Source organism: Netta rufina (assembly GCF_964035555.1).
Source record: "Netta rufina genome assembly, chromosome: 12".
Taxonomy (NCBI): domain Eukaryota; kingdom Metazoa; phylum Chordata; class Aves; order Anseriformes; family Anatidae; genus Netta; species Netta rufina.
The window spans coordinates 11,784,269-11,839,315 of NC_140135.1; the positions used below are offsets into that span (position 1 = coordinate 11,784,269).

The 55,047-nt window shown below is 58.4% G+C and overlaps 1 protein-coding gene across 1 annotated transcript; it reads left to right on the forward strand.

Annotated features, from left to right (window-relative positions):
* The first annotated feature begins 30,037 nt into the window (after positions 1-30,037).
* Positions 30,038-51,036, forward strand: FRMPD3 (FERM and PDZ domain containing 3). The gene is made up of 13 exons (XM_084293888.1): positions 30,038-30,132; positions 30,254-30,299; positions 30,438-30,542; positions 31,202-31,309; positions 31,622-31,753; positions 31,852-31,971; positions 32,050-32,186; positions 32,733-32,856; positions 32,955-33,044; positions 34,103-34,282; positions 41,165-41,309; positions 44,898-45,716; positions 46,185-51,036. Exons 4-13 carry the CDS (start codon positions 31,205-31,207, stop codon positions 49,040-49,042), a joined length of 4,710 nt encoding a protein of 1,569 aa, XP_084150014.1. The 5' UTR covers positions 30,038-30,132; positions 30,254-30,299; positions 30,438-30,542; positions 31,202-31,204; the 3' UTR covers positions 49,043-51,036.
* Positions 51,037-55,047: the final 4,011 nt, after the last annotated feature.

Genomic DNA, 55,047 nt, shown 5'->3' on the forward strand with positions numbered 1-55,047 from the left:
GGAGGCATCTTGTGTTGTTGAGCCGCAGAATAAACCCCAGCTCCTAGAGTCATGGGAATTACTGAGAATTTTTAACCCCTGAGCAAGACTCTTTCCTTGGACAGCCCCAGGAGGTTTCTCCCTGTGCCTGAGCGGGGTTTTGGCAGCGGTGCCAGCGCGCCCACGGTGCCAGGCGCTGCCCGCTGCGGCAGCAGGCGGCCCTGCTCCAGGAACCGGGCTGCTAAATACCACGGGATCGACGTGAAAACCACAGCTCGTTCGTTTTTAAATACCAGCTCTTGGATTCCTATCCTCCGCTTCTAGGTGTCCATCCCTGAGCCTCCCTGGGTATTTATGAGATCTTGAAATTTAATCCATAAAGAACATGTTAAAAATACAGTTTTTCATGCTGGTCTCTGGTTTCAGGGGCTGAATTCTGAAGGAAGGAACAAACATCACGAGACACACGTGGTGAGACGGGGAAGGCCCACAGGTGGGATTGTTGTGGTAGGAGCCCTGATCCATTTGGGAAAATGACTGCCCTTGTGCTTTCACAGCCTTTGGGTAGTCGCCCATTTCCCCCTTTTTGCCTCTGTTAAAGAGGAAAAAGCCTGCACAACCTTCAGGGTTTGTGCCTCCTGGGGAAAATTCAAAGGCATCTACAAATTTCCTCATGCTGTTCTAGCTGCCGAGGGATGGGGCAGCCCCCAAGCTACAGCATCTCTGGCTCGAAGCCCCCAGATGTTTGAAGGCACAGCTGAAGGTCCCTTCCTCTCTGTACATTTTCAAGCCCACCACCTCATCCATGCTGGGGAACGAGCTGATTTCCAGCAACCTGCCCGAGAGCGCACCTGCTGCCCGAGGATCAGCTGTTACACGGCCCCGATGCTGCTGTGCTGGAGAGGTTTGGGAGAACAAGCTGCAGCTGCACCACCCCAGCCAGAGCCAGCTCCTCCAGCTTGCAGATTGGCTCCCACCGCCGGCAAAAATTCACACCCGTGCAGAGAAAAAAAAAAAAAAAAAAAAAAAAAAAGCACCAAAAAAGGTGAAAAGACAGGGAAAAGTTATAAACAACTCCGAAAACGACTGCTTAGAATAGAAAGAGGTGTGTAACCATGGCTTCGGCTCCACAGTGCCTGCCTGACATGCAGATGCCTGCCACTGGCTCTGCTGGCGGAGCTGGAGCCTGAGGAAACCGCTCTGGCCCTGGGGCTGGGGGCGATGCTCGGGCTGGGGGCGATGCTCAGGCTGGGGACAGGGCTGGTGTGGCCCAGATGGTGTCCTCAGCCCAGGGGACAGCCCCTGTGCCAAGAGCAGGGATGGAGGTGCTCCTTATGAAAGCACCAGGGCATGAATGACCCCAGCCACGAGCTGTGGGCTCCAGCCAGAGCCTCTCTTGGGCTCCAGCTATGCAACGTGGAAGCCATCCTCCTGGGGCAGGCAAAGGCCACCCCTGTCCCCAGCCGTGTCCCACACGTCCAGCTGCCACCAGCACTTCCACTCCTGCGGCGTCCCCGCTGTGGAGGGATTTACAGCACAGGCAGGGAACCGGAGTGCGAGCACGCGCCAGGAATGAGAATTCAATATCCGAATGCCGTCGGTTCCTTCCCCCAAATAAATCACGGCCTGACTCTAATTATTGTGCTTGCCTGGGTACACACCGGCTTAATACGGAAAATGAGTGTGGAGGATTTATTACCGCTGATCCTTGATCTTTCATTTTTGATATTAAAACATGTTTAATTCATTGCAACATAGATTAAAGCGAGGAGGGCCGCAGACAGGCGCTCGGCTCGCTCTGGGGGAATTTGGTGGCTGCGCTGCCCGCGTCGGGAGCTGGACAGTGCCTGCTGCTCCTCCCCTCCAAGCCGACTGCGAAGCCGGGGCCTGGCGAAATCGTATTTCATTTTGCCACCGCGCTTCCCCTGGCCGTGGATTTGTGGTTGTTTGGACAGCAGTACTAGAGAGGCAGCGTCATAAATACACTGTTTGTCCCGGACAGGTGGGTTGCTGCAGAGCTCGTAACCTCGTTAGATGCAACAGGAGCTGGAAGTTCTGGAGGTTTTAAGCTTTCCTAACCAAATGGCCATCCCTGCTGCTGTGAATCAGCTCTGGCTTTCAGAGTGAATCTCCTCGGTGCTACAGAAGCCTGTGGGGCCTGGTTTGCATCAAACCTCCAACTATCGTGGAAGTGTTTCCAGCCTTGGCAGCTCCAGCAGGGTGGGTGCCCCCCCGACACCTCAGGGTGCCCCGTGCCCCCCCTGGCAGAGCTCTGGCAGCCCCCAGCTCCTGCCCCAGCTCTGTCCCCGCGAGCCCAGGGCAGAGCCCGGGGGAGGAAAATTGAAGTTTGTGTCTCTTGCTCTGCTTCAGTGCCTTCTAGTCAATACCACGGCCCTCCGCAGTACGTATTTCATCTTTATAGAGCTCTGCCCCCCGCCAGAGCCCAGCGCCTGGGTGCACAGCATCCAGCCGGGGCTTTGCAGCATCCAGACCCATCCACTGCCAACGACTGCCCTTCACCCCGTGTTCCTGGGGCCTTTTAAAGCACAGCTACGTGTGATATTGCCCCCAGCAGCATCTGACACCTGCAGCCCCCCCAGCCCTTCTCCATCCTGAGCCCCAGCCCCTGCTGTGCCCCCTGCCCAGCCCCATCCCTGCCCTGGCTTCCCCCGGTGCCTGCGTTTATTTGGGGTTGATTTGTGCTGCGTTAAGACGTCCTTGTTAGTACCAAAGGAAAGAGGTCTGCTGTGTGCCCACGGCCACTTTAGCAAGGCAGGCTGAGGGCGGTAAATAAGGTTTCACTTTATTACGATGCCTGAAAGATCTCAAACGAGACCGGCGAGCTGGTAGAGCTGCAGAGGTGTCCTCCGAGGGGCAATTGCCCAGCAGCAATCTGCCAGCCCGGTGCTTTGCTCTCGATTTATCTTTCTGCTGAGCCACGAGATGATTTCAAGCTCCTTGTCCTGCCTGGGGTGGCCATGGGCAATACCAGGGTCCTCTTTACCATGACGGGCAGCAGAGCTGCTCCTGGGGGTCACAGCAGAGCCCCCAGCCCCTTCCGAGCCCTGTGAGGAGCTCTGGGGGTGTCACCAGCCCAGGTTTTGCTGGACAGAGGTGACACGCTGCAGGCACAGGGTGGCACAGCCCTCAGTGCTCAGCCACACGACAGGCTGTAAACTTCATATTCGGGGCTGGTGGTTCTGCACAGCACGCGTGAGCAGTTCTGGTGGCCCTGATAACAGCCAGGGCTGATCCCCACGGGGTGCTTGTCCTGGGGCACGAGGGATGCTGGAGCAAGCCCCAAACGCAAGCTCTCCCTCCCATAGCATTAAGACAAGAGCAACACACACCCAAACCCTCACAGAGCTTAATTCATCACTCTGAAAGGCAATGCCAGGTGCCTAAAATTAGACTCCCACCTCCTAATTTAGGTGCTTCAAATAAAAAGGCTGCTTTTTTCCCTTCTTCCCTTCTCCTCCCTGGTGCTGCTGAGCAGCCAGAGGCCCCCAGGCAGGTGCCCTGTGCTCAGGTATGTTAAAGCCACTGGGTGTGAGGTTCCCAAATCCTCCTGAATCCCTGAGGTATCGTGCTGGGGAAGGAGGAGCTGCAGTGTGGGGGCTCCTGCTTGCTGAGGGATGGCAGGTGGAGATGTAGGTGGGATGCTGGGGGCCATAGCGTGATGCTGCCTCCTGCCCTCTGCTCCTGCAGCACCCATTAATGGATGTTATGAAGGCTTTGCACCCCCAGGGTGTGCTGGTGGAGGCACCTCAGCCTGCTGCGCCCTGGGGTGCTGCTGTTACCCCACATCAGAGCCCCTCTAGGATGTCCCCAGGCTGGGGGGGGGCACAGGAGCGGTCTGACCCCTCCATCCCAGGGGAGATGCCCCCTGCAGCAGGAGTGCACTGGGGACAGCCAGCAGCAGAGACCCCGCAGGGCTGTAGCCCATGTAAAGGGGGGGGCAAAATGATGCCTCTGTGGCCTGTGGGGTTCCTGCCTGGGGGTGCTCACTGTGCCAGGACCCCGTGCCCTGAAGGAGGCATTGCCCAGCAGCTCCCTGCGTGGCACTGCAGCTGGCAGAGCTGCCTGTGCATGTTTCAGGGCACACGTGTGCCATTAAGGAAAGGATCAGAGTTCCCAGGAGCTAAAAATAACCCCGCTGCCTGTGGATTGCACGGGGAGCTGGGGATGTGGAGCAGGAGGTGCAATGGCACTGCCAGCTCCCCCAGCCACAGGGCGCAGGAGCAGGTGATGCTCCCAGCCAGCCTCACAGAGGGGAAACTGCTGCTGAGCGAGCATTTGGGCAGCATTTGTCCAGCTCCGTGCTGCCCTGCTCATGGTCGGACCATGGTGGGTGCTGGGGGGATGCAGCCTGGTGCCCTGGGGGCAGCAGGGAGGTGGCAGAGCTGCAAGCTGGGGAGCTGCGGGGACCCGCAGGCTGGCAGTAGTGGTAGCAGGGTTGCTTTCGAGTATGGAAACCTCTGGTGCTAAATGGAGAGAGTGAGTGCAAACAGACTCTAATTACCACAGCTCCGCCGGAGCCAGCTCTGCCTGCTCTCCGCAAGCTGTCAGCTGCTCTCTAGCAAATGCCTCCATCTCCTTTCCCTGGCCAAATCCTTGTGTATTCGCTCTTCCAGATCCAGCCTCTTCTGCTCCGCCACTAGTTGAACAGCGGGGAGAAAGGGGGGGCGGAAAAAAAGGAGAAGCGAGGAGGGGGCAAGGCTGGGAAGAGCAGGGATGGGGCCCTGGTGGACTCTGCTCCCTGGGGAGGTGTGTGATGGGGATGCTCAGGGGCTGCTCCTGCACTTGTTGACTGGTGCAGCCACATCTCAGCGTTTCAAGCTGCCCTTGCACGGCCACACACCTCCTGCCTGGGATGCCTGAGGGCACTGAGTCTCTGCTCAGTGCCCCGGCTGGGAGCGGCCAGCTCCTTCTTTTGGTGGCATCAAATGCCACTTACCCTCCTGGCCAAGGGAGAGCCTGGCCTGCCGTGAGCCCTGCTCGGGTCCTGCCCTGGGACTGTGGCCACCAGACCCTCTGCTACAGCCACACGTGAGCAGCACGGGGAAAGGGATGGCTCAAGGAAATTGCTCTTCAAGCTGCTCCGAGGTCCTGCCATCCTGGCACCTGGCAGGGCTCTGATAACCCCAGCATGCTCCTACTGCAGCCTGGAAGTAAAAGGAAAAAAAAAAAAAGGAAAAAAAAGCCATGGCAACAGGTCCAATTAGCAAAGGCGTTATGCTGCTGGCTCTGAGAGGGGCCGAGCGGGATGACTGCTCTGTGCAGATGGACCAATTCAGCCAGGCAGGGAGCTGCAGAGCTCTGCCCTGTCCCTGCTGCTGCTCATGGCCACCATCCCTCGCTGATCCTCCTGCTGGGACAGCACCCATGGGAGCACCGTGGAGGTGCCAGTCCCTGGGTGCTGTGTCCCTACAGGGGCTGGGCTTGAATGGGAGGCCCCCAAGGATAACATCCAACGGGTTCCTTGGAAGTTTGGAAGTCAGCAGCTGGGTAGAAGGGAGAAAAAAAAATCTGCTCTGTAAGTTTAATGACCCCAGATGAGCGTTCCCTCCCAGTTCCCTTGAGACCAGTACCTTTAAGGGAGGTTTATCTCAGGACTGAGAGGTGAGTCCATCAGACACTGGGAGTCCTTGGTACCTGCCAAACTGCTGGGTTTCTGCTCTTCCTTTAACCCAGACCTGAGTGACTGCAGCATCCCTGCGCTGGGCAGAGTGCGAGGTGTGGATCCAGAGCTGTCCCAGGCTGCCTGGACCAGAAGAGCTCCCAGAGAAGAGCACCAGGCTTACATCTCCTGCATGCACCCTGCCAGAATCACCCACGCTGCTGTTATGGCCAGGAGCACCCACTGCCCTGTCCCCAGAGCCCTGCAGCAGCCTCTCCACGAGGAACAGCGTGAGGCCAGGTGCAATTCGTGGGGCAGCAGCTCTCCCCTGGATGAGCTACAGCCCTGGGTGAAAGGAGGATAACTCTGTATGGGCAAGGTCACCCAACTTCTGCTGCTAACGTGGGGCTTTGCCTCCAGCGAGCTCCTGCGGGCGTGCAAACTTGTGCTGATCTTGCCGTGTGAGGAATGCTCTTTTTGCAGCTTGAAGGCTTGTTTTGCTGTAATTGCAATGCATTCCTAATTACATGGTTAATTGAGGCCTCTGGGGACCTGAGGAGGAACAGGCTGGGCTGAGGGAGGCATTACAGCAGAGGGGCTTTAGGCAGGCAGGGAGGCTGGTGGCCCTGTGCTGTGGCTGCTGGTGGATGTTCCTCCCCAGGACCCCACTCCTCTGAGCGGGGCAGAAGCTGCTACCAGGCACCCCCTGACCCTGCAGCAGCCACTCTGCCTCATGAGTCCCTACAGCTCATCCCTGTACATGTCCCAGGTCCCCAAAGGCGGGGGACTTGAAAGCCTCCCACCCTCACTGCCTGGGGTGTCCCCAGGCAGATCACAGGGAGGAGGCACAGGCAGGAGCCTGCTCGCCTTGAAATTGGTGCTGCTGTGCCACCCGGCTGCGCCTGCAGCTCCCCTTGGCATCCCCCATGGAGGAGCATCCCTAAAGGTCCCCCAAAATCACTGCAGGCACTGGGGTGCCCTGCTGGCAGGGGACAACCCCTCAGGAAGAGGCGCCGGTCTCCCCTGCGCTCTGCCCTCCCCGCGGCTGGTGAGCCTGTTGCTTACATAAACTGCTCGCTCCCAGGCGCTGATGGAGCTGTTTGCTTCCCACCCCACTGGGCTCGGCAAGCTAATTTTATTTTTTCCCTGCCTTAATGGGATGTTTATTCCACAACAGCCTTCCCACGACGCCCGGCGGGAGGGGCTCTGAGCCCTCACCCCAACAGCGCTCTGCCTTCCTGCTGAGCCCTCCCCGTGCTGTGGGGCCGAGCGCTGCCCCCCAAATCCAGCCCAGAGGGCTCGGCTGGGTCTCTGCGGAGCAAGCCCAGCTCAGGGAGAAGCACCCCGCTCACTTGTGTGGGGTCTGAGGCTCTGCAGCAGGCAGAGCATCACCACCAGCGGCTGCCACGCAGTTTTGGCACGGATCTAGGGAGCCACCACAAGTGTCACCTGCATCTCCTGGGACAGGGAGCAGAGCGGGTGGGTGCAGCTCGCAGGTGCTGCCCTGCGGCCACGCTTCTGTCCTGCAGCGCGAGGTGGCCCCAGGGCAGCGTGTCTGGGGCTGGGATGTGCACCGAGCCCTGCCATGTCGTGACAGCGCGGCTCTACCCAGGCGATGAGGATTTGGCTTGACGAGCGCCAGGCTTGTTTCATGACAACTGCCAAGCAGCCATCAGGTAGTCGTGATTTCTCCTACTCGCTCTGGCTTGGAGCCATCTGGAGGGACGGAGTAGGAGGGGGCTGCTCTGCTTCTCTTGGAGGGAGAAAGCCCAGGTGCACGCAGCTCCGTCCCCCTTGCACAAGGGTGATGCTTGCTGTTCTCCCCACCTCCTGTCCTCATCTGCTCCCGGGGCAGTGAGGCTGTACCAGGGCCATTTAGGGCCTGTGCTCTTGCAGCACCAGCTGTCTGGGCGGTGTTTGTGCATGTCGGATCCCTGACGCATCCCTGCCACGTGCTGGCATCATCTTCAGGGTACTGTGCCTGCCGGCACGCGGGGAGCTGGTGCCAGTGGCCACCAGGCACGTCCTGCTGGGCAACCTGGAGCCAGCTGCTGCCAGGAAGCCAGCCCCGGGCTGTCCTGCATCTCCCTGCATTCCCACCTGCTGCTCACAAAGTGGGAAAGGAGCGTGTCCCTCCTGCTGCGGGGCAGGGAGAGTCCCCAGCAGGAGGGAGATAAAGCAGCTAATTAACCAGCGGCTAATCCAGCACAGAGCGGGAGGCTGGAAGGAAGAACAGTGAGCACCAGGAGCTAGCGTGGCAGCCACGTGGGTGCCGTGCCAGCACTGCCAGCGAGCCACAGACACGGGGAGGCCTGGGGGAAGAACTTGCAGGCTGGCGGCGTGTGCGTTGTTCTCAGCATCACATCAGGAGGGGGGCTGTGAATTAGCAGCATCCGGCCACATGCATCAAAATGTATGAAGGGGGCAGAGAACATCGCCCCGGAGCAACTGGCCAGAGGCACCAGAGGAAGTTTTCCACCTCTTCTGCAGGAGGGGTGCCTGCAGAGCAGCCTCCCAGAAAATAAGCCATGCAAAAACAAGGCAACTGAGCCTAGGCAGCAGCCGAAAGAGTAAAACTCTCAGCGCTGATCTCCAGGGCACTCAGCTAGTGCTTTTAGCAGGCTTTATAGCAGCATCCAGAGCTGGAAGAATGAAAAACAGGTGAAAGGGGTGTGGAAGCATGCGTCCTAATGCTCTGCAGCGGGGAGCTGGTGCTGTGAGAGGGCTGTCTGCACGCGCAGGGAGCTGCATGTGTTCTTATGGAGTAGATCCTGATGTTCAATCAAGGAAAAGGTTTAGGCTTTGCTGTATCTTTTCAATCTTCATTCTGAAAATATTTTTCAAGTTCTTTTCGCAGTTGTATCTCTTTAGAGCCAAAAATTGCAACAGGTTTAAAATAGCTGGGTAAAGGCAGAGCAGAGCCTTCCCAAGGTGCGAGTTGTGTTCAAGCAAGGCAGGGAGGAGAGGACATGGATTTCAGTGAGGTAAATGCAGCCCCCTGGGACAGACAAGCTTTAAGGTGGTACATATAGAAAGCAGAGAAGCTTGTAAAGAAAGCTATTCCAACATTGCTAGAGGAAAACTAGCCAGTGCTCTGCTGGCTTCTTGTGATTCTGTGGCTGGAAAAAAAAAACACGGCATTGCATAAAAACAAAATGAATCTGTTTACATCAGAGCTTGCCATGAAGCACGTAGGAAAATTCAGACTGCTCCCCGTCCTACAGCAGGTACATCCAAAGAGCTGAAACATCCAAAGAGACCTTTGGGAAGCGTTGATAAAAATGGAGAGCACCGGGGTTGCCAGGAGCAGGCAGGATTTATCCAAGAGCTCTGAAACACAGCAAGGAGCTGGTGGGCTACTGACGGGGTGGGTGACTTGCTGCTTCTGTGAGCACGTGTAGCACACAAAAGGCAGGCAGCAAGAGTGCTCGCAGCTTTTGTAAGAGGTTACAGCCAGGAAGCCATAGATAGGTTCAACTTCTGTACAGAGCAAGTAAATCACATGAGGCCCTGACAAAGACCAGAAGTAGGAGACTGGGAAATGCTCGAATGGGAGTAAGTCGGCTTTTCAAGGGAGGATTTGTGGTTTGCAGATCTGTTAGCATTATTTCTTGTGGCTGTTAACCAGCTAATAGTGTACTCGAGTTCCCCAAATCCATGGTAACCCAGCCCTCGTTTCCCAGTCTTTTAATAAGAAACACACACAAACCTCCTCTCGTGCTTAGATAACACAGTTTCCTTAAGAGCTTTTGTTAGTTTGGTTTTCTTTGGCAGAGCAGAGGGAGGTTACCATGGAGTTACCTATGGATGGGAGCGCAGGAAACCCAGAGCGCTCCGAGAGGAGGCTGGGGAGCAGCAAGGTGACGGCATCAGCGTGCCGTGCATCGCCTGGGAAGGCACCCAGAATAAAAAATAGTGACCGAGGAAAAGGTTGAGGGGCTGCAGAGGGGTCCCCAGGGGCTGTGCTGCCCGCGGGGGAGGACAGAGGGCAGGGAAGGGGGACGCGGCGTGCCCAGCACCGTGGGGCACGGGGAGAGGCTGCCCTCGGGGATCTCCGCCGGCGAGGGGGGGGGACGCAGCCCGACAGCCCCGGGGCTCCCCGGGCCGCCCCCTCCCCGTGCTCAGCCGTCGGGGCAGCGGCCCCGGCGGGGGGGGAGCGGTCCCGGCGGGGCTCCGCGCCCCCGCCCCCGGCTCCGCCCCGCTCCGCGCCGCCGCCGCTCGCCCCGCAGAGCCGCGCACAGCGCCCGGTGCCGCCGCCGCACCTGGCACCGGGACCGGCTCCGGGACCGGGACCGGGACCGCCGCCGCCGGCCGGAGGGAGCGGGGAGCCCCGGCGGCTATGGCGGGCCGGGGGCGGCCGGTCCCGGCTGCTCGCTGAGCCGGGGCTGCTCGGCCGCTGCTGAGCCGGCGGGCTGGGCGCTGCGGCAACCGGGCACCGGGCGGCGGCCAGGAGCCATGGGGGGGGCGGCGGCGGCGGCGGCGGCCAGCGGGGACCCGGCCCTGCCCGCCCGCCGCGCCGCCCGCCTCAGGCCCCGCTGGTAACGGAGGGAGAGCGGCCGGAGCCCAGGTGAGCCCCGAGGGGGTGGAAGCGCGGTTGGTGGTCGGGGAGCGCCGGGGCCGTGCCCGGGGCTCCCCCTTCCCGGGGCGCTGCCGTCGGGAGCAGCCGTCGGGGGCGAGCTGCGCCCCGCTCCTCTGCACCGCTCCGGGCGCACGGCGGGGAGGCCGCCCGCTCCTGCAGGGTGCGCAGCCCCCGCGCTGGGTGCCCGAAAGCCGCCGAGCTGCTGGAGCAAGGCTCTGCCCCCCCCCGGGTGGGAAACCGGGCACGGGAGCCCCGTGGTGTCCCGCGGCACCCGGAGGAGCAGCCAGGGTTTGTCCCCTCCGCTGCAGCTACGGTGGCCCCGGGCGGTGGCTCTGCAGGTGGCACCCGCCTGGCTGACACTGTGGGATGAGGAATTGGGGCTGTGGGGGCTGGATGCGGCCGTGCTGCTGAGCACCGCTCTCACCCAGCCCCGCTGAGATGGCTTTGCCCACCCCAGGCAAGGCAGGATGGAGCAGGGTGCAGGGCAGGAGCTGTGCCACTGCTGGGTCACCTTGGTGCGCCCCTGGGTGCCAGTGCCCTCTGTGTTATTCCGGTGTTGTGGACGTGGTTGTAATGGGTCGCACCCCACCGAGCTGAAAGAAGGGAGGGGAAGCGCTTGGCTCCTGGCTCGGGGCTTGTTTGTGGTTTTTTTCCTCATTTCCCAGCTCCAGAGCAATTGGGATGGGATGAGTTTTCCTCTTTGTCGGCAGCAGGACTGGCGGAGAGATGTGGCTCCATCCAAAGGGGGCTGCAGGGCAAGAGCAATGGGAAAACCTTTTCATCTTTCTCCTCTCGCATGACAAGCAGCAAGCCCTGTGCTGCTTTTCACCTCCCCGTGCCTCAGTTTCCCTAGGTCTGCAAGAGAAGGGTGGAGGAGAGACAAGCTGCTTCTCACCAGAGGGGCTGAGACGTGGCTTGTCATGTGTGAGAGCCTCGCTGGGCACGAGTCTGCTCTGAGGCCAAGAGCGGTGCTGGATCGGGCCCAAGGGACACCGAGTGCTAGCTGCCATCCTGCGGCAAGGAGTTCCACACTGCGCCTGAGCAGCCACCAAAACCCTGTGCTTTACGTTTTTATCCTAAAAAAAGAGAGCGGGAATGACCCCCCTCACCGTGCTGGCCGGGTCTGGCAGCCCCGCCGTGCCCCGGGCCACCCCCTGCCCAGGCAGCACCACTGCCTCGTGCCCTCCAGGGAGTCACTTGCAGGTCCAGGCGCTGCTCGGTGTGGGTCTGCCTCTCCCTGGGGTGTTGGCACTGGGTCCAAGCCTCCCGGTCCCCCCGCTGCTGTGGGCAGGTGCTGCTGGCTGCCAGCAGCCGGCTCTGCCTCGCCGGGAGCTCTGCCCGCGGGCTGCCACTTCGAGACGAGCAGGCGGCTGCCTGCGAGGGGGAATTGGGGTGGTTTGTGAAGGAAGGGGCTGTGGAGCAGGTGCAAAACACGGCCTTTGGTATGGCAGGAGGGAGGCTTTATCCCTGCAGTGAACAGCGGTGTGCTCGAACTGAAGCCTCAAAGCATCAGATCCAGCCTAGCATGGGAGAAATCCCAGAGCAGCAGGCAGCCTAGAGGCAGGGCACGGTCTGCACACACATTTTCAGCGTGTTGCTCCATCCCCTGCCACGCTGCCAGCCCACCTGCGTGCCGGGGAGGGGCGAGCCGGGCTGTGGGACCCGCTCACGGCTCTGCTCCTGCCTCACATCCCGGCCCCGTGGTACCTGGAGGACGCTTTTGCTGCATGCTCAGCAGCTGCTCGCTGGCACCGAGGGACAAAGCCTCGAGCCCTCAGCCCTGCCTCGTGCTCGCAGCGCGCCGCCAACGCCGGTCCTTCCCCGTGCCCGCGGCAATCGGCAGCAGAGCGCTCTGGATTCGGACCTGTGAGTTAAGTGTTGTTCGCCAGGGCAGCTCCAACCCACGGGCGCCGCGCTTCTGTGGTGAACAAGCGTTTTTGTCAGAACAAAGTAGGTTGCTGCCTCGCAGAGCCTCCAGCCTGCGTGGAGCAGGGCGTGGAGCCCTGGGGCTCAGTAGCTGGCTGTTGGGGGTCTGGGACTGGAGGGGGGTGCTGGGACACCCCAGGAGGAGCTCGTGCGGGTGGTGGCTCGGAGCCTGCAGCAGCAGGAGGGCAGGAGAGCTGCAGGATTGGTGCCCAGCGAGGCTGGGAACATTTCTGAGCTGCTCGCTGTTCTCTGTCTCTTTTAAATTAATCAGGAGCTGGCCTCAGCAGCCAGTCAATAGCGAGATTTATCTCTTAAATAGCATTATTGATTGCTCGGGAAGCCTGGTTTTGTATTGATAGATATGTACACGTGCAGACAAGCCCCGTGCCAGGTCCTGGTGGGGAAAGGCACGGAGCGGGCTGCGCGAGGCTGCTCCTCACAGGTGGGGTCACCCATGTGCCCACCCGATGGAGACGCAGCTCCCTGCCAGAGAGCACAGTGGAGCCCCAGGGTCTTTGGGTACAAACCCTTCCGCATCCATCCACTGTCTTGCCCAGTCTTGAGCCTTTTTCCTGCTCTTCCAGTGCTGTCTCCCTCCCTATGAAGGGGTCCTGAAAGGTCCCTGACCCTGCAGGGGTCTCTGTGTGGGGACACTGGGGTAGATGTGCAAAGCTAAGCCTGTGCTGGAGCATCGCCCAGAGGGGGATAAGCGAGGTGGGGTGCACCTGACCCCCAGAGAGGGGTCAATTTGGGCTGCTCCCGGGGCCCTCGGCTGGGGCTGTGAGCCGACACGTGCAGGAAGCGCCGTGGGACCTGGCTGGGCTCCGAGCAGGTGGAGCCGTGGGAGTATCGCGGGGAGACAGCTCGCTGCCCGTCTGCTGCTGGGAAAGGCAAAGCGTGCCGGTGCTCCTGAGCCTCCAGGTAATGGGAACCGGGCTGTGGGGGCTTCACCGGTGGCATCTCCCTGGGCTTCCCTGTGCCTCTTGTCCCTGGGAGGTGGCAGAGCGCTTCCAGCCGCAGAGTGGTGGCACTGCCTCCGGGTCCCATTGCCTGGCTGCCTGCACTGGGTGCTGTCGCTGTGCCACGGGAGAAGGGGCAGGAGCAGGGGGTGCAGAGCTGGGTTGTCCCCAGCAGGGCTTGGCGTTGGTAGGGACTGGCCGTGGGCAGTCCCACCATGTGGGGGTGTTTTGGGTGCTCCTGGCCCTGCGTGCGCCCCTACAGCCCCACCTGAGAGCCCCGCTTCTCTGGTTCAGCAGCTGGGGCGGGTCTGGGACCTCGGCATCTCCTGCTCCTGGCAGTGTGGCTGCAGCACCCGGGGGAGGCTGGTGCTGGCAGGAGCAGGGCCAGGGGCCGTCTCGTGGCCCAAGCTGTTGTCCTTTTAGCTCCGGGCAGCGCCTCTAGGCTCACCCCAAAGCAGCACCGTGTGCTCGGGCAGCGCCGCTGTCCTCCAGGGTCGTGGAGCACAGCCAAGGTGCAGTGCTGCTCGTGAGACGAATTGCAAAAGCTCTCGCCAGTTTTGCTGTAGCAAACTTCACGCTGTGGCCGTTTTGCCTTGGTGCTGCAGAGCCTGCTGCCGAGCCCTGCCCGCAGCGAGCCTGGCTGCCCTCGGCACGTGTGCGCCACCGTGCACGGGGCTCCTGGCCCCAAACCTCGCGCCCAGCCTCGCAGTGGCAGCAGAGGCTGGGACGAGCATCAGCTGAGCTGCCACGGGGGATCTGTAGGGGTCGGATCACCAACGGCTTGGGTCTGGGAAAACCTGCGTATGCTTGTCACTGTTCAGTTAATCAGCAGCCATGGGAAGTTCTTGGGTGCTGCCGTGCCTTTGTGTATGTGTGTATTTCCATACACACACGTAGCACCATGGCATCTTGGTAACGCTTGGACCCCTTCAGCGTTTTTCCAGACAATGTCTGCCCGCAGCGAGCGCCCAGTCCGCCTGATCTCGGCAAGCCAATCTACGCAGGGATCTTGGGGAAGAACAGTTGGGGTTTTATGAAGCTGGCATAATTTACAGCTAAAATAGCACACCAGAAATATGTCCAATCCAATCTCCTTTGTAATCTTGTTTTCATTTAAGCCTCCAGGCTGATGGAGGGGGGGAGGCAGGGAAGCAAACTGCGAAGGGAGTTTATTACCCGTGTCAGGGAGATTTGCGCGGTGCTCCGTCCGGAGAGACCTCAATTTGCAGGGGTTGTGGCTGGCTGGGGGGCTCCCGGCCCCAAGGGGCTTCTCCTGCCCGGGCTGGGGCCGCAGCCCCTGCTGCGGGGGGCTCGAGGCGCGCGCCGTGGAGCAGCTCCAGCGCCTGCTCCCGCAGCTGGGCAGGCAGAGCTATTGCAATGTCTCTGCGAGCACTGCGCTCGTGATGTCCTGGCCAGCTCACCGTGAAAAGGAATGAAATTATCTCGCTGCTGCTGCCTTTGCGGGTTGCGTTTCTCTTTAGTTTTCAAACCACAGATTGTCCCAGATCTCCTGCCAATAGCAGGGAGCTCACTGATAATGCAGCTGCTATTAATAAAGCGGTGTTGTTACATATTCATATCAATCAGACTTCTAATTCCACAATATTAAAAAAAAAAAAAAAAAAAGGCAGCGTTTCACAGGGGTGGTGGGGGAAGGTGTGAGGCAGGCTGGTGTTTGATGTGCATCGCAGTGTTGGCAGAGCTTGTTCTGCTCACGTCTCTGCCCTCTGGCCCTCCTGCCCTGAGCTCTCCGCGTGCTCCTCTGACACCTTTTGCATCCCAGCATCTGGGAAGCGTTTGCTTTGCTTTGCTTTGCCAGAAGCAGCCGAGAGGAGCCCAGTTCTCCATCGGTGCTGCCGTGGCAGGCTGCGGGCAGAGCTTCACCCCGGCCCTGGAGGCTGAGCTCATCTGGGAGGCTGAGATCCTGCAACACAACGGGCAGGGACACAGGGGAGGGGATGGAAAGCCCTTCCTTCATCCTGTGTGCCTGTCTGGGGCCACGCTGGCGGCGCTGAACCCAAGGACTGGGTCCCACAAGCAGCTGCGGGATCCCCGGAGCGCCAGCACCGCTGGGAAGTGGGAGCGGTGCAAGACGGGGGAGCTCCCGATCCGTGCGGGTGGGTTGGTGGGAACGGCTCCCTGCTTTCTCCATTTTAGATAGAAAGTTTCGCATATTATGTAAATTCGAAAGCAAAGCATAGAAAATCCTACGGTATAAATCTGGGATGGATATATGCTTGTGCAGCCATTAGCAAGGGAAGTACACCAGAGAATCCTGGCCAACGGATATATATACACTTCCATTGCCATTCCTGCAATAAACTATGGTTTTTGTCATTGCTACAGTATTTAAAAAAAAAGTACTATCTTCAAAACTGTGGCAGCATTTTATGGTAAGCTGTAAATTGGAAGAGATACCTAATTATTCATAGGGTATTACGGAGGTGTCGGTAAATGACTTCACCATTAAGGCTGCCCTGAGACTTGCGTGTGCAGCAAAACCCTCTCTCCTAATGAATTCGGCTTCCAGATTTGGTGAAATATCCAGCAAGGCCAAAAAGATTTTGCTCGAGTGCTGTGCAGGAGCTGCTCGGGGTGCGACGGAGCCGTCCCACAGCTGCGCCCAGCAGGAGAGGCGTGTGGTCGCTCAGCCAGGTTCCTGGGGTGCACTGGCTCCTAGCCCTCTGCCAGAGGGCTGCCGTCGCTGCAGCGAGCAGTTTCCAAGCAACTCGGTGGCTGCCGGTCTAAAAGGCCTCTTGGTAAAGGCACGTTAATATTAAGTGGAGTTATTAAATGGAAACGGTGCTAAGAAGGATGCGGGAAGGGCAGCTGGTGTGGTGGAGCTGATATCCACCTGCCGTCGTGCGTGCTGTAAGGACAAGCCTCCCTCGGCCCAGGGACCAGCAAGAAATCCCCCAGTGCCTCCAGAGGGCCGTGGCAGTGCCGGGAAGGCCTGAGCTGTGTGGTGGTCGGGGCTGGGCTGGCTGTAGCCACGGTGGTACGAGCCCAGGTTAGGGCTGCGGGGCGACCGGGTGCCTCCAGCACCCCAGCAGCAGGGCACAGCGTGCCTGATTCGGGGAAAGGCAGAGAGAAAAGAGCTGGAGGTGGTGGAGAAAGGCCCTCCGGGACAGCTAAAGGGAACAGGAGCTGTATCGGGAGCAGATGGGGTTGCTGGTGCCGCAGGGGGGCTGTAAGTGCCCGTGTTCTTTGCTGTGTTTATGCCTAGCTGGAGGCATCGTGCTTTTTTCACCTTGTCCGTGAGTTTAGCTTTCTGCCTCCCCTGAGTCCGTGTGAGCTCAGGACAGGGCGGGAGGGGTGAGGAAGAGGTTGTTCTTTGCTGGTCTGGAGAAAATCCATTACAAGTGCTGCCATAAGCAAGCGCTGGCCTTGCAGGAGTGCTGGGGGGGGGGCAAACCAGGCTCCCTGGGCAGGGCTGTTGGGCCTCACCTCAGCACCCTGTGCTGTGCAGCCAGGGCTGAGAGCCGCCTCTCCCCGCACCAGCCTGTCGGGGAGGTGCAGAGAAGCATTTTTTTTTCCTGGAAATACTCTTAGGGTACTTCAAAGCCAGGGGCGGATTTGTGGAGGCAGCTGCTGTCACGGTCCAAGCGGGCACAGCCCTGCTTCTCAGGCAGGCTTTCACCCTCACGTTTTCCGCAGCAGAGCTTTGGCTTGGAAGCCGGAGCACCTTCTAGGGGTGGGTGGGAGCACAGGCTGGGCAAAATCCACCGAGTGTTCGTGATCTCCGGTGGGAAGGGGCTGCCGGTGCTGCGTGCCGAGGCGTTCGCTCCGGGAGGCTGCTCCTGCAGGAGGTGAGGCCAGGCCTCCATCGTAAATCTGCCTTCACCGGCGCGTGCAGCAGCAGCCTGGGGGTGGTGTGAGGAGCCTTCCTGCTGCCTTACGGCTTCTCAGCTCGGTGGGGGTAGGAAGCAGCGGCTGGCTCTGTGTCCGTGCCTCAGTTTCCTCAGCCTTCAAGCAGGAGCGATGCTCACCTCCCCGAAGTGCTTTGGGAGGAGAATGACAAGCCAGGCACCGTCTCCTCGCCCTGTTGTCCTCTCAGGTGCCTTGGGATGTCCTCGTACAGCCCGCCTGCCCGTCTCCCATCTCAGCGCTCTGAAGAGACGTCACACCGCTCTTGGCTAAACAAATTTTCGTTCGCTGTGGCTCTTTTTTATTTTTTTTTTCCTGCTCAGCATTCAGGGAGCATCCTTGTGGTAACCAAGGTATTTGCATAATCTGTGGTTTTGTGGTAATTGCTCCCTTTCTGAAGAGGTGCTAATCATCCCTTGGGTTTGGGGGGGCTTTTTCTATCTTTGGGACCATGTTAGAAGGCGAGGGTGACGCCTCCCATGGGGCGAGGTGCCTCGAGGCAGCCTTTAGCCCTCTGCTCAACATTTCCACCCTGGGCAGGCACGGGGCACGGGCTTCTGCACTGCCTGCGAGCTCCTGAACTGCATCCCTCCCTCACCCGTGCCTCAGTTTCCCCAGGCTCTGTGGCACCCAGGCTCTCCAGCAGGTTGCCCCAGCATGGTGGTAGCCACCCGGTGTGCCTGCAAGCCACCGGCAGCGTGACTCAGCCCCGAGGCAGCTCCCACACGGCCGGGTTTCCAGAACAGCAGCATCCCCGTGAGTCCTGGGGTACCTGGAGGTACCTGGGGGTGCCTGGCCACAGCCTTGGAGCTAGCTCAGGGGCAGGCAGCCCTCCTGAGCTGCCTGCTGGGTTTGCTGCCCATGAGGCACGGCGATGTGCAGCTTGTTCTGGCCCTGATTTATTTCTGCTTCTTGCTCCCCTGCATGCTGCCAGCAGATCCTGGGATGCCTGTGTGAAGGGGACAGGCAGCAGGGCAGAGGCTAGCCTGGCCGTGGTGCAGAGGTTAAACTGTCCCCATGCTTTGTGACCACAAGGGAAAAGAGCACAACCTGGCTGCTGAGCAGGGGCTGAGGGTCCTGGAGCCCTGCCGCCCCCCTGTCCCCTCCCAGCAGCAGCAGTTTGTGCTCCTGCCCTGCGCTGGCATCGCTCACAAAATGCCTTTGCTGTGCAAACTCAGCGTCTGTTCGCTACGGGCTCTCGTCTCCAGCCTTGCTCTGTGCTACCAAGGCTGCACCTGTCTCAGCACTGGCCATCTCCCCGGCTGTATTAAGTCTCGATTTATCCGTATGAAATCTCACGTCATTTATCTTCCTAAATCCCGGCAGGTAATTTTGTAATCGTGTCCCTCCTGTGGTGCTGGCCTCTCCTCCCTACCCGATATCCTCTTCAGCTTTAATCCCCCTGGAGTTTACATTGTTTTTTTGCAATCCCTAAAGGATGATGCTGCTAAATCCCAATCCCGGCGCTGAGCTCTTGGGGAAGCACTTAATTCCCTTCCCGTTAGCAGGACGCACTGCTAATGACCCCCGCAGCTCCTCCCCTGCCGCTCTGCTCCTGCTCCCTGCAGAAGTGCTCTGCTTGCACGGGTGCCGGGGCACTTTGAGGATAAGGGGTTTGGTGCTTGGCTTGGGGTTTTGTTTTGGTGTGTGATGGAAATCACGTGCTGTGCAGGGAGCTGTTGGGTCTGCTCCCGGTGTAACCAAACTGATGAGACCAACGTTCCCAAGAAGCACAGAGGGGCCTGGCTGTGCCTGGGCTGGGGACACAGAGGGAGACAAGAAGACCTCGCAGTGGCAGGGCAGAAGCCGGGTGCTTTGGTGTCAGCTCCAGGGCCAGGCTTGTCAGAGGAGGATGCCGGTGTTTGCCTTGTCTCTGCTCTTTAGGGGATGATGTCTTTATGGCAGTGCCTTCCCTTTCTACCTGCTCGCGCAGGATGAGGTCCCGGTTTGATACTCTCTGATAAGGCTGATTCTAATAACTCGGCTGTGTTTACCTGCCCCCAGCAATATTCTTGCAAATGAGGTGTCAGCAGGGATGCTGGCGAGCGTGAGTTGCTGCATGTGGATTTTTACAAAACCAACAAAGCGGTGCCGGGGCTTGCGATTCGCGGGCGTTACGCCGGCATCCAGCCGGAGCCCGGGTGGCGTGTGAGGGAGGGCTGGCTCGGAGCAGCCCTGTTTGTGACTGAGGGATCTGCTCCAGACAGGGCTCTGATCTCCCAGGCGTTTTTCATGGTCGTCTTTGGCAGGCTGGCTGCCTGACCTTGTCACCCTGCTCGTGCATCAGCTGGAGTCACCCAGAAAGTCAGGAGGAGTGCCTGGGAGCACCTCCTGTCCGTCCCCGGAATTTGTGGCACCTCCTGTCAGTGCCACACACAGTGTGTCCCCACAGGATGGCAGGGAGCCATGAAAGAAACTTGATTTTTGTTGTTGTTTTGATTCCCTTTTTTTATAGGCTAGCAGGAGGGTTTTAGTCTGGGCAGCAAAGAATCAGGAGAGGCTCTGCACACATCCTGCTGCGCCCACGGCTCCTCCCGTGGGTCTGGAGCTCTGGGGGGTGATTTTGGTGCTCTCGGCCAAACTGGGAGCACTGGGGAGAGACGTGCCTGGCCTTGCAGGGTTGTAGCTGTCCCTGTGCTGTCCCCAGCCCAGCTGGTGCCCACGCAGCCAGCGATGCTTAACCCTGCTCCCACAGCTGCCCAGATCCCATCCCTGCCTCAGAGAGCTGATGTGAGCAGGCAGGCAGCGGGGCGGCGAGCTCCCGAGGCCACACTTTGTCTCTGGCTCCCGTGTATGACACAGGGCACACGAAGTCATCTGATAGGATTTTGCAGCGAATTGTCATTCCCCCAAAGTGCCAAGGTGACAGCTGAGAGGGCCACGGGCAGTGGCTCTGCTTGCAGATGTCTTCGGATGCTCCCAGGGTGCTAACACGGGTGCTGCGAACGGGCACGGTGCCTGGGGAGCTGCCAGGCTGTGCCACCGCTCCTCCAAGGCACTGCCACGGGCTTGCTTCAGGGTGAAACCCCGATGGTGATGCTGTGAGCAGAGCCGTGTGCCTCACTCTGCGGGGCTCAGGGCACAAACGGCAGCAGAGCCATGGGACCGGAGCCATCCCAGGGGACGCGGCTGGGACAGGGCAGCCCCACGGAGCAGGCTGCAGCGCACGGTGCGGGGACGTGTTGCAGCTAATGCTGTGTGACAGCTTGACGGGTCCTCCCGGGACAGCCGGAGCTGCCATGCCATCTTCAGGGCTGTCAATCCTCGGCTCCCGCGCCACGGCATTGATCGTAAGCAGGCGGCGTGGGGAACTCGCTCCCAGGGGCAGGAAGGGCTCTGGATCCGTGGGTGCGCTCCCAGGGAGGTGCTCAGCCCCGGGTCGGTGTTCTGGAGGGGGATGGAGCCGGCTGGGGGACGGGACAGAGCCTGAGCTGGGATGTGAGCGGTGTCCTGTGCAGCCCCCCGGATGGGGGGGCGCGAGGGACCACTGGTGCTTTCAGTTCCACGTCTCCTGCTGCTCTGCCCAGCCGGGCGCTGCTTTGCTCCTGCAGCGAGGCTCCGGCTGCTCAGAGCCCACTGGAGAGACACAGACCGGCAGCACGGGCGGTAAGCGGCATTACCGGGGCAGGGAGCTGGAACGAGACGGGCTCTGACAGCTGCTTCCACGAGGGTTACGAGGCGAGCGAGGTGTCAGCACGCACAGCTCCAACCCCCCCGCTTTGCTCTCTGCTTTTTGGCACAGGCGTCTCTCGGCTCTCCCTGCCCTGGGGTGGGCTCTGGGGGTGGGCACCGGGGCGGCAGGCGTTGTCTGCTCCTTGTGGGCTGGTGGCCAAGCGCGGGGACGTGGGGAGGGGAAGCAGCACGTGTGCGCAGGCTGAGTCATGCTGAGGATCCTGCCTGTTGTTACGAGTCCAGAGATGAGGCGCGCTTGGCAGAAATCAGCTCATCATCTGCCTCTCCCCACCTGGCTGTCCATCCATCCCAGCTCCTCTGCGTAGCGTCTGAAGGGGAAAAAAAAAAAATGAAATCAAAAAAAAAAAAATCTCCGCCTGGAAGATTTGGGTTGCTCCTCCGGGCTGTGAGGTCGGGGAAGCGAAAGCTGGCGCTTGGTATGCGGAGCACGGAGCTGGCGGCAGGGACTTAGGGCTGCAGCTGCCAGGGGCCGCAGCACCGCGGCACCCTGCCTGGCTGCGGGGTGGGGGTCTGCACCCGGGGGGTGAAATAATGCCACCGGGGTCGGGAGAGCATCGTGGGGTGAGTGGGGGTCTCAGGGCACCGATCCCCCTGTGCTGGATACGGTGCTGGGGGGCCGGGGGCACCTCGCCGCTCCCCCCCTCGCTGAGCTGCATGTCCTCGGCTGCTCTGTGCCTAGGTGATTTTAGCTTTGATTCAGCTTAGAAATTGCCTTGGCTGAAACTCTGTCTCTATTGTTTGCAGTCTGCAGGAGCATCATTGAACGTGTCAAAAAGATAAATTGGAGAGAAGGAGAGGGAAAAAAAACTGAGGCGAGCGGCGCGGTTGGAGAGGAGAGCGGTGCGGGCTGGGCTCTCCCAGGGCGGCCGGTGCTTTGGGCACCCTCTCCTTCCACCCAGGCTCCCCAGGGTGCTCAGGGTGCCTCTGTCCTGCCCGTTCAAGGAGGGTTCAGGCACCCCTGATGCTGTTCCTGGAAGAACACCTCCATCAGGAGCGTCCCGGGGAGCTCGTTAGCTGCAGGACGGGGATTTGGGCTCCATCCCACCGAGGCTCTGGGGGACGGTGCTTGCACCGCGCCGCGGGAGGTCAGGGAGGCAGTTGTTGCTGCTGCTGGGGATGCTGGGGCAAATTAATCGCCTATTAAATAAAATGTCAGCCAGAAACGGATGAGAACTGGCATTGCTTTCACGGCTTGCACTTTACAAAATGAATATGCTCGTGCACGGTTGATTTGCATATTCAGAACAGGCTGCCTGGGAGGGCTCTCCTTTTGAACTGGGTGATACCAAGGGCTAAATTGTGTAAATTCAGTTATCCAAACACTCCTCTAAATGACTGGAATGATCTAATTACATAATCCATCGCCACAGGAGATGGTTTTTCAGAGCCCGAGCCCCTTTGTTTCTGGAAGCGACGTCACCTCGCGCGGGAGGAGCGCCGATGAGGAATTGCCCTCGCCCGCCGGCGCAGCCGAGGCGGTCGGGGTGCGTGCAGGGAGCCCGTCCCCCGTCCCCTTTCACACCTGAAACCGGGGAGACTGATCTGTGTGAAAACTTCACGAGGCAAATACCACCCGTGTCAGATTAAATAAGGCTGGTTTCAAATAGGAACTGATTTGCATGGGCTGATCAGGCTAATTACTCCGGTGTCTGCAGGAACTCGGAAAGCCGTCAGGTTCCCGTGCAGGGGGAGGCAGCGCCCTGCCGCTGCGGGGCTGGGCGCACGAGAATGCCCTGGGCATTGCGGTGCCCTCAGCAGGAGCCACGGCTCCACCTGCTCCTGAGCTCCGGGCAGAGAAGGAGCCACAGGATGGCACAGGCAGAGCCGAGACACCCCCAGGGCCAAGTTTTGGCTCTTTCTGGTCACTCGGTCGGGGACGCGTGCTCCTGGGCGGTCAGCAGGCTGCCCGGTTGTGGAAGCAGGGCTGCGTTTCCCATCCCCTGCTCCTGCCTCCGGGTCTCCCCGGCTGGCGTCGGAGCAGCCGTGCTGCCTGGTGTGGAGAAGACTTTGCCGGGAGAGGGTGTTACGCAGCCGTGGGCGTGCGTGTCCCTCGGGGGACGGCGCCTGCATCCCACGGGCAGCACAGACACGTGTCCCACGTGCAGGCTGTGTGCGTGCACATCCCTCGGGGACCCCGTCTGCCTGCATCCCGCCGGGAGACCGCGTGTGTACGCATCCCTCGGGGACCCCGAGCACGTGTGCCACCGCGGGAGCAGCTCCGCGTCCCCATGCCTGCGCCGTTCCCCCCCCAGGCGAGCGCCTTCGGGTGAGTGGTGGGCGAGGAGGCGTGCAGCTGGGGCGCCGTGCGCGTCTCCTGTCGACAAACAGAGAGACGCCGTCTCCCGAGGCTGGCGGTTCGGTGCCACATTTGTACACACGTGTGGAAAACAGAGTGTGCGTGGGTGGGCGGGCTGCTAAATATAGAGCTGGCTACCTGGGCTGCTCGCACGCCTGCTCCAAGGACAGCTCCGGTGCAGGTTGTAAAGAGATTATAACCCAGTATACATTAAGCCTCTCTGCTAGAAACGCCGGCAGCCCCAGGCGGAAAACATCACACTCAAAGCTCCTTCTCATCCCTTTTTTATTTTATTATTTTCCTTTTCAGTGATGTTGCCTTTATCTGCTATCAGCTCAAGGGCTGTACCGAGCCTCAGAGCACCAGAAGGGCTCCCGGAGGGGCAGGGTGGGACAGGGGACCTTACGATGCTGTTTGTCACCTCCCAAAGCCAGCGTTGGTCAAGGCTGGGGACAGCCACCTCCGTGGCTGTGGCAGTAGCTTGGAGCTGCTCAAGGAAAAGCCATCCCTACAGCCCTGCTCCCAGATGGGACACGTGGGCAGTGGTCCCCATTTGTTCCCACACAGGGAAGCAGGGGTTGGCTCTGTGGGAAGCAGATTCTCCTTTCCAGGCATGGTGGTGAGGCATGTGGAGAGGTGGCCATAGCTCAGGGGCTTCTGCGTTCAGCCCTGGGTGGCTGGCCCGTGCTGGGTGAGCTCCGGGGTCCAGCCCATGCTGACACCAAGCCAGGACACGCTGCCTCGTTATCCCCCTGGGGCCATCACACTGCGATCTCGGCTGGGGACACCGCTCGCTCTGCGGTCCTGCAGCCCGCCCTCCCCGCTCTGCGCCACGCCGCATGGAAATAGCGGTCCCCAAAACCCCTGGCAAGCCATCAACCGAGCAAATTGCTCTCCGTAAATCCCGAGTGAAAGTCCTGGGATTCGGGAGGGCCCAAAGGAAAGCGTTTGATTGGATTTTTTCAAGCTGCTTTCCGCTGTGCCAGGAGAGACAGGCTGACAGCCTCCCTGAATCTTCCCGGCTGCCATTTGGGAGCGGGTGCAGACAGATTGCGCCCTCTCGATAATGGGATATAAGCGATCTATAACTCTCCTCCCTTTATTTAACTCCCCTCCGGACTTCATACGCAGTAATAAATTCCTCCTCTTGCAAATCCTTCTCCAGGCCAGCTCCTCCGCAGGTCTCTCTTCACGTCCAGCAGGCGTGGGGGGAGCGAGGGACCTGGAAATGAGCACAAGGTTAAAACCAGTGGCACTGGGAGGCAGAGGAGCTGAGAGGCTCAAAGAGCAGCGTTAACTGAGTGGCACTGAGCGGCCAGGCACGGGTGGAATATATTGTACCCAAAGCACACGTCACACACACGGAGCATCAAGGGAGTAAGGGAGAAAAGTGCTGCAAATTTTGCATCGTTGCTCCTTATCTCTGATTAATCCTCTTATATGTTCATCTCGTTTCGGCCTGGTGTTCCCTGTTTGCTGTGTTCCTGCAGTCCTCGCGGGGATGAAGATGCCTCCGAGCCTGGAGCGCCTTTAGCAGCCCCAGCTGGGTGAGGGGGGGTCCTGCCACTGATGGTGGCGGAGGAGAGGAACAAGCACTGTGCTCGTGGTCACCGCGCTGGGCAACAGCAGAGAAGGGGCTGGAAACCAGCTTCTCCCTTCCATTTGTGGAAGGGAAAGAAAATTACCCTGCAAAGCTTGCCCCACGTTGCTCCATCGAGTGTTTCAGGCACCCACAGAGTTGCTCATGGCTGTGGCTTGCAGCAGGCAGCCTGCGGGTCCGATGGAGAGCTGCTGGCCTCCACCACTTGGAGACGGGTGCTGGTGGTGCTGCTTGTGACACGGGGACCATTTCCCTTCTCTGCAGACGCTGCTGCCTGAGCTGCTAAGAGAGGGGCTGCCTCGGAGCCCCCTGCCACCCGCTGCAGCCCCCGGAGCAGACACCGAGTGCTGTGCACGGCCACCAGCTTGTAAGTGGATGAGACGTCTGGACAGGGGCGTGGGGGGACAGGGAGAGGGAAAAGCAGCGAGGTGATGTGTGGGGCACCCAGCCTGCAGGTGGGAGTCTGGAAACTGGGACAGCAATGGGGACAGCGAGGGCAGAGCCTGGCAGGGAGAAGAGGAGCGCTGCCTCCATCCCCGGGGCCATCACGGTGTCTCTCCCCCAGCTGGGGTCATCCCTGCCCCGGGTCTGCTCAGCAGGGGTTTGTTGGCAGCCTCGTGGCAGCAGCTCGCCTGCCTTCTGCCGGTGTTTCTGAAGGATTTTGCTTTGATCCTCTTCTCGGCAAGGCGCTTCTGTACGTCTGCAGCTGGGGAGAACAAAATTCCTTAAATGGCCAAAAATCGCAGGGAAAATTGGGAGAGAAAAAGCTGGGAGCCCCCAGGTAAAACCCATTTGCATTTCTACAAAAAAAAAAAAAAAGATGTCTGCAGCAGCGTGGAAACCCACACGGCTGAGGCAGCCCGCTGCCTACGGGAGGCATTCAGACGGGTTGCAGGGGGTGCCGCCTTGTCCCCGTGCACGGGGCTATCGCGGGGGGATTTTCGTCACCCAAAACGTGCCTCCTTCGCCCCTGCAGGGATCGGACACCCCGCGGTGCCGCTGGCCAGCGCCTGCCCTGGAGCCCAGCCACGCAGTGAGGGTGCTGGGACACGTGCCCGTGGGGCCGCACGCCTGCCACGCTCACAGGCACCCCGGGGAGCCCCCCGCAGTGGCCGGATACGCGCAGGTGGGTGCGCGCCTCGCGGGCGAGCTCGGGGGGTGGGGATCGTTCCTGTCGGGCTCATCCCGGTGTAAATTCCCCCAGGTTTTGGCAAGAGAGAGCCCCTCAGCTCCAGAGGCAGATGTTGAGCCTCTGGCGTTGGTAGCTGGAAATTGCTCGCACACCCACTTGAATTTCCAGCCTCTCCAGCAGCCCGTGGCAGCGCGCTCCTGGCATGACTTGGCTGCCGGGTGGCGGAGTCCTTCCTTCTGCACGTTTCATACCCTGTTGTGCCGATGCCTTCCCGTTCTCTGACGGTCCTGGCGCCCTTCCCCTGTGCCAGCCTGGTTTTGCAGGCTGCCTCCTCTTTCCTCTCCCTGATCTCCTTTCCCAGCCCTCGCCTTACGTGAGGGAAATGCCGCCTGGGAGCGTTTGCCTTTGCCGGGTGCCGTGGGGGCTGCACTCCAGATTTTCAGCGATGCTTCCGTACGCGTCTCAAAGGACTCCACGGGGCTTGTTTTGGTGCAGCCTCTTCCCGCACAGAAGCTGTTTTTTTCTGTTGACCTGTGCCTCTCCGGAGGCTGGGCGCAGCCATCTCCGCCAGTCGTGCTCACGCTGTGTTTTCTGTTAATTACCAGCATTCCTCTGGGAGCAGCTTCTCTCCCTTTCACACAGGCAGGCAAAACCTCGCTCCTAGGAGGGGCGAACCCCTCTCTGTCCCCCTCCGCCACCCCTGGTCCTGAGGTTCCCACCTGCCCCCTGCCCCGAGCAGCAGAGCTGTGCCTGCTGCCTCCTTATTTACAGCTGCCTTTGGCCGCCTCGCCGGCTCCTCCCGCAGCTCCGGAGGATGCTGCTCAAAGTCTGCCTGCTCCTGTCTGAAAGCCCCGAGCATTTCGGCCCTCAGCTGGCCACCATCTGGCACCTAGGCAGGGCCACACGCAGTTCCCCAGGCTGTGTCCGTGCAGGATGTCAGACGTGACGGGCTGGGTTGTCCTGCCTTGTATGCTGTCCCTTCAGCCTCGGCCAAGCTGGCATCCCACGCTCCGCCAGAGCCAGCCATTAACTGCTGCTGCCACGGCCAGGACAGCTGCTGCCGGGCCTCCAAAGGCACAGCGTGTGGCTGAGCAGCTCTGGAAGCACAGCATCTGTTTGCCCTTGCAAACACGGGCTGTGTCATTGGGACCACGCAAGCTGCATCTTCCATCCTCACCAGGCACAGCCGTGCCAGGCTGGCGGAGCTATCGGGCACCCCGCTGCTCCTGCACGCCCTGCTGCTGGTCCCAGGAGCCCACCAGGCCCCCTCGGGGCTGGAGAGCAGCACACGGGGCCGGAGCTGCCATATGCTGCCCAAACAGCAGCTCCTGGCCTGCTCCCCGGCGTTCCCTGCCTCTGCCACACGTGCGCAGGATCCCACACGCCTCGCGAGCCGCTCGCCAACTGCAGCCCGGCAGATGGAGGAGCCGGGCAGAGCTCCGCAGCAGGAGGGACGGGGATCCAAAGGCTCTGTTTGTTCCCAGCTGTTTGCGGCAGCAGAGGAAGCGGGAGGAGAGCTGGCACCCAGGCCTGGAGCTCCGTCTGCAGGCGCTGCACCCACCCAGCCCTCGGGCACTGCTCCTCCTGCTCCGGGCCTGGGCCTGCCCAACACCTCGGTGTTTGTTCGGTGTAACCTTCCCTGAGAATACTTGAACATCTATCTGCATGCCCCAGCCTGTTTTAAGGGTTTTGTTTATATTTTTTTTCCCTTTTTGTTGAGTAGGAGCTGTTTCAAACTGAGCCCTTCTTGAGCCGTGGTGCCGTGCTGTTTGAAGGCAGTGTGGGTGCAGATGCAGCCCCTTGCTCCCAGTTCGGGCCTGGCACTGGTTTGTTCTGGCGGCTTTCCTGCCGGTAAAGATGGTCGGTCAGCACTAAAAGCAGAGGCAGAAAGCTGGTCCTTAGGGGGAGCGGAGATTTATTGCAGTAGGAAATTAAAAATGCACACGTTGCCTTGTGGAGTGAGCCTTGCTCTGCCTGCACCCGGGTGGGGAAAATGAGGGCTCTGCCACGGCTTCCTGGGGTGGCAGCAGGGACACGGGCAAGAACAGCCAAGTTACGGAGCGTTTAGGGGGAGAGCTGCTGCTGCTGCTCGAGGGCTGGGGGCTGACCAGGTTTGGAGCAAGGTGAGCGAGTGCCGAGCCCCAGGGCTGGTGCGGGAGCGCTGCCGTGGGAAGGATGCTCGGAGCCTCAGCCCCAGAGGCATGTCGTACCTGCTGGCGAGCACATTATGCTTCGCCAGGAGTGGATAAGTCATGCTTACGAGGACACTGCTCCTCTTTTATTTAATTTCCTGGTAATGCTTCTGCAGCATCAAAGTCTTATCAGGAGAGGAGCAGCTTAAGAGCCTGGTAAAGGAGTTTTATTGTCAGCATGCAGCGTTTTATTCCCCTCTTCCCTTTAACGCTGGACGGCAGACCTGGTTATGGCTGAAACGAGGTGTGCTTTTCTGCTTTTCTCCCTTTGAGATGCAGAGGTTTCCCTGCTAACCTTTTGCAGACGGTAATTCAGCTGCCGGTCCTCCAGGAGCCACAGGCTCGGTGGGGCTGCTTGTGGCTCCCATGGGCTCTGCAGAGCTCCCATTTTGCAGACAGGGAGCGTGCTGCGGGACAGATCTGGGGGCCTGACAGCTTCAGTGCGACACCTGGGGCTCCAGGGCTTGTCGGTGACTTTGCAACCCCTGCCTCAGTTTCCCCAGAGCAGTGGTGTTGAGCATCCAGGTGCTTCCAGCCTGCAGTTGTGCCATCGTCCTCACGCTTGCAGGCTGCTGGGGCTCGTCAGCTGTGAGAGGCTGGGGACTGCGGCTGCTGGGGGCAGCCTGGGGGAATAAAGGCTGCTGTGGCAGGGGGGGAGGTTGGCTCGGTGGCTGTGCCGCCTCTTGCAGCCAGCTCCCTCTCTGCAAGCAGCAGGCGTTCTCCCTGGCCATGCCAGGCGTGCCGGAGATGCGGCGTTACGTTCAGTCGCCTTTTCAGCAGCAGACAATGTCCTTGGATAATGTCCATTTAAGAAAATTGTTTGAATTGTGCAGGTTTTTTGGTTGTTTTTTTTTTTTATTATTATTATTTATTTATTTTTTATTTTTTTAAATGCTCGCGGGAGCAGCAGAGCAGATAATGAAGCAGCGCAGAGCCAGCGGCAGGGGAGCCAGCACCGAGGGCACTCCCTGCGGCTGCGACCTGTGGGAGATGCAGCCCCCCATGCCCACGGTTGTGTTGTGTGTCCCCCAGGAATTGCCCACTCTCTTCCACACCCCAAAAGGTTCCTTCCCCGGGCTGAAGCCAGACCCAGCTCCCTTAAAACCTCTCGGGACAGGTGGCCCCTGGAGCACGGGCTGGAGTCGAGCTGCCAGGGGCTTCAGCCCCTCTCATCCCGCAGTTGTTCCTCACCTCCCTGTGCCAGCGGGAGGGGGGCATGGGGAATGCAGACAGCTCGGACTAGATGGGCGATGCGTCAAACCCTCAACTGATAAGAGACGGAACAATCGATGTGTTGCCAAAAAGGCTGGGAAGGATCTTTGTTAAGCAGGCTGAATAGCCTGGACAGGAGCAAGCAACGAGCGGCACAGAAGCAGCGGCTGCTCCCTGCTAACCGGCAGGCAGCCCGGCCCTGCTGGCATCGCTGTGGGATGCCCCGGGCAGGTTCAGCATCACCTCGTGCTGGGCTGGCTCTCCCCGGCTGCAGGAGGCCCCTGGGGTGGTGCTGGGGACTCATCACATTGAGCTCGGTTTGTCCTAATCCTGATTTTTTAGGCTAGGTTTGATTCCAGCTGGGCCAAACGTGCCAAGGGTCCGCGTGGGGCACGTAGGGACAGATTGAATCGCGGGGACAGGGATGGGGTGGTGAAATGCTGGGTCAGGACGATTTCCCCTTGGGGTGCCCCCCGCCAAGCTGCCATCAGCGGGCTGTCCGCCAGGTCCTGGGGGGGTTTGGGGCCGGGGGGGGGAGCTGCCTTTGCAGCGGGGTGCTGCGTTACATCGCGCCCCCCTCGCTGCGCGGCGCAGCCATGTGATGCCGGAGGAGCGCGGCGATGATATGGAATGTGGGCAGCTGGCTGCGGACACGCTCCGACAGGTGACGGTCCTGCGCCACCCCCGCTACGGATTCGGCTTCGTGGCCGGCAGTGAGAGGCCTGTGGTGGTGCGCTCGGTGGCAGCAGGTAAGGCGCATGATGGGGTCCCGGGGCATTGCCTCGTGGCTCCGGGAACACCTTCCCCCTTGTCGGCCCTTCCCTGGGCTCCTGTCCCCTCCGGTGGGCTCATGGGGTCCCCTCCGTGGTCATGTACGGGGGTGAATGCTTTGGGGGCGGTTGGGACGCTCATTCCTGGCTGGGAATGTCACCACCACCCCTGGCCAGCCCAGTGCTGACCCTGTGTCCTGGCAGGTGGCCCCTCTGAGGACAAACTCCTGCCAGGAGACCAGATTTTGGCCATCAACGATGAGGATGTGAGCGAAGCCCCCAGAGAGAGGTTCATCGAGCTCGTCAGGTGAGGGCAGCAGCCTGTCCATCGTCCGGCCCGGGAGGGGTGCGGGACCGTGCCGGCTGAGCGCTCACGGGGCCGTGTGTTGAGCAAACCTGTCCTCCTTCCCTTCTCCTTTCTGTCGTAGGAAGGCCAAAGACTTCATCATCCTCACGGTCCTGCACACCCACCAGGTGAGAGCAGGCAGCAGGCACCACGGCCAGCCCCAGGGGAACCAACAGAGGGAGCTGGGACGGGGGTTGGCAGCCCTTCGGGAGCCCGAGGTGGGGTTTTGGGGTTCCCAGGTGATTTACTCAGCGCTCTCTTCCCAGTCCCCCAAATCCGCTTTCATCAGCGCAGCCAAGAAGGCGAAGCTGAGGTCCAACCCGGCGAAGGTCCGCTTTTCCGAGCAGGTGACGGTCGGCGAGACAGACCCAGTGAGTGCTGCCTGCTGCGTCCCCGTGGCTAAAGGGCTTCGAAGGAGCCCCCGTGAGAGGGGTGGGCTGGGCTGGCCGGGGCGTTGCTGCGGGAAGCTGCTGTGCTGCAGTGATGTTCCAGCTCAGTGGCATCATTTGTTAATTGCAGGAGGGTTTTATTAAGCAGCTTTGGTACAAAAAAAAAAAAAAAAAAAAAAAAAAAAAAAAAAAAGACGCTCAAAGCGCTTCTAGCAAATTCTATTTTTAAGCAAAATCAATTAGGTAATTATCTGATCGAAGCGCTGCTCGCTAAATAAAATCAGCTGTCACCCCACTGCCTACCCAAGCCTGAAGTGGGCTAAATTTGGGCTGGGGGCCAGAAAGAGGGGGTTGGCTCTGAGACCCCAGCAGCTCCCCTCAGCTGGGCAGGCTCCAGGCACCCCTCTGGGATGTGCCTGACCAAGTGGGATGCTCGTTCCCACTGCTGGCAGCTGGGCAGGTGACTCCATCAGGCAGCCCTGAATCACTCAGGCTCTGCGCTTCTGAATGCTCCACGGAGAGGCTGGGATTTCAAGGGGAATGTGCCTCCGAGCACACAGCCACCGGGAAGCGAGGGACGCTGTCACCACTCCATCACACAGCCCTTCTCTCTGCCTCCCCCCCTCCCGCTTCCCCTGCAGGACATGCTGAAGAAGGAAGCTCTCCTCCTCATCCCCAACGTGCTGAAGGTTTTCCTGGAGAACGGGCAGATCAAATCCTTCACGTTCGATGGCCGAACCACTGTGAAGGTGGGCCCCCCCTGCTCCTCCCCTCCCCGGCACTGCAGCGGTGCTCCCTTCTCCATTTTTTCCCTGCCTCTCGCTTCCTTGCACGAGCACTTGTGAACTGCCACCACGTAACAGCGAGGCCCTTTGGCATCCCCGGGCGCTGCGTGCTGCACCCAGCACCTCCTGGCTGCCATCTGCGGGGCCGCATCCTGCACCAGCCTGGCCCCAGGTGCTGGGAGGAGGCAGCTCTCGGTCGGGTGCTGCCCCCCCTCACAAGCCCTGGAAAGCAGGGAGCTGCTGCCCCGCACCCAAGGCCGTCTGTGGCGTTTGCAGGACGTGATGGTGACGTTGCAGGACCGCCTGTCCCTGCGGCACATCGAGCACTTCGCCCTGGTCCTGGAGTACTCGAGCCCGGAGCAGAGCCACCGCTTCCTGCTGCTCCAGGACAAGCAGCCGCTGGCCCACGTAAGCCCCCGCATGGGGTCAGCTCCTGCCCCGAAATCCAGGAGCGGGGTGGGGGGCTCGTGCCGTGGGCTCACCAACCCCATCTGCTCCGGCCCCAGGTCGTGCAGCGGACGCACTACCACGGCATGAGGTGCCTCTTCCGCGTCAGCTTCTTCCCCAAAGACCCCGTGGAGCTGCTGCGCCGCGACCCCGCGGCCTTCGAGTACCTCTACATCCAGGTAGGGACAGGGCAGCCCCCCAGGAGGAGGGAGCCGGGTGCCCGCGGACCCCTGAGGACACCTCTCTGCTCCCCACAGAGCCGCAACGACGTGATCAGGGAGCGCTTCGGCGTGGACCCCAAGCCCGAGATGCTGCTGGGGCTGGCTGCCCTCCACATCTACATCACCGTGGCGGCCACGCGGCCCAGCCAGAAGGTGTCCCTCAAGAACGTGGAGTGAGTCCCCCTCCCCGGCACCGCCAGGCCCACGTGTGGCAGCCTCCCTGGGGCTGGGGACGTGTGCTGGGAGCCCAGGAGCATCCCCTGGGGAAGCCGGGCTGATTTCCCTCCTGGCGTCCCAGGCGAGGAGAAGCTGCCGTGGCTGTGACACCAGCCCTGCTGCGGCTCCTCCGGGGCCTTAAATCCATGCGAAGAGCAGGGTGGCCTCTCCAGGGTGTGCAGGGAGGGAGCTGGCGTGTTGGGGGGGAACCTCAAAAAAAAAAAGCTTTGGGGATTTGCCCAGCAAAACCCATGCGTGGTAGCGAGGCCGCCTCACCGCCGTGCACCCCATCACCACGGGACCCACGCCAGGGCTGTCCCTGTGGCGGTGACACCGAGCTGCAGCTCTGGCTCCCTCTCACGGCTAGAGGATGCTCTCCGGCAGCAGGCTGGCCCTCTCTGCCCTCCTGTCCCCACACTTGTCCCCCCAGACCCCAGGTAGGGCTCCCTGGCAGCGGTGCCCAGCCCTTGGGGTGCCCCATCTGAGGCTGCTCCCTCCCGCAGGAAGGAGTGGGGTCTGGAGCCCTTCCTGCCCCCCTCGCTGCTGCAGCTGGTCAAGGAGAAGAGCCTGCGCAAATCCCTCTCGCAGCAGCTCAAAGCCCACCAGAACCAGCCCGGCGGCACCAAGGTGAGCCCAGCAGCCCGCCCGGCCCCACCTCGGTGCTGGTGGGGTGACACCGCGGGTGTCCCGCTGGTGGTGATGGCCCGGGCCATGTCTTTGCTCAGGTCTCCGCTGCTCAGGCCAAGCTGCAGTACCTGAGGATCCTGAACGAGCTGCCCACCTTCGCCGGGGTCCTCTTCAGCACCGTGGGACTGGTAAGGGAGCTTGGAAGGGGAGGTTTTTGGCTCTGGTCCTGAGCGTGCGGCTGGGGGGAGAGCTGGGGAGAGGTGTCCGTGGTTCCTGCAGGGGTGTCTGCTCTGTGTGCGCCTCCCCGATCTGTTCTGTGCTCCTGGGCCCTGTCTGGAAAACCTCTCCAGAGCCTCTGCCGACAGCGGGCTGGGTCTGCAGGGCCAGGGCTCTGCTCCTTTCTTGGCAGCCTTTTGGGCGATGAGGTGATCTGCTCGGTGAAGCTGCGGTAGCGCCAGGCATGTGCTCACATCCCCCGGGCTCCCCATCCACACCATCCAGCCGGGACACTCTTCACAGCGCTCTGCTCTCCTCCTCCAGCGCCAGGGAGGCTGGCCGCATCCTGCCGTCCCTCTCCGAGGAGGGTGACCCTTGGCAAGGGCACACAGAGAGTAGCCCAGCTGGCCTTGCCATCTCCACGAGTGGTTTCATCTCTGAGACCACAGCTGTGCCTCTGAGCCAGCTGAGCAAGCCAGGCTAGGAGCTGAACCATTTATCCAACCATACGAGCCATGGACTCGAGCAGCAAAAAATATTCCCTTATTCTCTTCTGTGCTGGCCTGCCCAGCTCCTCTTCACCCCCAGGTCTGACTTGGAGCATCCGCGCTGGGCAGACCAGGACAAGGAAGATCTCAATTTCCAGCCAAGGCTTCAGTCTTCTCATCTAAAACGCATTCGCTCCCTCGCTCCCTCCTCTGCTTCCCTCCCTCCGCGGCGGTGTCAGATCAGGCAGATTTGTAACAACGCTCTCACTTTGCTGTAGTGACACCAGCAGGCCTGAATATTTCATGGGGACGGTCAGCTCGGGGCTGGAGACTTAAGCAGCCTCGGCACGCCGTGCACGCTGCTGCCGGCTCTGCACAGAGGCTCGGGGAGGGGGCCTGGCACCAGCTTCACCCGCTGCTCCCCGCCAGCCACCTCTGCCCCCAGCTCCCGGCTGAGCTCCTGACATCGCTCCCTTGTCTGTGGATGCGTTTATTGACCTCTGTCCGTCTGTCTGTCTGTCTCCCTTTCTCCATGCGGCCAGGACGAGAAGCAGCCGGCCACCACGCTGCTGGTGGGCCCCCGGCACGGCATCAGCCACGTCATCGACCTCAAGACCAACCTGACCACCGTGCTGTCCGAGTTCAGCAAGGTCAGCAAGATCCAGCTCTTCAGGGAGAACCAGGGGGTGGCCCGCGTGGAGACGAGCATCCTGGATGCCAAGGTAGGCACCCAGGGGACGGCGCCGGCACAGGGGTGGCTGGGGTGGGCGCAGGCACTGCAGGGCAGCGGTGAGGTTTTGTCTTTGGCACAAGGTGCAGCTCGCCAAGCCACGTGGGGTTGTTGGGACTGGAAATGCCGGGACCTTCGGTGAAGCTGAGCTCCTTCTCGGGCTGCCTCTGCGTTTCCACATCTCCCGTGGGGTGTCTCAGCCTCTCTGCAGCCTTGCCTTGCGGTCCCTATTTCAGCTGCAGCCCCGCAGGTGTAGTGCTGGGGGATTTGTGTAGGATTCTCCTGCTGCCTCCTCTCCTGGCAGACTTTAGCACGGGGCCGGGAGGTCCCTGCCTGCTGGAGGAGCAGCCTTTTTCCACGTCCCCTCCATCCACCTCCTGGTTGCTTGAGAAAAAGCAGTCCTCCCGTGCAGCTTCCCGTGGGCACGCACACACAGGGGCTTTATCTCCCTGAGAAACTGCAGACGGCTGCCTCCAGCCTCCAAAATCCCCCTGTGCCTCTGGAGAGAGGAGAGCATCCCGTGGGTGAGGCTCAGCAGCACCCCGGCAGGGCACAGGCTGCTGCTGGCTGTCTGCATTTAACTGCTCTCCGAAGGGCTGGGCTTTGAAGGCAGGATGTCTGCTCCAAAACGAGCCGTATGCTAATCCTACACAGGACAGGGATGGATGAGGCTGGCTAAGAAAAGCTGGCAACGAGACCATTACCTTGAAGCGCTGATCTGCTTCCTGCAGCCACTGCGTTGTGTGGAACATGTCGCTGGCTCAAACACGGGGTGCCAAATAAATCCCTCCGGGATCTGCAGCCCGACAGGGGGCTGTGCTGTGAGCCATGTCCTACCCCTCTGGGGACCTCTGGTCAAATCCCCAAGCCCGTCGGGGCAGGGAGAGGCTGTGAGGGTCCCCGGGATGGGGTTGTACCAGGGGTGCCAGCCTGGGGGCACCTCCGAAGGCTGGGGCAGAGGCGAGGCAGCCCAAACCTGTGCCGTGCCTGCTGCGGCTGCTTGCTGGGTTGCTGTGGAAATGGCAGATGTTGAGTAATGGGTATGGGATCGGCTGGATTTCTGCGTGCCAGGTTTATTGCTGATGCTAAGGGTTAAAAAAGGGATGGGGATGGGGATGGGGACGAGGAGCAGCCCTCAGCCACACAAACACCCTCGCCTGCAGTGAGCTGGGGAAGATTCCCAGGTAACAAGCGAGCCTGAGCAGATCACAAACCACTCGTGTTTAGTTCAGGAGGAAAAGAAGTGGTGGTTGTCTTATAAATTATTCACCGGGCAGTAATAGCTTTGTTTTGGAGCTTTTCCATCCTGGGTTTCAGCTGGTGTTTCAGACAGCCTGTTCTGGTACAAACCCCAGGCACAGCCTCTGCTTTCCTCCCTTGCTGCCACTGCGACAGTGGCAGAGGGGTTGGGGGGGACCAGGTGCTGGCAGGAGGCTGGAGCAGGGACCAAAAGCCCCGAGGTCTCTGCTGCTGGGTCCGGGAAGGGTTTTTGTTCTGACCTGAGCCTTGGTTCTGGAGCTCGGAGGCTTCCTGCGCTCCTCCCAGGTCCTGCGTTGGGACACGGTGGCAGCTGGGGACATCAGAGCCGCCCCCATACCCAGCTGCGTCCCTGCCCATGTGGCTCTGGCGGTTCCCGCAGATGCAGAGGTTGTGCTCTCGCTGAAAACCCTTTTCAGATGAAGCATCCTTCCTTTTTCCTCTACACAGCTACACGCCGCTACGCTTTTCATTACGACAGAATTAATATTGGCAAGAAGCGTCTGAAACCCCCAAAAAGGGGCTGGAAGAGGAGCTTGGGGGCAGCCGATCCTCCCAGAGGAGCGCCCGCAGCGGGAAGCATCGGGTGCCTGCAGGGAGCAGCTGTCCGGGGCTGGCTGCCAGCCCACGCCGTTTAATCACGGGCACGAGGGTAATTGGCTCCGTGTGTCCCAGCAGGACCTGCCGCCAGCCGGCAGTTTAGCCCAGATCGAGGCTGAGCACGGGAAAACAAAGGGGAAATTAATTCAGAAAGGTCCCCGGCTGCTGCCGCGCCTGGAATCTGGCTATCGATTGCAGCATCCCGGGGGCCCCGGGCACGCTTCCAGGCGGTGCCAGAGATAAAAGCACCGCGCGTGGCCAGCTGCAGCCTGCTCACCTCGCCCGGCCCCCTCTCTCCCCAGAAATAGGGGGTGCAGGGGGATGCAGGGTGGGTGCCAGGGCAGGTGGTGGACGGGCGTTTGCTGGTGTGCGTGGATGGGGTGAAAGCCCCGGGGAGTGGCACCACGCTGGGCAGGCGAGGCCAGCACGGTGCAAGCAGTGACTGGAGCCGTCAGATCTCTTCCACGGCTCTAGATTGATGCCAGAAGCTGTTTCCTGGAGCCGAATTAATCGTATTAGTTTTCCTTGCGCTGAGCCTTTCTGAAACACCGTGAGAGCGAGATTTTCTTTGTCTCCTGCACGGGGCGGGATTGATGCAGGGCACGCAGCAGCGCCAGCCCCAGGCACCCAGTGAGGGGCTGGGAGCCAGCCAGCAGCACGAGATGCAGGCAGCGTGCGGAGGGGACGACTTACCCAGCCGGCACAGCCAAATTTGATTCGTTTATTGAGAAGGAAAAAAGAACAGCCACACAGACCTCAGGCAGCTGGTGCCGCGGGGATGAGCACAGCACAACGGAGCTGCGAGCTCGCACACCCCGAGGGCTGGATTCAGCAAACGGGAGGTGCAGAGGGTGCCAAAAGCAGCCCCCTGGTTTTTTGGGGCATGCAGGGAGCAGGGACATCATCCCGCAGAAGGCTGAAATCCCAACAAATGAGAGCACCCCTGCGAAACCTGCAGAGGTGCTGCAAACCAAGGCAGGAGCTGTATTGATCAGCAAAGGAGAAATAATGGCCCTAATCACAACAAGCCCGGTGTCGATAGAGCCGAGTTAATAATGCTTAGAGGGAGGGAAGGGAAGGGAAGGGAAGGTCGGGTGCACGTGAAAAATTGACTGCTGTCTTGTTAGGCCCCGGTGCCCGTATTATTAAATATAAACTTGGCAGAACACCTCAGGTAAGCCAGGGAACATAAATTATGGAAATTCATGTCCCAACTTCCTCCTGCATGGCATGAAGGGAAGCAGTGTAAGACCCAAAGTGCATGATAAAGAGAGGAGATTAAAAGGAACTACACATAAACTTAAGGGTTAGAGCATGCATAGATCAGGTCATAAATTAATTTAAATATCAGGACTGCTAACATCCTCTCACATAACCCTGGCCATAAAATTTCATCCAGATGCTCTTCTACGAAACCTTCACCTTTGTCTGAACAGCAGAATACCCTCCAGAAGGACAGCGAGGTTTGATTTAAAGGCAGTGCATAAGAGAAAAAGCATTATATCCATAATGAGCTAATGCAAAACTCGTCTCTCCTATCCAGTATAAATGTATTTTATTTTACTTTCCGGAGAGATTGGTTGCTAAGCAGGAAGCTTCAAGTGAAAAAAATGCCCTTTGCTCATTAGGAGTAGAAAATCCAGAAAAGCAGTATGAGTGGAAGATCAAAACATGAACAATTTCAGGCTGGTGTTGCGGATTTGGAGGCAGAAAGAGCTTTTTCTTTAATATTTGCTTCTTTTCACGTTGGCCTGTTGTAGGTCTGAGAAGAGCCCTTACCTGTACATCCCACTGTGCGTCTGGTGGTGTTTTTTTTAAAGTTATCCCGGTGAGTTTCTGTGTAAGGCTAGCTTTCATCCTCAGCACCACTGCCCTGCCACAAATCTCCAGCCCCCGCGGGAGCAGACCCCAGGGGCTGCCGCAGCACAGACCTGCTGCGGGAAGGAGCAGGAGGAGGGCTGCCGGTGTGCAGGCAAAACATTCCAAAACTTTGTTGTCGTGCACGAATACCTGTGTTTTTTTTTTCTCTTTTTAGCACGTAATTCCTGGCAAGGCACGTTGCTTTGTCAGCAGTGGGACTGCTGAAGCCTGGTTCCCCTGGCTTCATTCAGCATCCCGGCAGCGCTCACCTTGCCTCTCGATTTCTGCTCCATTTCAGCCCTCCCTGCACCAGGCGCTGGTTTCCACCTGTCCTCAGCTCCCTCCCCTCTTCCCCGCGGTGTTCCCAGCCCCTGAGCAGCAGCTGAGACAGAGGCACTGCATTTTGCATTTAGAAAACCTATGAAAAGCCACACGTGTTCAGCTTTCTGCCTTGCTGTCGGACCTCCTGGAGCTCAGCCAGGGAGTTAAAACATCGCCGTGGGAGCAGGGACGTTGTGTGAGCCCCAGCCCCATGGAGCTGCCCACCAGTGTCCCCTCTCCCTCGCAGGAGGTTTTCAAGGGGAAGGTCAATCCCGTTTGCCACGGGACACTGGTATCCCAGTAAAGCCCAAAGCCCAGAGTACAGTCCCACAGGGTTATTTCCTAGAGCAGCTCCCTGCAAAGCTGCCCCCAATTTACGATGTAAAAGCCTTAGCAACGTTAGCTGGAAATTTTTCAGGCAACTGTTCGGAGTGTAAATGTTTGCTTAGCTCGCTTGTGCCTGGCTGTCTCTGTAAGATCTCATTTTCCTTGCCTGCTTGGAACAGGGTGACCACGATTGCTGGAGCCTTAAAATAACGTCTCTGTTAGCTGCCGCTCATCACACCTCCTCGCTGTAGCCTGATTTCCAAAGGAAACAAGGCTTCTGCCATCGCCTCGCCTCTCTGCCTCTCCACCCCGCAAGTGGTTCCCAGCCCTGCTGGCCACTTCCAGTGCGTTTTGTCGCCGGGGCAGAAGTCCCAAAGGCAGCGGAGAGGCGAGGGTGGAAGGCTTCACGCTGGCACTGCCCAGCCGATGAGCGGCTTCCCTAACAGCAGTGTTTTAATGCCTGACAATTCCCGAGGAGCTCTCACACCACTCGCTTGGCATGGAGCGAGAGTAATCTTATCAGGGACCCCTTGCTAAGCTGCAGTGTTAATCAGCGCTGAGATTTATCCCTTCCAGAGCAGCGTGCTACAATTAACTCCGGCATGCAAGGCGCTGATTGCTGGGGCCAGCCTGGAGGCTGGGCTTGCTCGGAGACCTGGCAGGGACCTCGCAGTGTTTTGGCACGCTTTGTGTTTTATTTGTGGGCAAGAAGTGCTGGTCAGGGCTGTTCTGCCATGGTCTGGTCTCCCTGACAGCCCATTCCTGGGTGAGCAGGAGCATCCTGCAGCTCAAGGATCGTTTAATTACTCAGCAGTGGATAATCACCAGGCATTGCCGCTCTCACCTTGGTGTTTGCTTCCTTTCTTGTTGCTCGCACTCAAACCCTCACTGCTGCATAACAGAGGGGGAAAAATGTGCAAATGTCTTTTTATTCAACAGATGGCTTGAAAAAAAAAAAAAAAAAAAAAAGAAGAAGGCTTAGCCCTTGTTTTAAGGATGCTTCATATGGCAGAGCTGGAACACATGGTTACCTTTCATCACTTCTGTCAAGCTCGAGGCTGGGCTAGGAGCTGGCACCCCCCTCCCCACCGCTGGATGCCTGCCTCCTGCGAGCAGCGTGGAGAGCCTCCTCCGTCCCTCCTCTCCTTCCCGATGCTTTCCCTCTGCTCCGTGTCACCTCGAGTCTGTTCTCCGTGATGCAGAAAGCCTCTCAGCAGCGCTTGTTTGCGTCTCAGGTTATTTCTTGTCCTTGTGCCATGCCACATCCGGGGAGGGAACTTTTTTGTGGTTGCCCAAGGAGGAAGCAGCCCCCGGCAGGGGCTGGGGTAGCTCAGGGCTGGTGGCCTCGCACCCAGATTTATTGTGTTGGGTCAGACAGAGCGTGACATGCTGCAAGGCCGGGTCTACCGGTGCCAGGATGGGGCAGAGTTTGCTCAGTGACTTAGGAAAACAAGCATTGAGCAGAGCCCAGAGCCAACCAGCAGGTGCCGGGAATCTCCCGCGGTTAGAAAACAAGCAAATGAAAATGGCTTTAATGCTTCTCACACTGCGTGGGCTGAAGTGGTTTTAAAATGGGCTCGGTTGGCCCTGGATGTGGTAAATGAGTTGTGAGCCCTGGAGGGGCCATGGCAGGAGCAGCAGGCACGGGGGCACTGGGAAGGGGACGAGTGCTCCGTCTGGAGGTGGCTGCTTCTTCCCCCGGGGCTGGGCACTCCTGGAGAACATCCACAGGGATGCAGGAGCCAGAGTTTGTGCTGCTGGGCTCGTCCTTTCCACGAGGAGCTCGAGGTGTGAAGCTGACAGCTCTCTAGGAGGAACAAGGCATGGGGCAGTCCCCGTGCCTGTCGCTGGCCTGTGCAGTGAGGTTGTATGCGGTGCTCACTTCGTGGCTGGTTTTTTTCCTCTCTTTAAAGCAAAGACCTTTTTTAGCGTGCGAATAAATGCTCTCCTAAAACAGAAGATGCCATCTGCTCCTAGGCACAAATTGAATTTTCCAAAGGGTTAGGTTTAAATAAGATCCACGGGCTCAGAGCAGTGGCTGAGGGGGCCCGTAATGGGTTTTCGCCCCTTCTGCAGCTCGCTGTAAGCAGATGCCTCAGTGTATGGGAGGGCGACGTGGTGCCTGCAGTGACACAGGGGCTCAGGCAGCTGGAGACTACACAGACTCCCCGAGCTCCCCAGGGCCTGGTGTTTAATCCTGGACCTTGTAGGTAGGCGTAGAACACCGGGATGCTCACAAATTATCTGGGCCCGGCGGGGAGCGCACGTCAGCTTTCCCCTCTTTCATCTTCTTTAGAGGAGTCGGCAGGCGGGGAGTCGCAGCTGCAGCAAGGCCCGGAGATCTGTCGGGTAATCTGCAGCAGGGACATGCACGTGGCTCTTTCTTCCTTTGTGGGAGCTAAATCTCCAGCCAGCTCACCAGTTCCCCCAGTGCGAGCCCTTTGGAGCACTGGTCGGGCGCCAGGCGAGCTGCCTCGCCCTCACGCGCTGTGCCTCTCTTGCCTTCCAGCCGCTGGTGTTGCTGATGGAGTGGCCTGAAGCCACCAACTTCGCCTGCCTGATCGCAGGCTACTGCCGTCTCCTGGTGGACTCCAAGAAGATGATATTCTCCAGGCCCCCCAGCCAGCCCCCGCCGCCTCAGATTATCAAGGCAGGTACGGTTCAGCCTCTGCTTTCCCTGCGAGCCCCTTCCCAGCCGCCTCCCTCCACCTAGGGCCCTGCTGTGGTAGGAAGGAGGTGGTTCCTGTGGGATCTCCCCTCTGTCCTGTCCCCCTGCGGCACCAGCAGCCCCTCTGAGCAGCAGAACGAGGCCTGGCTTTGCAGAAGCTCTCACTTAAACCGGCATGAGCTTGCAGACACAGTCCCTGCCCGTACATTGGCCGTTTCTGCCAGCTCTGAAAGTGTGGCTACTGTGCTAATGTCCTACATCAGGGGGCAATTTGGGTGTGTGGGCTTTCCAGGCTCCAGGCACAGCAGCTAAGGACAGGTTGTGTCCCACCAGGCACTGATGCTCTGTTCCTCGAGGACAGATTTCGGCTGTCAGTCACCTTCAAAATGATCAGTTATCGTCCAGAGGGATTTCAGAGAGGAGCCAAGCCTGAGTTATGTGCCATTACTCCGTGCAGGGTGTGCATATTGAGTACGTTTGGTACAGGGAAATAGCAAGTACAGGCTCAGTGGCTGGAGGTGCTTCCTGCTGCACAGTGCGCGGAGGCCAGAGATGCTCTCCCTGCTTAGCCACGAGCTGTGAGGGGCCTTCAGTTTAGCTGGTGGAGTGCTAAAACTGTCCCCTGGAGATGGGTGTAGTCAGAGGAGGTGCCAAGAGCTAGCAGGGCCCCTGGGGAAAGGACCTGGTGTCTCTGAGGTGTGAGGAGGGCACCCGGACACGGAGCTGGCACCAGCGGGAGGACGCGCTCGGGAGGAATCGGGAAGGCACCTCCAGCACCCTCAGCACGCCCAGGGAAAGACCTGGCAGGTGATGTTGCTGTGAGTATATGAGCATGGTTCCCTGTGCGTCTTCACCCGCGCATCTCACGGACAGCCGCCACTGTGCTCTCTGCTCTGCGTGTCCTGCACAAACCCAGCCCCGTTTGGTGTGAGTGAAGGGTGCCTCCAAACCAAGTGGTGTCATCAGTGCCCTCCCTCCCCTCACACTACAAGGCATGGCCTGAACCACAGCGTGTCGTAGCTCTTGCCCTTTTCTTGACAGTCCCACGAAACCAGTGTCACTCTGCGTGGGGGCTGGAATGAGCGTGAAGGGGAGTGACAGTGTGGTAGCACAGTGATGGAGCACTGGATCCGTGCTCTCCATACTGAAGAGCTGGCCCCTCTCTGGGTGGCCTGGGCTGTCCTCAGGGGCACAGTAAAAACCCCTCTGGCCAGCAGAGTGAAGCAGACCCAGCACACTCAGCCCAGCTGCTCAGGCATCGTCCAGGAGGGGTGAATTTAATTAGTGTTGAGAAAACAAAGGCTGCCCATAGTTGTGGTCGTGCCATGGCTGCAGGCTGAGCTGTCAGGAGCTGAGCAGATCACCAGGAGCTGGGGCTGCCAGTCGTTAGCACATCTCTGCAGGAACGATAAGAAAGCCCCACTGGGATGAATCAAGTTCCCCCAGCCTTTGACTTCCCAGGCTGCAGGCAGGCCGTGCCAGAATCTTAAACATGCCATCAAGCCCTGGCCTGTGCTTTCTGTCTAGAAGCGGAGTACATCCATCTGCCTGGAGGCCTATTAAACCCTGCTGCCGAGCTGCAGTCCTGTTTAGAAATGCACGCTCCGTCCAGATGCTGTCAGTTAAGTCCCTCAAATCCCTCTCTCGGCGTTTCCCTGCGGAGCCGCACGCCAGACCCCTGCCACAGCTGCACGGACGATCGGCCTTCCTTGCCCCTTCCTCCCCCTGCACCCCCATGAGCAGAGCAGCGCCCAGGTCGCTGTCTCAGCTCTTTGCCAGGACTTTCTCTTCCAGAGAAAGCAGCTGGATTACCCATTTTATGGTTTTGGCCGCATTCAGAAGCAGGCCCTGATTCGACATGGGCAGCCAACAAATGCCAGCGTTGGTGGAGGCTGGCGTACATGAGCTCTGGCCAGCTGCAGGTCTACACGGATGATCCTTTCTCCTCTACCCTGGTCCGTGCAGCCCGTTGCCGAAGGTGTCTTCCCAGCACTCGGTCACCCATCTGGTGTTCCTGAGCACCAGTACGTCCATAAACGAGAGAGAGATTGTTTAGATTAGGTTTTTAGCATTGCAGGTGATGAACAGTATAATACAAACGTGTGTTTTGGGAGACAAATTGTCCAATTTGTTGAGCTAATGAATTTAATTAGGATTTATTTGATTTAATTTACACTTTGTAAGATGGAGCCTGCATCCCCCTGGCACCCGTTCTCGGCACAGCTGCACAATTCAGCCTGTAATGCAGACAGACACCCCTCTGGAGGGCCGGACCACTGGCCAGAAGCTCAAGCGATATTTCAGCTGCTTGCCTTGCTCAGGGAGTGCCAAGAGGAGGCTATCCCAGGGAAATGCTTAACAAGGAGCAGAGCATTAGTGCACCGTGCTTAGCAGCCTTCTCTGGACTCGCTGAAGAAAAGGCTGAGTAAAACGGCTTGGTATGGCCAACGTTATGCACAAATGGTGACAGTAATTCCTTCTTGCCATGTCACTGCTGTTAAATGGCAGGCTGAGGCTGAAGGTCCTCGTACATGCGTGCAGCCGTGCTGCTCCCGTTACCCTCTGAGTCTCACCAGTTGCTTGCGAGGCAGCACCTGCATGCCCAGGTTTGGGGACTGGCTGTGCTGGGCAGCCCTTCTCCTGCCTCCCAGCAAGGGATCTCGCTCCCACTCTCTGTTGCTGCTGTGCAGCACCGAAACAAGATGTTTGCTTAGGTAGCCAGCCTGGATGGAGTCCAGCTGGGAGCAGAAAGCAAGCTGATGCAGTTAGGAAACAGACCTGTCAGGAAAGGTTAAAGGAATTTGCTGCGTCTAGTCTAAAACCGAGGTGGGTAGGGAGAGGGAGAGGGAGGAACAACATGATCTTGCTGGTGTCTAAAGGCTGTTGATAAAAGGGCAGCGACTGGTTGTGCTGCAGGTGCAGGCTGTTAATGATCTAATTCCTAGCCAAAAAAAAAAAAAGAAGATGGGGAAAAAATAAAAAGTCAGAGTCAATGCTTATAAATGTCATAATATTTAACTGTATAAAATTTATATGATTGAGCTCTGTAACACGTTATCATTTTGGAGACAAGGGAGGCAGTGTGCTCAGTCAGCGCGCTGTGGGGCTGCTGCTGGCTGCAGCTCGGCTGCTCCCACACCCCAGGGAGCCACCCCGCAGGCTCTTCTGGCCGCAGCCATCACGTTGCCCCAGCATCACGTAAAGGCCTCACTAAACCGCTTCCAACAGCTCTTTGTGAGTGGGAATCCGTTCTTTATTGATTCCGGAGAAAAGGCACGTTTGCTCCTTCGACCCGCGCGGGCTCTCCTCGAGCTGCAGAGCAAGGAGCTCGCGGCAGGAGGCTGGGGGGCAAGCCCTGGAGGCTTGGTGTGGTGTCCCTCAGGGCATGAGCCTTTCCTCAGCGAGGAAGCCAAGGCAGGTGCTGGGCATGCAAAGCCTCCATCAGCGCCGTGTTTGTGCAGGGCTGAGGGCAGAGAGCACGTGGACGTTCCTGCAGGGCGGGCGGCAGCTTTCCCATCCTCTTCTCCCCTCTCCCCGGCGCTGCTCGTGACGCTGTGTTGTGCTTTCGGTTTAGATTACATCAACGCACACAACCTCCACCGGCCCGCGGGGCACACGGGGAAGAAGGAGAGCGGGTTCGTGGGTGGCCCCGCCGCCAGCCCCGCCGAGGGCCGGGCTCGAGCGGCCAGGGCCTCGGACTCGGAGCTCGTCAGCTTTTGCTACCTGCACATGCGAGAGCAGAGAAAGGAGAGGGAGAGCAGGACGGACATCAACGAAAACCTGATCTTTTTCGAGGAAACTCGCCCCAGGACCAAATCCGACCCCACCTCCAAGAGCTCCGGCCAAGGCTACGACGGGGCTGCCAACGAGCGTGACCCGGACGGCCTCGACCGAGAGCGGCACGCCAGCCGGGCACGGGCGCACACCATCGACACCCACCCGCGGGGCGACGCCGCCCACTTCTACTGCGAGTCCTGCCAGGCCAAAATCAAGAGCCGGCTGGCCCTGCGCAAGGCGGGCAAGCCTGGCGGGGCCCGCGACAACATGGTGGACCTGATGTCTCTTCCCCCTCCCGGCAGCGATGAGGAAGAGGACGAGACGACGGCCCTGCTCCCCGCCATCACCGCCCCCCCGCCCGGCTTCCGCGATAACAGCTCGGACGAGGACGACCCCAAGCGCCGGGCGGCGGCCGCCCAGGGCCAGGAGCAGGGCCGGCACCTCTGCGGCATCCTCTACGACGAGATCCCCGTCACGCTGATAGACAGCATGCAGACGCGGACGGTGCGGGACCATGCCCAAGAGCTGGACGATGCCCTGGTGTCCACCCTGCAGGCGCTGGAAGCCCTGGCTGCTTCAGAGGATTGTCCGCATCCCCCGCCGCAGCAGACAGCAGGTAGGGGAGCGGCCGTGCCTTTCTTTTTCCCCGCAGCCTTTCTTCCCCTATGTGCATCCTCCCCTTTATTCTCCTCCTGCCGTCCTTGGCTGCAGCCTGCTGCAGGACAGCCCTGAGGCCCCTCTCCCTGGCCTCGGCCGCCCTGCTCGCTGTGGCGGAGCAGCTCTTGCCATTTTTCCCTTCTTGCTCCAGAGAACTCCCTGCAGCCCTGCTCTCGCTGACACTGGAACCCTTCCCAGGACCTCTTCCTGGGCCAAGAGCTGAATTGAGCTAGCAAGCCAGCTCGGTGCTGACAGCCGATCTCTTAAATGTGTTAACTCTTAGCTGGGAGAAGAGTCACTGAATTTTCTCCTTGGGATACTGTGTCCTGCCTTCCTAGGACCCTTCTGTTGCCCTGGGTTCCTCTCTCCTCCCCATAGAGATGTGGCACGAGCATGATTGTGGGGTTTTCTTTGTGTTCCTCCTTAGGTCTCATTGTCCTGGCCGCCATCACACCTGAGTCATCCTTGGATTCTGGCCACGAGACCAACTCCTCAGAGCTGACTGACGTCTCGGAGATGGTCTCCGCTATGAAGCAGCATCAGAACGCAGCCTACTTCCTCGCTCAGCACATCAACAAAGAAAACCTCCTGGCCAGAAAGGACTTGCCTTTCCGAATCCAGAGCTGCGCTGCCCAGGCTGTTCTCACCACGCCATACGCCCTCAACCGCCAGGAGCCAAACTCTGCGTTGAAGCCAGCTTTCTCTCACCAAAGCCCCAACCTTACCAACTGCAAGAGCAAACAGGAGCAGCAGAATGCTGAGCGGAGCTACGGCTCGGCTGTCCAGCCGCTGCTGACCCCCCAGCTGAGTGAGCAGAACAGGGGGGCTCCAGCGCCAGGCTCTGAATGCAAAGGCGCAGGCCACACGAAAGCTGCCTTTGAGGTATCTCTGCATGCCACAGCAGCCCCGAGCAGGGAGCAGGCGCAGGATCTACAAGAGAAGATGCCCAGAGAGGTCAAGCCGAGCCCCAAGCTCCTCACAGATCAAAAGAGCGGCGTGACCACAGCCATCATTTCAGCTGCTCTGCAGCAAGTGGCAAATGCACAAGGCTCGGCTCCCCAGGCAGCAGCAGCCTCAAAAGAAGACAAGAACGTGAATGGGACCAGCAGCTGTGCATCAGCCAGCAACAAGCCCTTGAAACTTAAAGGAAGTCAACAAACTTCAGAGCCATTATGCAACTGCCAGCAGCAGCAGCAGCAACTCTCTCAGCAGCAGCATAGTGAGGTTTCCTCAAGTCCTAAAGAAGCTCACAGCAGTAAGGCTGAAGCTTTCCACCTCACCTCAGCAGGTGAGGAAGTGATGCCCGGTAAGACTTTTGCCTCTAAAAGCTACCAGCAAAAAGTGAGTCGAGATGTCCCAGGAAAAGCAGCGTGTGGAGAAACAGGTCAGAAGGCAGGTGGGGAAACCATGAACCTCATTTTTCAGAAACACGCAGCTCCTTCAAACCAAGCAGAGAAAACGCAACAGGAAAGTTCAGCCAAAAGCTTAAAAGTCGAGAGTAGCAATCTGCACTCTCCGTCACCTCTTAGCACTTTCAGGAGCGCCAGCGAGGATTCCAAGGGGCCGATCCAGCTAGTGCCCAGGTCCGAGAGCCTGCAGATCAGCACCGTGCCTTCCAAAAAAGTAGAAAAGGTCCTGGAGGTGACCCAACCTGATATTGATGTCCCAGCTAAACCCAAAGCTCCCAAAGCTCCCTTCAGGTTCAGGAACCTGTTCTCTGCAACGTTTCCTACCCGGCTGAAGAAGGAGACGGACGAGCGGCAAGCCCAGCTGCAGAAAGTGAAGCAGTACGAGCTGGAGTTCCTGGAAGAGCTGCTCAAGCCAAAGAGCAAAGGGGACCTCCCACCACAGGAGTACCTACACCCTCCCGCTCCTGGACGCTGCAGCTGCCAGCTCAGGAGCAGTCCTGTCCAAAAAGTCCCCGGGATGTCCAGGGAGCAGAGGCGCAGCTGTGACTGCAAGCGGATCTGTAGGGGGGTGAGGCCACCCATGGTGATGCCAGAACTGGAGAGGCAAGGGAGGGATAAAGTTGTCGATGACCAGAAGCAGGCAGAAGCCATTAGGCTGACAAGCATGAGCAGCCCTTCCAAAGGCAAGCGGATACGATCGACGAGTTTAGAGTCCAGGGACTACCGGTCAGATCCAGAGAACAGCATGTCGTGTTTGACAACCTGTGCTTCCCGAGGGGAATGCACGGGTGCTCCACACTATAAGAAGCTCTTGCGCCGCTACAGCGTTAGTGAATTGGATAAGACTGATAGGACATCCCTGTCCTCTGACATCTACCAAAACATCTATCCGGCCAAGCAGAAAGGCCCTCAGAAAGAGCCTGAGCCCAGCATCCTTTGTCCCGTTTTGAAGAGCAAAATCCAGGAAGCCTCAGGAGCGGCCGATCCGTCCTATGTCCAAATAGCACAGGAGAAAAAGAACCAGAAAGGCTCGGCGGTGTTCTCTGTCCAGGAGGAGCTGTATCCCAGTCCCGCAGAGCTGCGGGATGAAGACATGGAGGACAAGAAGTGCTGCTCCATCCGGTACTGCTTCTACTACAGGAAATGTGATGTCGCAGACGACGGGAGCGAGAAAGATGAGCTGTCCTACTCCATCCCCATGCAGATACTGCCGGGAATGAAGCTGGACAATCAGATGGTCCCGGTCATGAGCAGGACCCTTCAGGTCCTCGATGCTACAGCCTGCAGCAGTCCCAATGACAGCCAAACCCAGGAAATAGATTTAAGGACCTCCACTTTTGAGGGGAGCCTGGCAAAGATCAACACCCTCCGAGGCCATGCCTACAGCTTGCCCAACGGCTTTCTGCAGGTGCAGCTGGACACCAACGAGCTCCTGACTATCCTGCGGCAGTGCGTGGTGAGCCCCGATGTCCGGGACTGCAAGCCCTACATCTCCCAGCTGGCCGAGTACAAGCAAGAGCTCGCCCTCAAGTTCAAGGAGTTCCGGGCGTCGTGCCGCCGGGTGGCAGCCGTTGACAAGAGCCCTACCCACATGCTCTCCGCCATCACGAGCAGCTTCCAGGTGCTAAGCAGCCTCATCGAGACGTTTGTGAGGCTGGTGTACGTCGTGCGCTCCGAGTCCCAGCGGCAAGAGCTGCTGGCCAAGGTGGAGGAGGTGGTGAGAAACTACACGTTCCTCCTGCGGGCTGCCGAGGAGTCCACGGCCAGAACGCTGAGCCACCAGCAGACAGTGGAACAGCTCGCCCGCCAGTCGGCCACGGTGGCCACCGTCATGAGCACGCTCACGCGCTCCCTGAAGACGCTGATCAATAAGTAAACCAGCTCCCAAAGCCAGCAAGCCAGCGTGTGCCGGGCCGTGTCGGTGGTTCTCGCGTCGCCTGAGTCCGGCCAGGACGTGTGTCTGCAGGGAAAGCCCCCGCCCGGTGGGGTTTGCAGCAGAAAGGACATCGCTTTATTTCTCTGCAGAAGGGATGGTTGTGGTGGTGGTGTGGTGAAAGGTGAAGTCGTGCCCTGATGCAAGCTGCGCAGCCAGCTTGCCGGGGGTCTCAAGCAGCTGCTCTGCTTGCTCTCCCATGCTGGCTTGGCAGTGACTGGCTTGGCCGGGACGGAGGCACGGTCACCCCGTCCCCACGCTAGTCTGGTTCCGTGTGGTTCTGGGCCTCCCTCGTGCAAAGCCCTGACACCGTCTCCCTTTGCCACGGGGCGTGCTGGCCAGCAGGAACTGAGGGGAGATCTCCCGGCTTCACTCGGGCAGGGGTCCAGCTGGAGCCAAACCAGTGTCTTGCCACGTAAACAGATCTTCTGCCTCCGGGGTCTTCCTGGCCCCCAAATGCAATGTTGTGAGCAGCAGAAGGCATCTCTGGGATGCAACACCCTGCTGCTGTGCTAGGGCTTGGGAAGCCCTAGCACGGGGAGGATGCAACGATCCTGGGACAGGGCTCGGTCCCCCTCACGGGCTCTCCTCTCACAGCTCACGCAGCGATGCCCCTGTCCTGAGCACAGGCACTGCCTGCGCAGAAGGCCACAGCTCAGCGCGTGGGAGCAGGGAGCCGTTCGCCGTCCCCTGCTGGGTGGCCACGGCCACGTTAGAAAGCCCACAGAGACCCGGATTGACCTGTGACCACTGCAAGCCAGAAGCTGGGCTGGCAGCTCAGAGGAGGCCTCTTCCACGCCATTCTCCAGAGGTCAGGTCCACGCCTCAGAGGCTCAGCCCAAACCCTCTCCTGCTTCCGTTCACAGTGCCCGTAAGAGAGGAGCCCCAGCTCAGGTTGGTCTGAACCGAGGCTTCCTCCTGAGCCAGGCAGTGCTACTGCCGTCTGCCAAAGGAGCTGCCCTCCTTGCCAGGGGGCCGGGATCCTTCTTCTGTCTCCACTGGACTGACTGACTGCCATGAGAAGCGTTATTTCGTACGTGGTGGTTATTTATTTGGAGTTGGGTTAGTTTTTGGTTTGTTTTATTTTTTTTTTTTGTTTGGTTTGGTTTGGTTGGTTGGTTTGGGTTTGTTTTTTTTTTTTTTTTTCTTCCAGGTGAATGGTAAAACGATTCCTAATTGTTTTCCTCCACGCCCCAAAGTTCCCGTTCCTCCTCCCAGTCTCGCTCCTAGACATCATCAATCAGACCGCCTTAACCGGTGCTTCAGCGCCCTCGCCTCCCTCCGAAGAGAAAATGCAAGGTTCCGCAAGGTTGCGTTGCCCTGACAGTGCCACCCCCTGCACTTCACGCACACGGGGGGCCAGGGCTGCGGGGCTCCCTGCGCCTCCCCCCTGCACCATCTCCAGCTGGAAGGGGAGATCACGGCGGGAGGGAGGGGGGTTGGCAGACCCTGCAAGCTTTGCCCCATCGCTGCCTGAGCGCGTGGGGCTGATCAGGGATCTCCGTGCGATCAATCACTTCCCATCTCTATAATTATTATTATTATTTTTTTTTATAAGTACGCACATTTGAAATCTCTTGTTCTTCCATAAGAGTTATGGAAACGCACAACGTGCTTTTAACACGCGCATCCTCTACTGAGTGCAATAACGTCCCCCGGCCCGCGGCTGTCCCGGACTTTGGCTGTTGCTGTCAGCAAGGCAGAGAGGATCCTGCTGTGTGGACAGAGCACCCTCCTGCCCCCTGCTTTCAAGAACCATGTAGCAAATATTCGGTGGAAGAGCCAATTCGGATTTCAGCCCATGGTGGGCAAAGCCTGTTGTAATGCTGAAGGCCGACTGGGAGCTGTGTTTTTCTGTTCCCCGTGAATTATCTGTTATGAAACTCTGAGTTTCCTCAAGCTCCCTGTTATGCCTAGATCATTTCTCCATAAATCTCTCAGTCTAATACAGAGGAAAATTTTTTTATTGTCTGTATATAGTATATATAAAAATATATAAATTATATATATACACAAATTTATGTCTTGTTTTACAAACAAGAAAGATTAAATATATTAATCTTAATATCCAAACTAGCACTTTGTGTCTTTTTTTTTTTTTAAGAACTTGGAGATGTGGCTGTTCCTAGCCGTGTGAGCACTGCTCACAAGCAAACCCCTTATTTTTGTTGCTATAGAAATACACGCATCTGCACACAGGAAGGGTTAAGGGCTCCGCAACGTCACTGGACTGCACAGCAGTGAAGTACCAGCCTCTGAAGGAAGCCACGAAGCAGCAGGTTTGAATCGAGCTGTTTCACTTGGCACTGTTTCATGCCATTAATTTGATTAATTCCCCTCCAGGAGGGGCATGCATCCAGCAGCACCGACCCCTCACCACCAGCTCTGGGAGCTGCGGTCGTGCTGCTGCTGTCCCCAGGACACCCTCGTGCCCCTAAAGGACATGTTTTCAGCCCAGATTCAGCCTCTGTCTGGCATCTACTGCTCTGCCTGGGAAGAGGTGGCAGGGGGAAGTCCGAGCTGTGCAAACAGTTTCCTAGCTACAGGTGATGTTTCCAATACCCCGTTTCCTCTGGGGATGTGGTTCGCCTGGCACAATGAAACGCTCTCTGTTTATCAGGGAGGAAGGCGTTGATGTGTGCCCTCTGTATACCCCAAAGCCTCCAGGAGCTATAAAAGCCAAGTCTGATAAAGATCCAACATACAAAACATTAGGAACTGGGCCATTTTCTGTACGGGGGTTGAATGTGTTGTCTAAAGCAAAGATAGCAGCAGTCTCGGCTCACGCACTTTCTCTGTGCCTCCAGGCTGGTTATTTTAATCTGCATCACACCATTTCCCATGCTGAAATAACCAATGATGCTTGACACTGCCTGGGACAAAACACCTATTTATAAAGCTGGGCATGGCTCAAAAAACTGGGAAAGCCAAGAGGTTTTTTAACAACACGCAGAGCCCGAAAACGTTATTGACAGCAGGCACTTTAATCAACAATTTTGGAGCTGATGCTGAGTTCGCTTAGTACCATCTAGTGGGCAATCGGCCTCCCAGTGGAAGGGAATTAGCTCTTCACAACACAGTTATTATTTGTACAGCAGCGATGATAGGTGCTCCGGGGACGGGCAAATGTCCCCGTCTGAAGGGAGGAGCTATGCTCCTACAGACCCCAACAAGATGAATCCCTGCCTTTATTACTGTGCTGATCTTTCCAGCATTGTCCCTGTGGCCTCGCTGTGTTAGGCACTTGTAAAGGCTCCTGAAGGCAATGGTGCAGGTAACATTTTCTAGTTAATGGTTTTGAATCACAGATTTTTGAAAAATCTGTCTCAGTGACACAGCACAGAGAATTTTTTTTATTTTTTTTTTCACCCAAACCTACTTCCCTTTTCACTCTCCAGCCAGTTTATCTGCCTGTTCTTACAGAGCAGCAGCACTTCTCCAGGTTGAAACCACTGCCCCCCAGCAAAGTGTATGGCGCTCAGCAAAGGACAATATTGCTTTCCAGGGGTGCGTGCCCAAAGATAAATATGATTTTCTCCGCTCCCTCCCACCAGAGCAGCCTGCCTGAGCCCTGCTGTGAGCCCAGCAGGCTGTGCTGGCCCCAGGGCCGTGCCAGGGGGAGCTGCCTTCTCGCACTGCCCTCGCTGTGACTTTTTCACCCTGCAGTTACAGCAGGAGCAGTTTCCCAACCAGCCTTCATGGCTCCCCAGCTGCCATTAAGGCTGATCAGCCACACCGTGCGTGTGTGACCATCAGTGTAATCGCACCCATGTAACCTTCCTCCCTCTCTTAATCGTCTCTAATTTATTTCTACTCCCTTTGAGTCCTGACCAGGACAGTGGATTAAAAAAGGAACAAAAATTGGGCTCCTGCTGTTCCCTCTCATGCTCACAAGAAAAACGAGAGGCCTGGCTCTCAGGGCTCCTGTCTCAAGGCAAGGGATGAAGCTGCAGACCTTCAGCAGCATGTCCGAGATACATTTGGATGTAATGGGTTCTGTCTTTGGACTTTGCCGGTCACTCTCAGCTGGAGATGACCATCAGGTACCATGGCTCAGAGCACCCCACAGCCAAACCCCGCATCCATCGGGATTTCTCTCCCACTCCAAAGTCACAGCTCCACAACAGGGACTGCAGCAGGCCTGGGTACAACAGTGGGGTGAGCTGAATAGCTGAGCCCCACAGCTGCTGTCATCACCCCTACATGAAGATAAATGATTAACATCTAAGTTTTATCCTCATTCTGCCTTCATTCCTGTGTAAGTTATCCTAATAAATTCCCAGGTTAGGCAGCGGTGGAGCTGCCTGGGACACCCATAGCTTTAACTGGACAACAGAAAAGTCCGCATGGAAAGCCAGTAATTACCTACTTCTCTGCTCCTTATACAGTATGTATTAAAATGGTCTGTACACATCATAGGAAGCTGATTTCCAAAGGTGTTTTTTGTCAGGCTCTGTAATTCCATACTGGGACGTTAGCAGACAAGGAGCCTGCACAGGATACGATGTCCCAGCCCAGCAGAGATGCTGCCCCTTGCTGCCACCTGCTCCTCACGATAAGGAGCAAACAGAGAGGGTGTTTTTCTGCAGCTGAACTATAAAACCATTAAAAGGCAAACACACTGTGTTAAAAGCAGCAGAAAACCCAGTGCTGCCTCTCTGGATGCATGCCCTGAGGTTAGGCTGGGGACAGAGATTAAAGGGCTGTGGACGTGCATGGGATCAATGCACGCAGCCCGGAACACTTCACAGGGCTCCAATAAATTACACTTTGAAAAGCACCTTGAAAATATTCCTAAGTCTAAAGTGTTTAAGCAAAAGGGGTTTGGGTGAAGAATATTCACCTCTTGCTGGAGCAATTGGACCCCATCCTCATATTTTCAACCAGGCAGGTAGTAATAGCATGTTAAAAATGAGAAATGTATGCAAAGGGACCGGACAGCTCTTTAAAGACCTTGTAATTCGTAAGTCCATACTGTTTCTTATGGAGGCTTGAAAATACTACTTGTTTTCCACTGTTTATGCTGACAAATGGTGGCTGTGCTCTGGTTGGGGTGTGTCCTGTGTGGCCGTGCTAGCACTGCTAGTGCTGCCATTGAGCAGGGTATGGGTGAGCTTTATTCCTAAACACAACCCACCTGAAACCCGTGGGATCCCGATGATTAAGTGATTTTCCTCTTCAAAGGAGAAAATAGGGTGTTTCAAAGAGAGTCAGTAAAGATCTGGAAAGAAGACATCTTTTATTTGATCCTAGTGGGTTTGATAGTAGCAGAGAGGGGATTTACCTGAAAATAATCCGTCTGAAAAAAGGGTAGAGGCAGAGAAGCAGCAGAAAATGAGCAGCCAGTAGAAATGCTTCCCGAGCTGATGGTTAGTTTTTCTGCTGCCCACACAGAAAAGCCTCAGTTTTCTGAACTGTTAAGTGAGAATACAGGAAAAGAGAGTGAAATCCGGAACATCATAAAACTGGAGATGGGCCCTAAGCCACAGAGGCAAACGCATTCGACATTGTGAATTCATGCATCCAAAGGGCAAAGAGTTGTGCTATTTATATCGAGTGCCATTCATTAACAGAATGGTCTACAAGCCATTGCAGTCACACGGCAAACAGAAGGGAAAAAAAGGAAAAAAAACTCTCAGCAACACACTTTCTGCATGAAAATGGATCCTTGATTAAGTGACTGGTGGTAATTGAGTGGCAATTGTATGCAGGAATGTGCCAAGGGAAGGAAAAGGGCTACTTGTCTTGATTGACATCTCCATGAAATGTGATACTATTAATGTGCTGCCTAAAACTTCCTGGAAAATGTATTATCAGGCCACAATACACAAAGGCATTTCTGAATAAATGAACTTCCACAGCCTCAGTTAGATAAAAAGGGAGGTTTGCCATTCATGTGCTTTCAGGTTCATAATTTCATAATTTCCCAAACACGAGAGAACACAGCA

Excerpts from the sequence above, each read along its gene's own strand:
- FRMPD3 (XM_084293888.1), top strand. The coding sequence starts at position 31,205 with ATGCTGAAGAAGGAAGCTCTCCTCCTCATCCCCAACGTGCTGAAGGTT. Across the intron at positions 32,857-32,954 it reads ACCAGCCCGGCGGCACCAAG|GTCTCCGCTGCTCAGGCCAA; the intron begins GTGAGCCCAGCA and ends GTCTTTGCTCAG. Across the intron at positions 34,283-41,164 it reads CGAGCATCCTGGATGCCAAG|CCGCTGGTGTTGCTGATGGA; the intron begins GTAGGCACCCAG and ends CTTGCCTTCCAG.